This window comes from Silene latifolia, chromosome Y (assembly GCF_048544455.1).
Source record: "Silene latifolia isolate original U9 population chromosome Y, ASM4854445v1, whole genome shotgun sequence".
In the NCBI taxonomy this organism is placed as follows: domain Eukaryota; kingdom Viridiplantae; phylum Streptophyta; class Magnoliopsida; order Caryophyllales; family Caryophyllaceae; genus Silene; species Silene latifolia.
This window is the reverse complement of record NC_133538.1, coordinates 212,792,000-212,858,800: the sequence shown is the minus strand read 5'-3', so window position 1 is coordinate 212,858,800 and position 66,801 is coordinate 212,792,000. Positions and strand designations below refer to the sequence as shown.

The following is a 66,801-nucleotide window of genomic DNA, read 5'->3' as shown; positions in this document are numbered from 1 at the left end:
TGTAGCTGAAGTGGGTGGAGGTGTATGTGGTGTGGCTGGGCTAGATGGAGTGGTCTGTGGTGTGGCGGGTTCCGGGGAGGGAGGGGTCTGGTCATGTGGCGCGGGAGGGTCTGGCGGGTTAGTCAGAGTTGAGTGGACTAGGGGAGGCAGGGAGTCATCGGGTGGGTGTAAGAAAGTGTATGAGTGGGGGGGTTTTGTTGGTGTTTCTGCAAAGGGAAAAACTGATTCCGCAAATGTGACGTGACGAGATATGAGAACATGACCGGAGGATACATCTAGACATCGATAACCACGTTGGTTTGGAGGGTAACCAAGAAAGACACATTTGAGAGACCGGGGGGCTAGTTTATGAGGACGAGTGGATGAGATGTTTGGGTAACAAGCACACCCAAAGACACGTAACTGATCATAGGATGGGTGTTTAAGGTATAACATGGAGGTTGGGGTACGGAATTGTAGGGTAAATGTGGGAAGGATATTATGGAGATGTGTGGCGGTATGAAGTGCATCGACCCAAAAATGTGGTGGTAGAGAGGCATGTTGGAGAAGGATAAGTACGATATCATTTAATCTACGAATCATTCTTTCGGACTTGCCATTTTGAGGGGACGTTTGTGGACACGAAAATCTAAAGACTAGGTCATTTTTATGAGAAAAATTTGTAAAGGCATTATTATCAAACTGACGACCCATATCGCATTGAAATGACTTAATTTTCGTGTGAAACTGGGTTTGGACAAAATTAGCAAATTGAATAAATTTATCGAACACATGTGATTTGAACTTGAGAGGATATACCCAGACAAATTGAGTAAAGTTATCTATAAGTACCATATAATATTTGAAACCACTTTTACTCAATATGGGAGACGTCCATAAATCGCAGTGCATAATATCAAAAGGAGCAAGTGTTTTAGAATGTGACTCAGAAAAAGGAAGGCGTCTATGTTTGCCAACCTGACAGGACGGACACAAGCTCATAGCATGAGTTTTATTACAAGAAATACGACACTGGGACTTTAATAAGCTTAAAATTGATGACCCTGGGTGGCCGAGACGGGAATGCCACACGTCTTGACCGTAAACCAGGAGAGCTTGGGGCGACGCGGATTGACTCGGGTTTGGGCTTGTGGACACGGGGTAGAGTTCTCCGTCACTGTCACTCCGCAAAATCATTTTCCCAGTCGGAATATCCTTCACAGAAAAACCAAATGGGTCAAATTCAACACTAACATTATTATCTTTCGTAAATTGTCGGACGGAAATTAAGTTTTTAATAATGTTAGGGCTGTGAAGAATATGTCGTAAATGGAGGGTACGGGAATTTGTGGCAATTTGAGATGTACCGGAGCCCAAAACTGGTATGCTATTACCGTTACCCACGTATATGGAACGAATTTTACTCGTATTTAAAGGAGAAGCAATCATACCTGGGTTGGATGTAAGGTGAGATGATGCACCCGTATCCATGTACCATGGATCGACTTGATTCTGCACAGATAATTCCTGGAAAGCTTGGCTCAAATCGGTCGGTTGAGGAGCCTCTGTTTCAAGCACATAGTGGAGTAAAACTACTAAGACTCGATTTTGAACAGAATTAGACTCGAAAATGGGTTGTGTTTGTGACTGAAATGGACACGAAAACAATGCAAGTAACCAAGGATATGACTTGAGCTAGATCACTAAGCAGGCTCAAGACTCGGAATCTCGTTCAAGATCACTAAGCATGAACTAAATTCCTCCTCAAACACTAAGTAATGAGGGGTTTTCCGCACTAAGCAAGAAGAAAAGAAGTAGAAAACTCAGTTTTCAAACTCATAATTTTAACTCAACATAATCTGATTTTCTCATTAGGTTTGCTTGGTTTATATAGACCAAGCAATACAATCTTGTCCATCCATCATACATACATCTAAGGGCCACGAAAGGGCCTTACAAAAGCACAAAATAACAGCTATTTTATCTTACACAAACTGAATATAAAGACTAGAAAACAATAAAGCATAAAGCATAAAGTAATAAAGCTAAATTCAGTTTTGTTTGCTTGCATAAGGTCAATTTTGATGTGTAAGACCTTGGTGAAGGGACCTTGGCAGCTGCAAATATTCAAGCACAAGAGGTTAGGAGGAGTCTCAAGTCGTGCCCAGCCCTTGTTTAGCCAAAAGAAGGAAGTTGAAAGCGACATTTCTCCCATTCTCTAAAACAGCCCAATTTCTGATAGACAAAATGTGTCCTTAAGCTACTTCTTTAAACCTGCATTTTTAGGACCAATGACCCTAGATAAAGTTGCTCCAAACTCTCTAAATTATCCATTCTAGGATTTGGTTTCATGACTTTGGCATTTGCAAAGCTCCTGGACCTCAAAACAGAAGACGGACCAAAACCGGGTTGGAGAACAACTCAGGAATTCAGATTCATCTTTTAGAAGCCATATCTCATAGCGCCGGATGAATTTTAAGGCCTATGATAGCTCATTGGAAAGCTAATGAAGTTAACTTTCACCTAAAAAAAGAATCACCCTAAAATATGGAGTAAATCTTGAGTTATTCAACGTTTAGTTCACATAGGTCATGGGCTGTCCAATAATGCGTAGTCTGTTTGCATTGGCCATAACTCAAGCTATATACCTGACATGGAGATGATTCAAAATCCATGGTTTGCCTAAGATCCCAAGCTTTCCAATGACATAAGAATCATCGTATTTGCATGAGTAAAACTTGAGATATAGAGCTTGGAAGTTAGGCTTGCTGTAATGACACTTCAAAAAGCGATGAAATGCATTCAATTGTGAACTGTTACTTGGACTGTTTCTTTTGGCTTAAAAATGAATCACAATGCAACAAATTTTGTTGCAAACTCCCTTTATTCAAAAGAATTTGCCCTCAAATTCTGTTGGATCAAAATAAAGAGACTTGTTGGCAAGGTTCGTGTCCTCCTATTCATCAAAAGATCAAGCGCAACTTTAAGAGATGGATTCTCATGACTTCTTCCCGGATCATAGACCAGAATTGTGTATGGCAAGAGAGGGGTTATACCATTCCCAAAATATGATGGCTCACTATGCTTCAACTCCTCTTTGATTGGGGTGGATTGTTCAAGGCTTAGGATTGAAACCCTCACACTTGGTTCTGAAATTTGTGTGCTAATACAAGGCTCATTGATTTTACTTGTGTTCCTTTTTGTTTTACCTTCAATTGAGCTCATGTATCCTTCATCCCAAGGCCAAGGAGCCTTTACTCTAAGCTCAACAACAACCACATAATCTTGAATGACCAGCAACATATACTCATTTAAATCCAACCCCAAAATAGGAACAACATTATTATTGGTGCTTATCAATGCTTTTAAGGGGTCAAGCTCTGTTTTGGTGTTTTAATCTCAACACAATCCTCCCAAAATGAGCATGGACTCCATCAACAACATGTAAAGAACCTCTCCTTGATGTTCCAAACAATCCTAACAAGCTCTCACAATGAATTTGAACAACATTCAATCCAAAACACCAGAATTTCAGAATTGGGCGAGGGTGTTAAATGAACCAATTTCATTGTTGACAAATAACTTCCACCTTGAGAAAATAAGAATGACAATCTCAAAAACAGCAACCCTACTTAGAAACATCAACAACACCCAAGAAATATACTTCAAGCATCTAAAATTCTCAAAATGAATCAACTCATTACTCCAAAACAGTTTAGACATGTTAGCATTCACATGCTTGGATTCCTTGACTAACATGTATGAAATCGCACCCAATTGAACAAGACTAACTTGTAACCTTATCAACATATAAAAATGAAAGTGAGGAGCTGATTTGTGACAAGTTATACCTTCCAAGATGTTGGCTTTGAAGCAAAAGCCATGACTGATGTAGGGAGGTCGATTTGGTACACTTGAGTGTGGAACAACCCAAGACTCTCTTCTTGCTTTACCCTTGCTTGAATCCGAACAAGTTCCACCATTGAACATGACCATGGACTGTCCAAACTCCATGGTTTGAGGGTTAAGTAGTCTTTTGTCGACAATCACTTCTCTAGGCCCCAAATCAGTAGCTTGGTCATTGATGGCTCCATGGGTAAGGGTATGGCTACTCTCTTCCTCACTAGTAGGCTCATGTAATGAGTTGAAGGGGGTTTTTATTTCAAGACATGGGTTCTCAAAGATAGCAGTACATGAGCTATTCATTTTAGCATAAGTGCTCATGACCTTTGGCTCAAGGGACTTAGACTTAGGACAAGCAATGTTTAAGCATGGCATGACAATTCCTTGGTCTAAACTCTCCTCTATCCCAACTGTTTTGGTTAACCCTAAACATTCCCTTTTAGCTAAAACCTCATTGTTTTCAGGCCTTGCTAAGCTCTTCTCCACACACAAAGCCAACTCAAGCAATTCACCATATGAATGCATCATTTCTAATTTAATCCTCCTAGCAATTTCAGATTTCAAGCCATTGTAAAATCTGATTCCCTTTAGAAAAGAACTTACTTCATTGTCACACACAAAGTGTAATTCCTCAAATAATCTAGAATACTCATGAACACTCAAGGAATTTTGTTTAAGGGTCTTAAGTTCAGCCAATAAATTATCCATGGTAGAAGAAGGTAGAAACTTTAATCTCATGTTCCTTTCAAGTTTAAACCAAGAACATATTCTACCCTTCCCTTCCATCCTCCTTGAAAATGTAAGAGTATTATACCACAACAAAGCAACACCCTTTAAAGAAGACACAACCAGTTTACACTTCTCTTTATCAGAAAAACACTTGTTCTCGAAATAGCATTCAACATCAAACAACCAAGACACAAATGCTCTACTGCTTTCACCATTAAAGGAAGGAAGTAATGGTGTATTACCTTTGCTTCTAAGGGTAGGAGAGGAATTAGAACACTCATAGGGCAGGAGGTGTTCTCCTTGATACAAATCAGGAGGTTTTGGTTCCCTTGGAACCCCATGGGTGCTTGTTGCACTCCTTGTATGCACATCACCTTCATACCCTTTTGTTAGAGCTTGCAACTTCATCATAGCTGCTTCTAATGACTTGGAAATGGAACCAAGATCACAAGGTTTCATCTTTTAGCATGGAACATAGGGTACAACACCAATAGCTACTGATTTTCCCATGAAAAATCAGAATCACAACAACTTAAGTAAAACTGTTTTTTCTAGAAACAAACCAAAGCTTTGAAAACCACTCTTCACTCATTGGGTTGTTTTTGTAGTTTTAGATGTAGTTAGGAAAGATGAACACTTAACCAAAGCTCTGATAACCAATTTGGAGTAAAACTACTAAGACTCGATTTTGAACAGAATTAGACTCGAAAATGGGTTGTGTTTGTGACTGAAATGGACACGAAAACAATGCAAGTAACCAAGGATATGACTTGAGCTAGATCACTAAGCAGGCTCAAGACTCGGAATCTCGTTCAAGATCACTAAGCATGAACTAAATTCCTCCTCAAACACTAAGTAATGAGGGGTTTTCCGCACTAAGCAAGAAGAAAAGAAGTAGAAAACTCAGTTTTCAAACTCATAATTTTAACTCAACATAATCTGATTTTCTCATTAGGTTTGCTTGGTTTATATAGACCAAGCAATACAATCTTGTCCATCCATCATACATACATCTAAGGGCCACGAAAGGGCCTTACAAAAGCACAAAATAACAGCTATTTTATCTTACACAAACTGAATATAAAGACTAGAAAACAATAAAGCATAAAGCATAAAGTAATAAAGCTAAATTCAGTTTTGTTTGCTTGCATAAGGTCAATTTTGATGTGTAAGACCTTGGTGAAGGGACCTTGGCAGCTGCAAATATTCAAGCACAAGAGGTTAGGAGGAGTCTCAAGTCGTGCCCAGCCCTTGTTTAGCCAAAAGAAGGAAGTTGAAAGCGACATTTCTCCCATTCTCTAAAACAGCCCAATTTCTGATAGACAAAATGTGTCCTTAAGCTACTTCTTTAAACCTGCATTTTTAGGACCAATGACCCTAGATAAAGTTGCTCCAAACTCTCTAAATTATCCATTCTAGGATTTGGTTTCATGACTTTGGCATTTGCAAAGCTCCTGGACCTCAAAATAGAAGACGGACCAAAACCGGGTTGGAGAACAACTCAGGAATTCAGATTCATGTTTTAGAAGCCATATCTCATAGCTCCGGATGAATTTTAAGGCCTATGATAGCTCATTGGAAAGCTAATGAAGTTAACTTTCACCTAAAAAAGGAATCACCCTAAAATATGGAGTAAATCTTGAGTTATTCAACGTTTAGTTCACATAGGTCATGGGCTGTCCAATAATGCGTAGTCTGTTTGCATTGGCCATAACTCAAGCTATATACCTGACATGGAGATGATTCAAAATCCATGGTTTGCCTAAGATCCCAAGCTTTCCAATGACATAAGAATCATCGTATTTGCATGAGTAAAACTTGAGATATAGAGCTTGGAAGTTAGGCTTGCTGTAATGACACTTCAAAAAGCGATGAAATGCATTCAATTGTGAACTGTTACTTGGACTGTTTCTTTTGGCTTAAAAATGAATCACAATGCAACAAATTTTGTTGCACATAGGCCTGCCCCTATCGATGCTGCGGTCCTCTATATGTTGGAAAAGTAGATCTATATACTCAACATATTCATATATGATTTATATTAATTTAGTCATAAAATTAATTAGTGATCTTATGCATGCAAACTATAAACTATTTAAAGGAAGAAATCTTTATCTTACATTTGTATTTCGGTTTATATGGGCACAAAAGAAATCTCCTTCTCTTTTGTTCTTGTGCTTTCCTCAATGGATGAACAAGGACTCAAATGTAGAATCCCTCCCAAGGAATGATACCCAAGATATACCCTTAATAAAATTAATATTATTAATACTAGAATAACATTAATCTTTTTAAATAAAATTGACCCAAAATGTTTTGGTCCTCTCTATATTTCGGTCAAGAGGAGGAAGAAGAAGGAAGAGAATATTTTTATCTCTCTAAAAATATTATTATGATGTTAGAATGAATTGTTATTACACTAGATATTGCATGTAGTGTATATTGGAGAAATAAGAGAAAACCCTTGGCTCCTCTTTTGTCCAAAACCGGGTAGGGTGAGGAAGAGTGGCCAATGCATGCACAATGTGGTCTTTACAAGATTGTGTAGGTATGCATGGCTAGTATTAGGCTAACATCATTATGCTTTCCATTAACTTAATCAACATAATATATATGTTAATTCCTCCCAATATTTCGGTCCAAATTGAGATAAAATGGATTTCATTTTATCTTTGTCAATTTATCACATGTTACATGTTATGTAAAAATGTTATGTATTTTTAACATATTAAAAATCAACGTATTAATAAAAATACGTCATATAAAAAATTGACTTAGTAATTCACAATTACTTGTACCAAAATAATTTACCAATTTATAAATCACAACATCTTGTATTTATAATAATTCATTCAATTTCAATTGTTTCCTTAAACAATAATTTCATCCAAGTAATAAAATAATTCGATCACTTAGACCGTATCATATTTAATCAGATTATAATGAGATAAGTAAATTTTACTTCCAAAATCGTCCGTAAATTTTCAAGTAATTTAATTAATTCGTAACGTTATACGATCAATTAAATGATCAATTAAGAGTAATATCCTTTAGGTATGACCTCGGGGATCAACTGATCACCATCGTCGCACGACAGTAATGTCAAACTCTAGTCAGCCAATCATTACCGATATGTGTGGACCAGTTAACAGTAAAATATACTTCCCAATTGTATTATTTTAAAATGAGACTTAAACATGTGATCATCGTGATCAACAGTTGTGATCGCATTATTGTCGGAGGACACATATTCCAACAATCTCCCACTTGTCCTCGACAAGTGTGCGTCACCAATTCTCTTGTCCTATTACTATCTCCCACTCAATGCAAGGTGTCTTTCAGGTCGTACTTGCAAGTGATCATATCGAGAGTGGTTTCCTTGATCTGGAGAATAACTGATTGACCGGATTAATCTACCATGGATACATTCCGAGCGTGGCCACGCATTTCCAGTTCATTACTCTTCAAGTGGCCCTGAGATATTTTTATAACCCTGACTAGGGGTGGACAATTCCTATCGCACTCATTCCCTTCGACTAGCCACAGCCATCATAACCCAAAATATGCCCATTTGACCCCATTTACGAAGGTCGTAGTAACACAAATCAAAGTTAATCTGAAACTGTGCCATCTAAGGCGAATAGTCTTTAGTCAAAATAATCGACTCATTTGAATACTATAGCAGCTCTCCCCACGACCAGGCTATATAAATTTTCCAGAAATCTATAAGCGGTCATAAGGCCCGACAAAATGTTCCTAACAGTCTGCCTATGTGATCGACTAGTCATCTCACATGACTCTATGGCACTTGAACTTGCCATCAATCGCATCACACTCTAGTCACTTCGAGACGTCACCTCATACAAGTGACTATGGGCAAATAAAATGTTAATCTGTGTTCACTTTAACGGGGTTCAATTGTCTCCACAACCCGTTTGGATATAACAATGTATAATAAAAAGATAAAAGACAAATTCGATTATGAACATGAACAAAAACAACACTTTTATTTCATTTCAAAATCGAACATAAACTTGGTACACGTTTAAGTCCCATGGACGCCATATGTCCATCATGTTTAGCCTGCGATAAAGGGTTGGTAAGCGGATCGGCTATGTTGTCATCCGTCCGAACCTTACAAATCGCAATTTCCTTTCTTTCAATGAAATCTCTTATTACATGATATTTTCTAAGTACATGTCTAGATCTATTACTAGACTTTGGCTCCTTAGCTTGGAAGATCGTCCCACTATTATCACAATAGAGAGTGATGGGATCATTAGCGGTAGGTACTACTTTTAGACCTTCCGTGAATTGCCTGATCCACACACCTTCCTTGGCAGCTTCTGATGCTGCAATATACTCAGCCTCCGTTGTTGAATCCGTGGTTACAGCTTCCTTGAAGCTTCTCCAGCTTACGGCACCACCATTGAGCATGAAAACGAAACCAGCTTGTGATTTCATGTCATCTCTATCTGTTTGAAAACTTGAGTCCGTGTAACCATTAACACGAAGTTCGGTGTCTCCTCCAAACACTAAGATAGAATCCTTAGTTCTTCTCAAGTGCTTAAGGATGTTCTTGACGACAATCCAGTGACTCACATCTGGATTTCTTTGATATCTACTCGTCATGCTTAAAGCATACGAGACATCAGGACGTGTGCATATCATGGCGTACATGATTGATCCAACAGCGGAAGCATAAGGGATCGTCTTCATGCGTTCAACATCATGGGGTTCGGAGGGAGATTGAGTCTTGCTCAATATCGTCCCGGTTACCATAGGTACCAATCCCCTTTTGGATTTGTCCATGCTGAACCGTCGAAGAATCTTATCAACATAAGACTCTTGACTTAGTGCCAATATCCTCTTGGATCTATCTCTATGGATCCGGATACCTAATATGCGTTGTGCTTCTCCTAAATCCTTCATTTGGAAGTGGTTACCTAACCACTTCTTAACAGAAGACAACATCAGAATATCATTTCCAATGAGTAGTATGTCATCGACATACAAGATTAGGAACACAACATTGCTCCCACTAAATTTCATGTATAAACATGGTTCCTCAACACTTCAAGTGAAACCATTCTCTTTTATCACATGATTAAATCGATGATTCCAACTTCTAGATGCTTGCTTAAGACCATAAATGGATCTCTTAAGCTTGCACACTTTGTTAGTATTTTTAGAATCAACAAAACCTTCGGGTTGTATCATGTACACCTCCTCTTCTAAATGCCCATTTAGACAAGCGATTTTGACATCCATTTGCCATATTTCATAATCATGAAATGCGGCGATCGCTAACAAAATCCGTATGGATCTTAGCATGGCTACGGGTGCAAAGGTCTCATCATAATGGAGACCTTGGACTTGGGTAAATCCTTTTGCCACTAGCCTAGCTTTGTAGACATCATCATGTCCTTCTATGCCATTTTTGACTTTGAATATCCATTTGCATTGCAGAGGTCTTGCCCCTTTAGGCAAATCTACCAAGTCCCAAACTTGGTTTTCATGCATAGAATCCATTTCGGACTTCATGGCTTCAAGCCATAAGGAGGAATTTGGACTAGAGATTGCGGCCTTGTAGGTGGCGGGTTCGTCACTTTCTAAAAGCAACACATCGAGTGTTCCATCTTCTTCGATAAGTCCCACATATCGATCGGGATGGCGTATAACACGACTCGTTCTTCTAAGTGGAGGAGAGACAACCGTGTTAGACGACGAAGGGACATCTTCTTGCGTCTCTACCTCGGTTTGTGGCTCTTGAACTTCATCAAGTTCAAAATTTCTCCCACTCTGTCTCTTAGAAATAAAATCTCTTTCTAAGAAGACAGCCTCAGAAGACACAAACACTTTGTTTTCATGAGGTTTATAGAAATAATAACCTCAGGTGTTAGCTTATTGTCATTTCTGGTTTTGACATAAGCATTACAACCCCAAATTTTCATGTAGGATAGATTAGGAACTCTTCCTCTCCATATTTCAAATGGAGTTTTCTCGGTGACTTTAGTGGGAGAATTGTTCAAAGATCTTATTGCGGTTTGAATCGCAAATCCCCAAAACGAGTTTGGTAACTCGGTTTGACTCATCATGGACCGAACCATATCAAGTAGGGTTCGATTTCTCCTTTCGGCGACACCATTGAGTTGTGGTGTTCCGGGTGGAGAAAGTTGTGATATAATACCACGACTTTTCAAGTGTGAATCAAATTCAAGACTAAGATATTCTCCACCACGATCGGATCGTAGTGCCTTAATCCTTTTGTTCAATTCGTTCTCTACTTCGTTTTGAAACTCTTTGAATTTCTCAAACGCTTCACTTTTATGTTTCATCAAATAGATATACCCATATCTACTCAAGTCATCGGTGAAGGTTATAAAGTAGTCATAATTACCACGAGCGGTGATGCTCATTGGTCCACATACATCGGTGTGTATGAGTCCCAATAGTTCACTAGCTCGTGTCCCTTTACCACTAAAAGGATTGCGAGTCAATTTGCCAAGTAGGCAATATTCGCATGTACCATATGATTGATAATCAAATGGTGTAATCACATTAGTCGAAATTAATCTTTTGATGCGATTCTCGTTTATGTGACCTAATCGACAATGCCAAATGAACGCTTCACTTGGGTCACTTGTTTTGAGTTTCTTTGATTGAATGTTATAGATATCATTAGTCGGATTTTAGGTCTCTAAAATGTAAATGCCATTAATGGAAGAAGCTTGGCCTATAACCAAATCATTCCTGGAAATAGTACAACGATTGTTCTTAATGACAAAACAAAAACCGTCTATGTCTAGCATAGCGATTGAAATAATGTTTTTAGAGAGTGTAGGCACATAAAAACAATTATGTAAATACAACTCAAATCCGTTAGGCAAAGCTAAAACATAAGTTCCTTTGGATTCGGCCGCTACTCGAGCTCCATTTCCAAGGCGTAGATCCACATCTCCTTTGCTAAGCCTCTTCACATCTCTTAAACCCTGTAAATGATTACAAAGGTGAGAACCACAACCGGTATCCAGTACCCATGTCGTAGTGGAAGTAAAATTTATATCAATAACATAAATTTCCTTAGGAATTTTACCTTTAGGAGTGATGATTCCTTCCCTTATATTTCGCAAATATACGGGATAATTCCTAAGCCAATGTCCCATGCCATAGCAATAATGGCACTCTTCATTAACTTGCTTGAAGTTTTTGACTTTCTTTCCCTTCTTCTTGAACCTTTTGCCCTTGGAAGCAAGAACTTGATTGCTTGAGCTCCCACTAGTTTTGGCATCTTTATCTTCCAGAGACAAAGATCCTATAGATTGTTTGAGGTGGTCTTCCTGAGACGGATTCACACGGGATCTAGTGGTAGTGGGTGGTCTAGTAGAAGTGATGAAGTTAAGGTTTCCATCCGAACCTATCCCAAAATGAAGTTCTCTAGTAGTGTCGAAATCATTGTTGGAGCAAACGTCGTCAAAAACATTGTGGTATGACTCAATAGTTATTGGTGCGGTAGCGTTTGATGGATTCATTGTAATGAACTACAAATATGGAGGAAAATGAAATATTAACATTTGTCTTTTTAAATCATACTTGTAAATAAATTAACAAGATATGAACATTTATATAGTGACCTCTACCCAACTATTATAAATGATTCCAAGACCCAAATTCATATTAACTTAGGCATCGGTAAAGCCGAAAACAATCCTTCATCAATATAACTCGGTGGATTAACACTTTAATCGATTCTACTTTTAGAACTCTTGGTCGATAAATTTACATTAAAAATTATCTTTAGCCCGAAACACATCCGGCAACCGTCGAGAATACTTTCGTTGAGTTCAACCCAAATTTCGAATAAATGTGTCCATGATCCAAACTTACATCAACTTGGGCATCGGTAAAGCCGAAAACAATCCTCATCTTTATAAATTCGGAGGGTAGACATTTATCACCCCACTTCACCAACGTAACAAGGTTTGTCTTACGGTAAAGCCGGCTCAACTCCCTTGCGAAACTGGTACTTCATGGGTTTCTAATTTTTGGTAAGGCTATGTCTCAATTGTTTATTTTAGCGAGAGGTCATGCCAATTCATTTTCTATCACGATTTAAGTGAACTAAAGCGGTGAACTACGATAATGTAATTGACACGGTCGATAAACTCGATAAAACGATGATGCATGTTTTAGTTATGGCGATTTAGCGATGCATGTGACATATAAATAAAATGCAAAGCATAAAAATAAATCCTAGTATGGCCTTCCTAGAATAGAAAATCTAATTAACTATTACATATTCGGAAACCAACTCCATTGGTCCCTTGAACTTCGGTTATGGTACGCATCTCGAGGTAACACCGTCTTTATGTATCGCCATCTTGATGAAATCCGTCTTTGGGAACTCCGAAATAAATAAATTACATAATAAATTACATAATTTCCTATTATACATTTGTAACTAAAATAAAATAAATCTATTAAATTACAAAACGGTGATACGAGATCACAATAAATTACAACCGAATCGATATTCCCATACATTTCGAGTAATATCAATTAAAAAAACTAAGGCCATACGAAGTAAAATTACATAATTCAAAAATTACATAAAATAAAATTATGACAATCATAAAGAAAATGCAGCATTATAATATGTATGAACATGCCCAATTTTATGCTAAATCACCTTTAAGTAGCCAATATCGTATATTACACGGTTTTTACGGATTTGTGTGATTCAACGTTTTATAATCACAAAAATTACATAAATTCATATTTATGCATAAGTTAATTACCCTAACCTCTTAGGACTCAAAATTTAGTCTTCACTAATTATTTGACCATAATTAACTCATATTTCTAAAATTGTTCATTAATGGACCTAAAATTACAAAAATAAGCTATAAACTTCAAATAAATCACAAATTTCAAATAAATTCAAAATTTGAAATTTAAACTCATGAACATTCTGGAAAAATACCATGACACTCATAATGTTCAAAAACTTAGGTTAAAAATTTCGAAATTTATACGGAAAAACAATGTTGCGGTTTATCGGTTTTAACAAAATAATCATAAAAACATAAGAAAAATTATATTCATCAAATTTTTAATTTTAGATCTGAAAAATATATTAAAATGCAACATGTGATATTTTTCCTTAGTCATAGAGTATGTTTTATTAATATTTCACTAATTAAGTCACTATTTATGCTATTTTTCTTCAAAAATCATAAATCATGCATAAAGACTTAAATATAGCCTATTATTTTACACACATATTGTAAAATGGCATGTGACAACATACTAAATTTCTATGACCAGATTCGAAATTTATCTCATATTAACCTATTTTTTATCTAAATTCGATTTTAATAATGAAAAATCCATTTTTCGAGCATAAGAAGTCCAACAATTATGAAAATTTACAGGTCATCTCAAAATAATATATGTGACAATATATCCAAAAATCACTGGAAAATTCGAAGTTTAGCTAATTTTAGTCCGAAAATGACATTTTATTCATAAAATCATATTTTTAATGCCATTATTGTATAATATGAACAATAAAAATCCATAAATTAACCAAAATATCCTAATAACATTTTAGGACCAGAAACTTTAATATGCATAATGATTTTCGTGATATATCATAATAACACAAAATTAAACAAGTTTTATATGTTAATTGTATAACTCGGAAAAACTTTTAACCGATTTGCATGCAAACAACCAAGGCTCTGATACCGATTGTTGGAAAAGTAGATCTATATACTCAACATATTCATATATGATTTATATTAATTTAGTCATAAAATTAATTAGTGATCTTATGCATGCAAACTATAAACTATTTAAAGGAAGAAATCTTTATCTTACATTGGTATTTCGGTTTATATGGGCACAAAAGAGATCTTCTTCTCTTTTTTTCTTGTGCTTTCCTCAATGGATGAGCAAGGACTCAAATATAGAATCCCTCCCAAGGAATGATACCCACGATATACCCTTAATAAAATTAATATTATTAATACTAGAATAACATTAATCTTTTTAAATAAAATTGACCCAAAATATTTTGGTCCTCTCTATATTTCGGTCAAGAGGAGGAAGAAGAAGGAAGAGAATATTTTTATCTCTCTAAAAATATTATTGTGATGTTAGAATGAATTGTTATTACACTAGATATTGCATGTAGTGTATATTGGAGAAATAAGAGAAAACCCTTGGCTCCTCTTTTGTCCAAAACCGGGTAGGGTGAGGAAGAGTGGCCAATGCATGCACAATTTGGTCTTTACAAGATTGTGTAGGTATGCATGGCTAGTATTAGGCTAACATCATTATGCTTTCCATTAACTTAATCAACATAATATATATGTTAATTCCTCCCAATATTTCGGTCCAAATTGAGATAAAATGGATTCCATTTTATCTTTGTCAATTTGTCACATGTTACATGTTATGTAAAAATGTTATGTATTTTTAACATATTAAAAATCAACGTATTAATAAAAATACGTCATATACAAAATTGACTTAGTAATTCACAATTACTTGTACCAAAATAATTTACCAATTTATAAATCACAACATCTTGTATTTATAATAATTCATTCAATTTCAATTGTTTCCTTAAACAATAATTTCATTCAAGTAATAAAACAATTTGATCACTTAGACCGTATCTTATTTAATCAGATTATAATGAGATACGTAAATTTTACTTCCAAAATCGTCCGTCAATTTTCAAGTAATTTATTTAATTCGTAACGTTATACGATTAATTAAATGATCAATTAAGAGTAATATCCTTTAGGTATGACCTAGGGGATCAACTGATCACCACCGTCGCACGACAGTAATGTCAAAATCTAGTCAGCCAATCATTACCGATATGTGTGGACCAGTTGACAGTAAAATATACTTCCCAATTGTATTCTTTTAAAATGAGACTTAAACATGTGATCATCATGATCAACAGTTGTGATCGCATTATTGTCGGAGGACACATATTCCAACACTATTGTACTGTGATCGAGGGGGTTGAGTAGGACAGGGAACCCAGCCGGGGTAAGATGGGTACGGGTAGGGTGGGGGAGCCCATGGCGAGGGCCAGTTGGGTGGCGGGCCCCATTAGGTGGGCATTTGGGCTTGGTTTTGGGTGGAGGCAGGGGTTTGTTGTTGCCTACTGCCTTGATAATTATTATGTCTATTATTACTCTTGTTGTTTGATCGGCGATAATAACGATTATTATTGTTGTTGTTATTTCGATTATTATTATTGGATTATCGTGGAGGACCCGATGTGGCCTGAGGAGGGGGTTCGGTCCACTGGTCAGAGGTAGGGGCAGCCGGTGCGGGTAGGGCGGTGGCAGGTTCTTCACGGCCAGATTTTCTATGCAATTCTAATTCTAGCATACTACGAGCAGTCTCAAAACTAGGTGAGGTCTGATTAATATACGATGCGACAGTATCATATTAACCAGGTAGGCCACGTACCAGTTGAATGACAAGGCGTCAGTCAGTGACGGCGGCGTCGACATCTTTGAGCATCCCGGCCAATTCACGGAGGCGCTGACAATATGCCTCTAGTGACGGCAGGTGTTCGAGACGGAGTGCATTGAACTCGGCCTCAAGAGCAGCAGCACGAGCCCCTTTATTGTTGTTGAAGATGTTCTCCACCCGTAGCCAGGCTTCACGAGCAGTAGATTCGTCTTCTAACACACGCGGAAGGAGTTCGTCGCTGAGGTTACCATATATCCATTGGATCACATGTGCATCTATCTTCACCCATGAGGCATAAGCCTCATCGGTTTTGGCTGGGGCATCGGTTCCATCAATATGTGACAAAACATCGTGATCCAGAGCATGAAGCTTGAAGAGGCGAACCCATGATGCGTATGTGACCTTCGTGCCATCGAGAACACGAACTTTATTTTGGATGTTGGTAACTGTATATACGGGATGGAGGGGAGGTTTTGAGGAAGATGATGAGTCCTCTTTAGTCATGATGTGACAATATTTTCGAAAAAATACAATGGAGGACGAGGCACAGGAGTCGAAGAAGAAGATCGAAATTTTCTTCTTTTAGCTCGATACCATGTTAGTCGATGTAAATCCCTTGCTAGGGTTTGCATTCCATTAGAAATATATAGTTAGTATCCAACCTAACTTAGCTAATTACATTCCTAAGAAGTAGGATATGTCTACCTAATTATGGTTACAAGATTACAAAGGAATATAGAGATATTATCTACTATAATATTTACAATATACAATACTGACTAACAAATTCATTTGTGAAATGATCGACAATAATAAAAATTAATTTCATCATGGTCTGCTTTCTAAGGCCTTAATTTTTTGGACTGAAATTGTCTGAACTGAACTGAACTTAATAGAGCTGAACTAAACTGAACTAAATGGATCTGAACTGAACTGAAGTAAAGAGTTAATTTGTAAAGAGAGAAGATGAACTGAATTGAGCTGAATGAAGCTAAGCTGAACTGAACTGAACTGATATGAACTGAAATTAAGTAAAAAAAACAGGGCTTTACATCCTCTTTGTAGTAGCAGCATAAATTACTCCTATAATCTCATATATCATGGCCCAAAACTGTTATTCACATATCTCTTAAGGAGAAAATGTCATTCACATTAAACTCATATAACGCTAATTGATTTGAATGTGATAGTTCATTAATTCATATCTAAATGACGTTTTATTATCAATCTAATATGGCAACTCTGAAATGATGATGTTAAGCAATGATTAGCAAGGATTAAGTGATTCACTTTTGCAATTAGAGGTAGACATGACACAATTATTTCTTTCATTTTCAAGGAATTGCGGATGTCGTGAGTATAACTTCACGATGAAGGGAATTGTGTTGGAAGAAGCCATATATTTTTAAATTAAATTTTGTTTAAGACGGGTGAATTTATCACGGGTCAAATAATATGAATAATAAGATAAAAGTAGAATATATAGGAAAAAATAAAATAAATTATTTAAAATGCTTAAGTGGAATGATATTGACCAGTTTTAATGTTAGAAGGACACCTACGTCTATAACTCTTAAGGGAGACTAACTAATTAATTTTTATGCTTTTTATGATTTATGAGTTAAAAAAATTGCGACGGAAGATATGATTAGAAGTTTTATTAATTGCTTGAGAATTGAGATATTAGAAAAATGAGAAAGATACATAAAAAGGACGCAAGCAGGGTTGGTTTTCATGGACTTTAGCAGCATAATGGGATCTATATCCAATCTTTTAGGCTCTGTTTGGTAAAACTACCTGAAAAGGTAGCTGGAATCTGAAAAGGTAGCTAAAAACTGAAAAGCTAACTGAAACCTGAAAAGGTAACTGATAAGGTAGCTGAAAATTACGAACTGATAAGGTAGTTGATGATATAAACAAAATGTTTGGCAAACTAACTGAAAAGCTAACTGATTTTAATGAAATGACGTAAAAGGATATGATAATTATTTAATAGTAAAGATTTAAGGGGTAAAAACGGAAAATCAAATCAAATCAGGTACCTGAAATCTCAAATGCTACCCTAGATAGCATTTCATTTCAGGTAGCTTATTTGGTTAAATAAGTTGTTTGCCAAACGCTTGCAAAAAAATAAAGTACCTGAAATTTTGGTCAAATAAGCTACTTTGACCAAATCAGATGCCTGAAATGTCTTGTCAAACGGAGCCTTAGTCAATGTAAAGTTAGGAGGGAAATGAAATGTTTAGAGATTTTTGTTTTATTATTATATAAAACAATTGAGATATTAGATAAGATTAGAAATTTTATTAATTGCTTGAGAATTGAGATATTGGAAAAATGAGAAAGATACATAAAAAGGACGCAAGCAGGGTTGGTTTTCATGGGCTTTAGCATAATTGGATCTATATCCAATCTTTTAGTTAATGTAAAGTTAGGCGGGAAATGAAATGTTTAGAGGTTTTTGTTTTATTATTATATATATATATATATAGATAAATAGATATAGATTAGCAGGCACGTTATATGGCAAGTTCAGCCAGTTCTAGGAACATGGGCCCATAAATATAAGGGGCCCAAATTTATTGCAGCCTGTTAACTAAATAAAAAAAATTAAAAAACTACTTTACAATTAGACAAACACACACCACACAATCAAAAGGAGAAAAATTAGGAAAATCAAGGGTCAACGGTTCCTTCTTCCCCATGATTCCCAAATCCCAATTAATAAAATAGGTAAGTTCCCCCAATAAATTGCTTGTAATCGTTATTATATTTGATTTTCAAGTTATTTTTTGCTTATTATCTCTATTCATCTCCATCAATTATAGTTTATAAATTCCAATTATCAAAATATGTGAGTATTTTTTAATTAATAAAATTATGTTCTTTTAATATACAATCATACATTCATACTGCTAGTTTAGAAATTTTATTTCGACTATTTGTTTTCTAATTTTTTACCTAATACCTTCCGATTGTCTTGTTTCAAGGTTGATGCTTCTGGCTTCCCTGAATTCAAATTAGTGGATCAGTGAATCATATTTTCTGATTGTCTAATTGTCCGAGAATCTCAGGTTATTTCGTTCTTTGCTACTTTGTACCCGTTTTAATTATTGTCTATTATGTCTACAAGAATTAGAAAATGTGAATCTGGTTGTGAAAAACGGAAGAAAAAAAAAGAATAGAAGAGTTAATTCAATCTCAAAGAGAAGCTCTCAATAAATTTGTAATTAAAAACTCGAACAATCCTGCTGAAAATGAGAATATAGAGTCAAATGCAAATTCAGCAAGTGTGTGCCTAACGAAAATGAAAATATAAAGTCAAATGCAAATTTAGTAAGTGAGGTGCCTATTGAAAATGATCATGCCGATGACTTTGTTGAAGAAACTATTGTTAGCGAAGAAGATGAGAATAATACTCGTCAATTTGGAAATGATAATGAAGCTGATGAATCTCCTAATTCTAAAGAAAATTTTCCATTTGATATATTTGATCCTAGAAATTGGGATGCTCTTACTTCTAAGATGATTGATGCTTTAGTTGAACAAGGTCTTAAAAGAGACTTCAATATAGAAAGAGATCCAAGAGATGATAATAATAAATTCTTTTCTAATAGATATTATACTAGAGTTTTATCGAATGGAGAGAAATATGATATGGGGTGGCTTGTATATTCAAAAGAACTTAATAGAGTTTTTTGCTTTTGTTGTAAAGTGTTTAGTAAAGCAAGAAGAGGCCAGTTAGCTACCGAAGGGTTTGATGATTGGATACATCTTAGTCAAAGGCTTAAAGAACATGAAACAGGTTCAGAACATATTAAAAATATGGCCAATTGGCATGAGTTGCAATGTAGACTCCGAAATAATAAGACCATTGATAAGGCTAATCAAAAACAAATTAGAAAAGAGAGGGATTATTGGAACAAAGTCTTGACGAGGATTATTTCATTAGTGAAGTTTCTTGCAAAAAATAATCTAACTTTCCGAGGAACTAATGGGCGATTGTATCAAAGTAGCAGTGGAAACTTTTTGCAGTTAATTGAAATGTTAGGTGAATTTGATCCAATTATCCAATAGCATAATCGAAGGATCACTACTGATAAAATTCATTTTCATTATCTTGGGCCTAGTATTCAAAATGAATTAATACTCTTACTTGAATCTCGAGTTAAAACTCAAATCATAAGAAAGATAAAAGATTCTAAATATTTTTCAGTCATATTATATTGTACTCCTGATCAGTGGTGGAGCTAGGGGGGACTAGCAGGGGCGGTCGCCCCCCCTGGCGGATGAAATTTTCGAAGATTTTAGTTAAATTTTTCGAAATTTTTTTGGGGTGCCTTATGAAATTAGTCGTTCGCCCCCCCTAAAATTTTTCGCCCCCCCTAAGTTCAAATCCTGGCTCCGCCACTGCTCCTGATATTTCCCACCAAGAACAAATGTCAATGAAATTAAGGTATGTGGATGTCTCTTCAAGTTCTATTTGTATTGAAGAATCATTTTTAGGTTTTTTGAATGTGGATGATACAACTGGTCAGACACTCTTTGTTGTTTTGCAAAATGAGTTAAAAAAAATGGGTCTTGATATAGATGATGTCAGGGGACAAGGTTATGATAATGGATCAAACATGAAAGGAAAACACCAAGGAGTTCAGAAAAAGATGTTAGATATAAATCCTAGAGCTTTTTATATGCCTTGTAGTTGTCGTAGTCTTAACTTGGCGTTATGTGACATGGCTAACACTTGTAGTAGAGCTAGAGATTTCTTCGGAATTATTCAACGTATTTACACAATATTTTCAAATTCAAATAACAGATGGAAAACTTTAACAGATAATGTAGAATGGTTAACGTTGAAACCTTTATCATCTACTCGTTGGGAGAGTCGCGTTGAGAGCGTTAAAGCTATAAGATTCCAAGTTGGTGATATACGTGAGGCTTTACTTGAGGTGGCTGAGAAAGATAATGATTCTAAAATTGTAATACTCCGTATTTTGGTAGATTATAATATTGTATAGCAGCGTATTATATTAACACAACGAGTAAGTTAGCGGGGTTTATGAAACAGTAATTATATTAATTGGGATTATGATAATGTGGGTTCGTAGTATAAGTCCTTATGCATACGGGATGAGCTTGGGTCGTGTAAGAAAGGAGATGCGAAATGGGTCGGGTTTGGACCGGATTGACTAGCTTCGAGTGTAAACCCCACTCTAATCCTATATAAGGCTAACTAACCTAACCTTACTCATTCTTTTCACCCTCAAGACTGAAATAGAGAGAGAGGCGTAAGAGTTGAGAGCTGGAGGCTGCATAGGAGTTGGTCATGGAGATTGGTGATCGATCAAGGTAACGATTTCTATTCGTTTTATTTTCTTAATGCGCTAACGTGCGACGGTCTTAAGAGAATTAGAAACTGACTCAACTTTGATGGAATTGGACCAAAATTTAAGGGGTGACTCTCGGGGTTGAAAATATTAGATTCGTGGTGTCTGAAGGTGGTCTTTGACCGCCGTTGGCCGGCAGATTGATCGGGAACGGTGGGGTGTCAGGATATGAGGGTTCGGTTTTACCAAATTGTTTTACATTTTCTGACCTAGCTAGCGTGACTAGACGGACCTAAGGTTGTGTTTGGTGGTTTCTAGGTGGTAGTCGGTCGGATTTGTGGTGGTAAGGTGGCTCGTGGTGGTCAAGGGTGACAGTTTGACTTGTATTTAATAGAAGTGGCAAAACAGGAGTTTTTCTGGGATTCGACTCAAATTCGAACCATATTTGGGTCAAGTCGTGACCTGGGAATGGTATGGTTGGAACAAGGGAGGGGAGTCGACCGTCTTGGGGTGGTTTTGGGTGTCACAGATGGTGGTTCGTGGTGGTGGCGGGGTATTTCGCGAAAACAGGGGGTGTTGTTGGGACGGGTGGTGTAATCGGGTAGTTAGGGCGGAGGTTGGTGGTGTTATGGTGGGGTCGAATGGTGGTGGTTGGATCTGGTGGGGGGGGCCACCGTGTGTCAAGGGAACCTACCACGGTGGGGCAAATGGTTTGGGGTGGCTAATGGTGTTAGAAGGGGAGGTGTAGATGGGTGGTAGATGTGGGTTATGACCTTGGTTGACTCGAGTTTTATTTTGTGACGGTTTCGCTAAATAACATATTCGTAATTTAGATAAATTAGTAATATGGGTTTGGTTAATGGATTGTAAATTATAAGATATGAATTAGCAGTTATTACTAATTTAATAGTTCGTTGAAGCGGTTTCATGTAAATAATCGTAATGATAATAATTCGTTATTTGGTAAAGACGCAGCTTGAATAAAGCAAGATAATTATTAATAATAATAATGTAATAATTAACTATGTTAGGTGTTGGAATTATTGAGAAGTTATTTGGATTTTGCGTATCTGGATTGCATTTGTTGGAGCTGCATTGCTGTACAGGTAGGGGAATACACTGATTGAGTTCTTACGATTATAAAGAGTTGACATGTTCGGTGATTATATGACATATCTGATTATCTTATTTATCTTGTTCAGCATTATTGTTTCATACGTTTCATACATTGCATTTGCATCGGAGTTGGAGTTGGAGGAGGTGAGATTATTGCGATTAAGGCCCAGGCGGGTTCTGCAGACTTGCCCTGGTGTCCTCGCCTGGCTGGTATATCGACGACGGTCGATTGATATAGTCTCATGGATCGGTATGATCGGCGTTCGGGATGTGTGTGATGGAGTTGAGAATGGAGGATTATAGCATTGCATTCTTTATTTATATCGTATTACCTACTCAACCTCGCGGTTGACCCCGTGTATTCATGTACGCCCGTGATGATCCATTTATCGGGGAGCAGATTGACAAAGTTGTTGAGACATTTGAGTCGGGGGGAGAGAGCATGGATCACCCGACTTAGAGCTAGCCCACTTTATTTCCGTTTAGCTATCGACTTTATTCCCAGTTTTGAGACATGTTCCATTTCGATTGTAAACATTTATAAACTTTTAATTTAAAGTACTGTTTATCTTTCCCTTTGTTATCTACTGGCTCGGGTTCCGAGATGGTAACACCCTTCTTTATCTGAGGAGTCCTAGTCCAGGCCCTTAAATAAATGGGGGTGTTACAAAGTGGTATCAGAGCGAATGATCCTCAGGCCTAAAACCAATGAACAATAAATGAACTTAGGATGTGTCTAATAAAATGAACCCCTGGTAGGAATTGTTAGGATCTCACAAAGATCGTTAAGAAGGCGCCCTTAACTTGTGCTCTTTTGCCCTCTCGCTTTGAACCGGAGACCTTGAGAGAAAGTTGAGAGAATGGGGTAGTTAGTAGATAAGTTATCTTTAAGGGACAATTAGCTTAGTGGTTACGAATCTTGTGTAGGATGATGAAGAAGAGGTAAGAACCTTATGTGAAATGTTGGCCTTGGGCCATGTGTGTGTTGAATTGACATTGAATGGATGTATTGTAATAACATTGCGGATTTAGTTCTATATTGGAAGCCTTGGAATCGTTGAATGATGGTTGGTTGGTTGAATGTATGTATAAATGTGGAATAGATGAATGTATGACCTATCTGCGAAGTAGGAATTCATGTCTAGAGATATGCGGAACGTGTTGCCCCGAAACCATGCTAGTGTAGTTATCTATCTATGCATACGATGGAGTTAATGTGAGTATGCGGCATAGTTAGTTGTCTAGGGCGTGTTTGGGATTGAGTCATGTAGGTCATGAAATGTTGTTGACATGATGAGCTAGACATAAGTTAGTTTAGTCAGTCACATAATTTCTTGTTGCAGGGCAAAGAATCACATACTTGTGATGTAAGAGAGGAGTGTGAGATAAGAGATGATATAGGATACATGCTTAGGTGTGTATGGAGTGTGAGACCCAAGTTGGGATAAGTTAGTGTGGGTGGTGTGCTTATAAGAGCTTGAAATATGGTAAAGGGGATGTAGTGCTGAAACTTGTTTTTGTCTGATTTTACTCCTACTTGAGCTGAATGCCATTTGATCTCTGTTTCTTGTCTATGACCTAAATTTTTAAGCATGATAGCCTTTTGAGTTAGCTTTGACATGTCGTTGGTTTTATGTTTAAATGATTTATTACTTGAGAATGATAAATGTTTTGGTGAACAGTGGTCAGAATTTTCCTGCACCGTTATGCTTTCGACTCATGGTTTTGTAAAATTCTCATTTAAAACGTGCTTTTTGCCTATGCGTAATTCCAACTTCACTGTTTAAAACATTCGATTAAGTTTTCAAAATGTTAAGCCACGAAAAATATTGATGTTCCATTATTTAATTGTGATTTTTGCAAGTTGAGCAAAGTTTCTGATTAATTGTCATTAAATTCTGTTTAGACCAATCAAGTTGTAAAATTCGTTATAAATTGACCTTTTGATATTTGGACTTGATTCTTCTTCTTATGATTATTTAATTATCTATATTTTCTAAAAAGTATGAAAAATCTCAAGTTAGTGAAGCGATTATTTATTGATGATTTTTGGAATTTGCAGCATGATCTATAACTTTTAAAAATATAAGTTTACGTTAAGTTTTAATACGATAGTTTCACCGTCTCATGAGCCTTATTGTTATGACCTTGTAATGTTCTTATGTGAATTTAGTCGCATGATCCTTGTTATGTGCCTTCGTATGTGATGAAAATGGGAACTTTTAGTTGATAAACTTGTTGTCATAATTGCATGAGTAAAGTTGTATGGCCTAAAATGACATTTCATTAGAAGGGGTTTAAACAATTTGTACGAGTTTATCGTTTCTATTTCAAAGGCAACACGATTCTACCGGCTCTAACATTATTATTGTTCGGAGTTGTATGTGTATGTGCTATTTTCTTTATCTTATGTGACAAGCGTAATTGTGAATGGTGTTTCCGTTAATTGTTATGTTCTATAATAGTAGTTAATTATTTGTATATAATTTTCAATTGATAAGTATGATTTGTTAATGGGCAGGGCATGGAGAGTAAGTATATAGCATAGTGGTCATGTAAATTGTTGGAATTAAGGCATAAATTTTAGGATAAGATATACATTACGGGTTGATTAGTTACCATGTGATTGAAAAGGTAGTATTGTGCATTACGTATGCCTGGGTTGATGTTGTTTGAGGCAAAGTGGCCTTAATTTGTGTGGACTTGACAAATAGTGGAAATTCTTATATTTATTAAGATGGATAATTGGTTATGCTATGGTTGTCGAGGAAGAGATGTATGGATTTAATATTGTATTCGAATTGTCCTTTCCTTTGGCCTTGACTCGTGCGTAAGTAGCTTAGACTATTAGTCTAAGTGTTGAGCACGGTTCTTTGAACCTTTGACAGTATGACATTGAAATTGAGATTTGGTTACTGGTATGAGTTTGAGTTATGGGGCCTGAGTGCCAATTTATTGTTACGGTCCTGAGTGACCCTGGTTATTGAGTTTATTATTATTGAGTTCGATCGATATTGAGATTGAAATTTGTTTTGCGGTTTTACTCCGCCAGTTCACTTAACCTTTGTCATTGGCCTAGGACCGACGATGAGAATACGATATTTGGTTATTTTAGAATATTATATTATGAGATTGAAATATTATTTTATGAGACGGAATAATGAATGAAATATTTTATTATGAGCTTGGAGCATTATATTATGAGATGGAGTAATGAATGAGACGGGGTAATGAGCTGGGACATATTAATTATTGGGACAAGTGAGTTAAATATATTATGGAATTAGAGTTGAGTTTAATTGAATACATAAGTGATACAATTAACATGTTGTAATATCTCCGGTGTGATTATTATATTTATAGTGGCTGGATATGTGTATAAATGTGTTTATGTGGTCGCATCTTACAATAGTTGGTAACATTAACTTTGTTTATTCTTTTTAACAAAAAAAAAATAAAATAAAATAAAAATTGTGTTTCTATCGTTATTTCTCTTGCGGGAATATTGTATGTTAAGCATGTTGGGGGGAATGTTCGGGACTGCACGTTGATATACGGGTGTCAATTTATTGGTTTCCGCATAAATGTTTATATGGTAATATTAATTATGTTCAAATGTTCACACATGTAGTATGTCATTCATGTCTAATTTCTTTTGTGAGAATATATGTGTCCGTAGTTATAATTGTGGCTTTAGTTGCGTTGCTTGTTTCAGTTAGACCCTATTTTATGATATGATAGTAAAGGGCAATGTTACTGGTGATCGGGTATATATACAGTTATACTGTCATGTAATGTTATAGCGACCGCGACAGTTAAACTAGGGTAAGATTGTTTAATCGAAAATTGTTTAATATAGTTATGAGATTTGAAATATATTCTGGTCTTGTTACCTAATAATTATGTTTTGTGGGAATGGTATGTGTCGAGTTGTTGGCTAAATATGATGCTCACATGTTACACGTATGTTTATATGATAGTAGTTAGGACCAATTGAGCATGCAGGTATGATTGCTGAAAGGTTTAATGGAAGTAATATTGTTGTTAATGTTGGTCATGTGATCGATTGTTGTTAAGAGACATATTTTGAATGTAATAGCTTGAGGTATACATTGTTGAGTGTTGTCTAGAATTGGTAGAAGAGTAACTAGTGGGTGGTGATATTGATAAGATATTTTGTGATTGGAAAGGATTTGGATGATGATTTTGATGAGATGTGTTTACAAGTGGAGTTCCTTTTATATGTATTGCAGTTGTTACTCTCTCTTGTTCATGGCATAAGATTGACCTTATGAATACAGTGATGTTGTTTGGTGATGATAGTTGTCATGTTAGTTGTAGTAAGTTGGAGTTACGGGACGTAACTCTTTTCTTTTCGGGGGTAGAAAAGTGCGCGTGTCAATAGTAACTCGGGTGGTTAAATGGTTAGACATATGGAGGATATCGATATATGTGGATTAACTGTTAAGTGGTTAGTTGGATGTAGTTTATGGTTACTGTTTAAGATGACTAAGATAAAGATGGGTTAAACTTCGGGACGAAGTTTATTTTAAGGGAGGTAGAATGTAATACCGCTATTTTGTGTAGCGTTTTATTGAAATGAGAAACCTTATGTTGGCTTTTGTTATGGGTAGTATAGTGAACTTCGGGGACGAAGTTCCTTTAAGGAGGGAAGACTGTAATACTCCGTATTTTGGTAGATTATAATATTGTATAGCAGCGTATTATATTAACACAACGAGTAAGTTAGCGGGGTTTATGAAACAGTAATTATATTAATTGGGATTATGATAATGTGGGTTCGTAGTATAAGTCCTTATGCATACGGGATGAGCTTGGGTCGTGTAAGAAAGGAGATGCGAAATGGGTCGGGTTTGGACCGGATTGACTAGCTTCGAGTGTAAACCCCACTCTAATCCTATATAAGGCTAACTAACCTAACCTTACTCATTCTTTTCACCCTCAAGACTGAAATAGAGAGAGGCGTGAGAGTTGAGAGCTGGAGGCTGCATAGGAGTTGGTCGTGGAGATTGGTGATCGATCAAGGTAACGATTTCTATTCGTTTTATTTTCTTAATGCGCTGACTTGCGACGGTCTTAAGAGAATTAGAAACTGACTCAACTTTGACGGAATTGGACCAAAATTTAAGGGGTGACTCTCGGGGTTGAAAAGATTAGATTCGTGGTGTCTGAAGGTGGTCTTTGACCGCCGTTGGCTGGCAGATTGATCGGGAACGGTGGGGTGTCAGGATATGAGGGTTCGGTTTTACCAAATTGTTTTACATTTTCTGACCTAGCTAGCGTGACTAGACGGACCTAGGGTTGTGTTTGGTGGTTTCTGGGTGGTAGTCGGTCGTATTTGTGGTGGTAAGGTGGCTCGTGGTGGTCAAGGGTGACAGTTTGACTTGTTTTTAATAGAAGTGGCAAAACATGAGTTTTTCTGGGATTCGACTCAAATTCGAACCATATTTGGGTCAAGTCGTGACTTGGGAATGGTATGGTTGGAACAAGGGAGGGGAGTCTGTAGGGTAATATCCGTATAATGCCCTTTAATTATAGGATTATAACGCAAAATTTACATGTGAATATTGTCATAAAACGATAAACATAAAGAAACGACAAAGATGTAGGAATAACCTTCGGTCCTAGTGCAATAAGGCAATGAGAGATTAAAGCAAATCTCCTCCTAAACGATGCACCCAAGATGTCCGAGTAATGCCCTTGTGCTAGAGACAATCCCCTAATTGACTTGCAATATCGAGGGGATTAGTTTTTTGTGAATTTGTGTTGGATGAGAGATCCGGAATTTAGGAGGCACAATTCCCAAAAACCCTAATTATTTTTGCAAAATGAATTAGGTTGGAAGGGAGGAGAGAGCTCTCCTTTTGTTCCTCTAATTCGGTTTGGCCGAATGGACTTAGGGGGAAATGGGCTTCCATTTTCTCCTTAAGTTAAACTCATGGTCCGGTCCAAAACTCGCAAAGTGTATACGACGCGTTTCATTATAAACTCATTATCGGTTATCGGATTTTAAGGCATCAACTAATAATACGGGTTAGTTGAATTCTTAATACGTGTCCGACACAACAGTATTGTATAATTAATTTGTCCAATATACATTAATCAAATATAAATCGCTTATATTTAATTTTACGAATTAACTGGTTAATCCGCATTAGCCCATGATATTTAATCCGTATTAAATATTATATCTCAACATCACATTTTAACTAATTATTAGTTAAAAAACTCGACTAACCGGTTAGTCGATTTGGCATCTACATGACTGTATTTTCATACCGTCACATCACTCAAGACGTATCCTATAGGTGTGACTTTTAGGGACCATTGATCACCGCTTATCGCATGACAATAACGTCAAACTTATCTAGCAAGCCAACCGTTATTGATAAACGTGGATCAATCGGTTATGATACAAAGTATGCCCTTTGATCCTTTTAGAGGTTTATAAGTCCTTGCACTAACCGTTAAGGACACTAACCCCAACAAGCTCCCACTTGTCCGTACAAGTGTATGTGCAATGACGTTATCCGCACTAACTGGAGGACACTACCTCCAACAAACTCCCACTTGTCCGAACAAGTGTATGTGCGATAACCGATTCTCATATTCATTTAAAATTTCTCCCACTCAATGTAAAACAATTTGCGCTTCTGATCCGCAAAGGTCGTATTTTACAATCGATCTGTATCTAGAGTGGTTTCCCCGACTAGAGAGTAACTCAACCGATAAAACGAATCCGTATCCGAGCATGGCCATGCATTTCGATTCTGACTCCTCGAGTGGCCCTGAGAAATATCGAGTACCTGATAAAGGCTGAATATTTCCTTCAACTCGAACTCCTTCCGATCTAAGCACAAAGATGAAATGACCCGAAAAAAATCTACTTGCCCCCTGTTACGGATGACCGTGAGAAAGAAACCAAAGTCACCCAAAATCCGCCTTAGTCTCAAGAGACAGTCGATAGTCAAAAGAATCGACTCTTAGGATCATCATGGAGGTCCTATCCACGACCTGGCACCGAATGTTGTAAAACATTTAGGACTCCATGTCGATGTCACAATTGTGTCCTACGAAATATCCGTATAAAACGCCTCTGTGATTGGTCACCAACCTGTTGACTTATGGCTAGTTGAACCCACCATCAACCAACGTCACAAAATAATTGCCGAGTTATCACCATGTGGGCAATTAAGGACTAAAAAAATATAATGTTTTTGCAGTTCACTTTGTGGTGTTCAAAATTTGTCGTACAAATCCACATGAAAAACAAAATATATATATAAAATATCAAAACGATGATGTTGTATAGAGTACAAAAACGAATGAATCTAATCCATAAAAGAGTACTACAACTTAGGAACACGTTTAATTCCCATGGAATTAACGTGCCCTTCATGCTTATCTTGTCGTAATGCTTTAGTGAGAGGATCTCGCTATGTTGTCATCTCGTAGCAATCTTTTCTATCACTACTGTCTTTTGCTCCACGTAATCCCGGATTAGATGAGCTTTCCGTTGTACATGTCTAGACTTGTTGCTAGACTTTGGCTCCTTAGCTTGGAAGATGGCACCACTATTGTCGCAATAGATGGTGATCGGGTCATTCGAACTAGGCACTACGGATAGCCCATGTAAGAATTGACGCATCCATATCGCTTCCTTTGTAGCTTCGACGCGCATAGTACTCGGACTCGGTCGTAGAATCTGCTGTAACAGTTTGTTTCGAACTCTTCCACGGATCGCAGCGCCATTAAGAGTAAAAACGAATCCAGATTGAGATTTCGAGTCATCACGATCCGTTTGGAAGCTAGCATCTCACAGAATCGGTTGCGCATAGCTTTTGTTCGCCTCCATAAGTCAATGCCCAATCTTTAGTCCTCCGTAGGTACTTAAGAATGTTCTTGACAGCCAACCAATGTGATTCACCTGGATGCTGTTGGAATCGACTTGTCATACTCAATGCATATGCCACGTCGGGACGTGTGCATATCATGGCATACATGATAGATCCTATTGCCGAGGCATAAGGTATCCGTGCCATGCGCTCTTTCTCTTCCGGTGTCTCTGGTGCCTGAGACTTGCTCAAATGCACCCCTGGAGACATAGGAAGGAACCCCTTCTTGGAGTTAGTCATGCTGAATCTCTCTAGGACTTTGTCTATGTAAGACTCCTGACTGAGAGATAGCATCCGTCGTGATCTATCTCGATAGATACGGATGCCTAGAATTCTTTGTGCCTCTCCCAGATCTTTCATCTGGAAATGGTTTTTCAACCATACTTTCACCGAAGTTAAGAGAGGTATGTCATTCCCAATCAGGAGTATGTCGTCAACATACAATATTAGGAAGACAATCTTGCTCCCACTCGACTTGATATATAGACATGGTTCCTCGACCGATCGAGTAAATCCATTTTCTTTTATCACTTGGTCGAAGCGATGATTCCAACTCCTTGATGCTTGCTTAAGTCCATAAATGGAACGCTTAAGCTTGCACACTTTCTTAGGATGTGCTGGATCGATAAAACCTTCGGGTTGTACCATGTACAACTCTTCCTCCAAAAAGCCGTTTAAGAAGGCGGTTTTCACGTCCATTTGCCAAATTTCATAGTCATGAAAAGCGGCAATCGCTAAGATAATCCGAATGGAACGCAGCATGACTACTGGTGCAAAAATCTCATCGTAGTGCAAACCTGGCACTTGGGTGAAACCTTTAGCAACTAGTCGTGCTTTGTAGATATCTTGTTGACCTTCCACGGAATGCTTTATCTTGTAAAGCCATTTGCATTGAAGGGGACGAACCTTAGCAGGTAAGTCAACAAGATCCCATACGTTGTTCTCATACATAGAGTCCATCTCGGATTTCATGGCCTCAAGCCATAGTTTCGAGTCGAATCGGTCACGGCACCTTTATAGGTTGCGGGTTCACTACTCGTTAAGAGTAGAACGTCATCTATGTCATGTTCCTCGACCATACCAATGTATCTGTCCGGAGGAATAGAGACTCTTCCCGACCTCCTAGGTTCCTCAGGAATATTTACCGCAGCCGGGATTGAAGGAATAGGTTCCTCCAATGGTTGCTCGGTGTTTGGTTCTGGAATCTCCGACAGGTCGAAGGTTCTATCACTCTTTGCATTCTCGAGGAATTCCTTCTCTAAGAATGTCGCACTCGCCGCAACAAAAACACGTTGTTCGGTTGGCGAATAGAAGTAATGACCACGTGATCCTTTAGGATAACCTATAAAGTATGTCTTGACCGATCGCGGGCCGAGCTTATCTTCAGGTCTCCACTTGACATAAGCCTCGCAGCCCCAAACCCGTATAAAGGACAAGTTGGGGACCGTTCCCTTCCATAGTTCATATGGAGTTTTGTCAACAGCTTTAGACGGACTTCGGTTAAGTATTAGAGCGGTGACAAAGAGCATAACCCCATAATGAATCAGGTAAAACCGTGTGACTCATCATGGATCGAACCATATCAAGTAGTGTTCGATTTCTCCGTTCGGACACACCATTCAGCTGAGGTGTTCCAGGTGGAGTTAACTGTAGGGCGATCCCACAGTCTTTAAGGTGTTGATCAAACTCGTGAGAAAGATACTCGCCACCACGATCTGAACGTAGTGTTTTTATCTTTCTACCAAGTAGGTTCTCAGACCTATTTTGGTATTCTTTGAATTTCTCAAAGGATTCACTTTTGTGCTTCATTAAGTAGACATAGCCATATCTACTTAAATCATCCGTGAAAGTGATGAAATACCTGTAGCCTTCTCGTGCGGTGATTGACATAGGACCACATACATCCGTGTGTATGAGCCCTAATAGGTCAGCAGCGCGCATTCCAACACCTTTGAAGGAAATACGAGTCATCTTACCGATGAGACATGATTCACACGTGCCAAATGATTGAAAATCAAAGGCCGAGATAGCTCCATTTTTAATGAGCTGTTTTACGCGTTTCTCATTAATGTGTCCCATGCGGCAGTGCCATAGATATGTTTGATCTTTATCACCTACCTTTAACTTTTTATTCATTACGTGTAATATTTCGGTCGTCTGATCTAAAACATAAATTCCGTTCAAGGAGACTGCCTTGCCATAAATCATATTGTGTAAAGAGAAAATGCAAGCATTATTTTCTATTACAAATGAAAAACCAAGTTTGTCAAGTGCAGAAACTGAAATAATGTTTTTCGAAAGACTAGGAACATAATAGCAATCATATAATGATAACTCAAATCCGCTAGGAAGCTGGATCACATATGTCCCCTTTGAGATGGCAGCCACTCTTGCTCCATTCCCAACACGCAGTCAACCTCACCCTTTACGAGAGGCTCGAGATTTCGGAGGCCCTGCACATGATTACACAGATGAGAACCACAACCAGTATCTAGTACCCAAGTTCCGTAACTTGCATGGTTAATCTCAATCATATGAATAAAAGTAGAAGAAGAAGACATACCAACAGGTTTAACGCGACCCGCTTTTATGTCCTCATGATAAACAGACATGTCCGCCTCCAATGCTCGATCTTGTGGCAGTGATGGCATTCCATGTTTTCGGTTTTGCTCTTTGTCGCGCCTGATGAGTTGCTCGACTCACCAGGCCCACTCTTACCTGGACCCGACTTCTTAAACTTCGGTTTACCTACTGCTAGGTTTGCCTGAGCTTTGCCCTTACCTTTCCCTTTGTTTGACACAACGAGAACATCCTGTTTCATGCTCCCACTGAGCTTCATGTCCTTCTCGGTCTGTACGAGAAGGGAGTGCAGTTCATGGGGAGTTTTCTTCAAATCATTCATATAGTAATTCGCTCTAAATTGCGAATAACCATCGTGGAGTGAATGAAGAATACGGTCGATAACAATATTCTCGCTGATGTTACAGTTAAAGGTCTCCAGTTTCTCGACATTCTCAATCATGCTGAGAATGTGTGGGCTAACCGGTTGGCCCTTCTGGAGTCTCGCATCAAAGAAGCGAGTGGTATGCTCATAGGTCACGATTCTCGGTGCTTTCGAGAATTCCTTAGTGAGCGTGGTGAAAATCTTGTTTGCACCATGGGCTATGAAGCGTTTCTGCAAATTGGATTCCATTGCAAAAATGAGTACGTTTTTAATCGCACCCGCTTCCATACGAAATCATTAAACTTGGTGATTTCAAAGACTCTAGCCGTGGGACCCGGGTTTGCCGGAGTGGCTCTAATAGATATTTGAGCTTCCGTCGCGGCGGCAGATTCCGTAATGCCGCCTCCCGGTCCATGGTTGGATCCATCATTCTTCAGTCGAGTAGACTGATTCATCTGATTCATGAAGATCCGAAGCCAGGACTCACGGTCCAATGTGGCACTTGGCATTGGGTTATCACTTGAACCAGCCATTTGTTTTTAGCAGTTTAAAATCGTGATCTACACTGAAAAAGAAAGAAAAACAAAACGAAATAAGCAACTCATCGAGGTGATTTAAGTCTATTTTAAAATTCATTTTAAAACATGTAGACTCTCGCACTTGCATAATTGATCTCCCTCAAGAAAAATACAAGTGATCCCAAGACTCAATTTCTGTAAATTGATAAGCCAACTGTTTAGCTAATTCTTCCGGAAGAACTCTTGGTCGATAGATTTCTGTAAATCCTATCTATTAGTCCACCATAGTCACAGGATCGTACGAGTGACCATAGTGTTGAGATAAAATAAGTCAATCGGTTCCAATTTACCCGACGTAGAAGGGGTCATAGTATGCCTACCGACGAAGAAGGGAGTCCTTGGAGTTTGACCTATAAAGACCGTTCTCAATTTTGGTTTATACGAGGAAGATCCCATCAACTTAATTATAATTCATTTTAAGTGAACGAAAAACTAGCGTCTGCGTGAATGAATCAATTTAGGTGATGGCTTAGCATGATCGTGTGACATACGAATGTCAATGAAAACTAACTCGTGACCTCTATATGTGTCAGTTTTCATGCAATAATTAGGTGGTTTGGTTTTAGGCGGAATATGATGCAAGCTATCGTTACAATAAAATAAATAAATGAATGCGATACGTAAATAAAAATTCCTAGTGTGGCCTATCCTAGTAAAAAAAAACAAAGTACAACTTTGGAATCCACCGTTGGACCCGAAAAGCTTGTCTTGATGTTCCATCTTCATCCAAGTAGCGGGAGTGAGCATCCGGTCTCCATCTTTAGTCTTCTCAAGAATTACAATTTAAAATTTACAAATATAAACCTATTTACATTCTAAATAAAAACTGTAATTAAAAGAAATAAAATGGAGATACAAGATCTCAAAATACAACCAAGACCGTGTTCCATCATTACGGCAACACGTTCTACTAAGGCCACACTAAGTTACAACCGTTTGCAAAATAATTAAATACGTAATTAAAAGGCATTCAAAACATTCAAAATATATATAAGAACGATAAAACAAAATGCATCAACTAAAAATTTAATTTATTCGTGACATAATTCCGTAATTATGTTAAATTTTTTATCCAAACCACCAAAGATAATTAAAATTATGTGACAAAACCGCTTCATCAACTTAATTTTAATTCGATATAATCCGCTACAATAAATCATGTTAGTGTAACTTTATTTTACGTGGGTGAACCGTTTCACTAACAAGCGAGAGCATAAAAACGTTTTATGCATAAAAAGGGGCCGAAAAAGAAAAAAAACAGAAATTTTTTTTTTTTTTTCTTCTGTACTGTTGACGTGAACAGTACCAGGGGCCAAAAAAATTTTTTTTTTTTTTTTTAAATGGCAGAATTGCCGAGAGCTTCTAAAAGCAAAAAAAAAATTTTTACGCGGCTCAAAACGTGAGCAAAAAGGATCAAAACAAAACGGTTTGATTAAAACACAATTGCAATTTACTCTAATCCGGATTAAAATAAAAATACAATTGACATGTTCTTCACATTTTGTTGTAATTATCGATTAAAACAACAAATCGCTAAGAACAACACGAAAACAAGATATCGAACGATCTAACAAAATTGTGTGGCACGCAAATCAATGCAAAAACTAAAAAAAACAGGCCGTGATTCATGAAGCACGGTTTTCCAGAATTTTCGAACCAGAAAATGTACCACACGAAATTTTAAGCAATGATTTTAACCGATCTTTAACATATAGCGATGAATATCGATTACATAGACAATATGCAAAGATCAAAATTAAAACAAGACAATCAACACCGTGTAAACTAGACACGGTTTCCAACAATCACAAAAAAAACGCAGCAATTTTTTTTTTTTTTTTTTTATAAATTGCCGAGACCAAAAAGGAGGCAGCCGTGGCCAATTTTGAACAAAATTCATCGTTTTCAAAATCGTTTAATGAAAAACACATATAAAAATTTACGTGGCCTCGCTCTGATACCACTTGTAGGGTAATATCCGTATAATGCCCTTTAATTATAGGATTATAACGCAAAATTTACATGTGAATATTGTCATAAAACGATAAACATAAAGAAACGACAAAGATGTAGGAATAACCTTCGGTCCTAGTGCAATAAGGCAATGAGAGATTAAAGCAAATCTCCTCCTAAACGATGCACCCAAGATGTCCGAGTAATGCCCTTGTGCTAGAGACAATCCCCTAATTGACTTGCAATATCGAGGGGATTAGTTTTTTGTGAATTTGTGTTGGATGAGAGATCCGGAATTTAGGAGGCACAATTCCCAAAAACCCTAATTATTTTTGCAAAATGAATTAGGTTGGAAGGGAGGAGAGAGCTCTCCTTTTGTTCCTCTAATTCGGTTTGGCCGAATGGACTTAGGGGGAAATGGGCTTCCATTTTCTCCTTAAGTTAAACTCATGGTCCGGTCCAAAACTCGCAAAGTGTATACGACGCGGTTTCATTATAAACTGTTATCGGTTATCGGATTTTAAGGCATCAACTAATAATACGGGTTAGTTGAATTCTTAATACGTGTCCGACACAACAGTATTGTATAATTAATTTGTCCAATATACATTAATCAAATATAAATCGCTTATATTTAATTTTACGAATTAATCGGTTAATCCGCATTAGCCCATGATATTTAATCCGTATTAAATATTATATCTCAACATCACATTTTAACTAATTATTAGTCAAAAAACTCGGACTAACTGGTTAGTCAAATTTGGCATCTACATGACAGTATTTTCATACCGTCACATCTCTCAAACGTATCCTATAGGTGTGACTTTTAGGGACCAGTTGATCACCGCCATCAGTATGACAATAACGTCAAACTTATCTAGCAAGCCAACCGTTATTGATAAACGTGGATCAACTGGTTATGATACAAAGTATACCCTTTGATCCTTTTAGAGGTTTATAAGTCCTTGCACTAACTGTTAAGGACACTAACCCCAACAGAGTCGACCGTTTTGGGGTGGTTTTGGGTGTCACAGATGGTGGTTCGTGGTGGTGGCAGGGGTATTTCGCGAAAACAGGGGTGTTGTTGGGACGGGTGGTGTAGCTGGGTAGTTAGGGCGGAGGTTGGTGGCTGTTATGGTGGGGTCGAATGGTGGTGGTTGGACTGGTGGGGCCACCGTGTGTCAAGGGAACCTGCCACGGTGGGGCAGCCTGGTTTGGGGTGGCTAATGGTGTTAGAAGGGGAGGTGTAGATGGGTGGTAGATGTGGGTTATGACCTTGGTTGACTCGAGTTTTATTTTGTGACGGTTTCGCTAAATAACATATTCGTAATTTAGATAAATTAGTAATATGGGTTTGGTTAATGGATTGTAAATTATAAGATATGAATTAGCAGTTATTACTGATTTAATAGTTCGTTGAAGCGGTTTCATGTAAATAATCGTAATGATAATAATTCGTTATTTGGTAAAGACGCAGCTTGAATAAAGCACGATAATTATTAATAATAATAATGTAATAATTAACTATGTTAGGTGTTGGAATTATTGAGAAGTTATTTGGATTCTGCGTATCTGGATTGCATTTGTTGGAGCTGCGTTGCTGTACAGGTAGGAGAATACACTGATTGAGTTCTTACGATTATAAAGAGTTGACATGTTCGGTGATTATTTGACATATCTGATTATCTTATTTATCTTGTTGAGCATTATTGTTTCATACGTTTCATACCTTGCATTTGCATCAGAGTTGGAGTTGGAGGAGGTGAGATTATTGCGATTAAGGCCCAGGCGGGTTCTGCAGGACTTGCCCTGGTGTCCTCAGCTACGAGCTGGTATATCGACGACGGTCGATTGATATAGTCTGCCGGGGATCGGTATGGCTGGGCGTTCCGGGGATGTGTGTGATGGAGTTGAGAATGGAGGATTATAGCATTGCATTCTTTATTTATATCGTATTACCTACTCAACCTCGCGGTTGACCCTGTGTATTCATGTACGCCTGTGATGATCCATTTACTGGGGAGCAGATTGACAGGTTGTTGAGACATTTGGAGCTGGCAGGGGAGAGAGCATGGATCACCTGACTTAGAGCTAGCCCACTTTATTTCCGTTTAGCTATCAGACTTTATTCCCAGTTTTGAGACATGTTCCATTTCAGTTGTAAACATTTATAAACTTTTAATTTAAAGTACTGTTTATCTTTCCCTTTGTTATCTACTGCCTCGGGTTCCGAGATGGTAACACCCTTCTTTATCTGAGGAGTCCTAGTCCAGGCCCTTAAATAAATGGGGGTGTTACAAAAATAAGGAGTGAGGCCAAATCTCTAGCATTGAATGAGTTAGGTGACTTTGATTTTTTGGTTGCAATAGTTATTTAGTATGAAATTCTATATCATGTTAATTTGGTGAGCAAAGATTTACAATCAAAAGACATGCTGATAGATGTTGCTATTGTAAAGATTAAAGGTTTACTAACATTTTTTGAAGATTTTCGTGAAAATGGTTTTGTTAATGCTATAGAAGAAGCTAAGAAGATTGCTTTTGAAATAGATATTGATCCAATATTTCCTCAAAGGCGAGAAATTCGAAGAAAGAAACAGTTTGATGAGAGTCGAGACGATTCATCCGTAGTTACTAATCAAACTTCAGAAGAATCCTTTAGAATTAATTTTTTTTTTTTACATTGTTGATCAAGCAATTGCTTCACTAAAATCAAGGTTTAAGCAGTATAATGATTTTGAGAATATTTTTGGCTCTTTATTTTCTTCTAACAGGTTGAATTCATTTGAAGATACCGACTTAAAATTGCATTGTATTCATCTTGAAGGCACATTAAAGAAAGCACAATCTGATGTCGATGGAAATGAATTATATATGGAACTTAATTTTTTGAGAGAAGTCTTGCCTATGGAGAATATGGGACCTGTTGATCTTTTGAAGTTTTTGAAGCGATTTGGTTGTTTTCCTAATGCAATGACCGCATATAGAATAATGTTAACTACTCCCGTGACTGTTGCAAGTGCGGAAAGAAGCTTCTCTAAACTCAAATTGTTGAAATCATATTTGCGTTCAACTATGACACAAGAAAGACTCAATGGTTTGGCATTGATAACAATTGAGAAGGATTTCTTGGAGCAAATGGATTGTAAAGATTTGATGGATGAATTTTCTTCTAGATGTGCAAGGAGGACATCCTTATTTTTGTAAAGATTAATTAACAAAAACAGTTGTACTACACATTATGAATTTGAAATTTGAAATTTATATTATAATTTAATTTTCTTTATATTAGGGGTCTCGTCTTAAAATTTAGAACCGGGCCTTTAAAAGTCATTGGACGGCCCTGTAGATTAGTCCTAATATCTTTAATTATTATTTATTAATTATTTAAGGCAGATAGTTTAATTAGCGGAATGAGGTCAGTGCTGACGGCATTCCATTAATTTTATAGTATCATTATACTCTGTCTATGATGGACACACTAAACTAGTTGATTATATTTAATTAATTAATTATAATCAAAGGTACGACTTTTGTTTTGGGCTACGTTGGAAGAATATGAGTAAATAATTAACATGAATAAGAGGGGAAAATGTTACGGTTACACTTGGTTTATAGAATCTTTTATACATCACCAATTAAAATGTAACATGTAGAGGAATCTATTTGTAATTAGGGAGGGAATTGTGTAGATGTTTGGATGGAAAAATTTCATCATGGAGGGAAGATGAAAAAGATGGAGGGAAATTATGAGGGAAAATAATTAAGAATTTTATTAATTTTGGTAATGTGAATAATAATTATACCAGTTTTAAACCCGTGCAAAAAATACACGGGTCATAATAACAGGCGTTATCAATAGATATAGGAGTATATAAACAACAATAGTTGTATAAAACTGTTTTACATAAGCATTATTATAAAACTAAGCGATTATCTACCTAAAAACTACACTAAAATAACTTACACAAATCATCACTTTCCATAATAAGGCTTTCGTTATATGGTTTTAGAATGTGATATTGTATAACCGTTTTACGGGAGACTTGCTCGCCTATAAATGAGGTTTATTCGTTCATTGCGGTATATAACAACATATTATCTCGATTATATGGTGACCAAAATTCCTAAATGACATTGGGCCAACATTCTTACCGTTATAAAAAGCTCATACAACTATAGTATGAGTATGAAACTACTACTTCCCGATATCGATCATTTATTACCTATTTCTATATATAATTTATTTGATCTATTTCCATATTAGGTATGTTGTTTTTACAAAATGGCAAACATGCTCCTTACACAAATTTTAGAATAAGATCATCTCATACTGTGAGACGGTCCATTTTTATAAGAAAACTTTTCATTTAATGCTAATAAATAATTTGAAGTTTTAGACAATAAAACCGTCTCGTAATAACTATTGTTTTATACAAAGTTTCCATTGACCCGTCTTAAGATTAAGACGTATATACTTTTCTTAAATGAAAATTTGTGTACTATTATTACTTACACCTTCAAATTTTGGCTTTTTGACAATTGAACATTTGAGCCACACCCAAAACTCAAAACTCAACTACACAAAAACCTTAAGAGCCCAACTAATTTTATACGTATACTATAATAGCAAAAATTAGGGTGTACGTGATAGCCTGCAAACCACGTATACCAGGTAAACCACCCAAGGGTAACAGGCTCGAAGTCTATTAGGCATGGACTCAGGCCAAGAATGTTCCACAAGATTTTGCTCTTGGGGAGGCTTGAACCTGAGTCTCCTGGGAATTTCACCCATGTTTTAACCACTAGACTCCACCCTTGCGGGCTAATCCTTCATTTTTGAACCATAATTTTGTCAGTTTAGTTTCGCATTACGAATTAATCATTTCCGTTTACTGTAATCCATCAAATTAATGCTTTATTTCAATTTCTTTAGATTTTAATTAGGGGTCGGGTTTTTCGCGGTTGTTTCGTGGTGGCAAAACCGTTGATTTGGGTCATCCACGGTCGATTCTGACCGAAGGGCAACGTGATAGTCGCAACCAGGCTAGAGCCTTCGGCATGATAGGTCGTCGGCGCCGGAGATGTTAACGGTAGAGAGGTGTTCACGGAATCACGGCAGGTAGTTGAAGCTAGGCATGGATGAATGATGTTAGAGATAATGGAAAAAAAAGAAAATAATTAGACAATAAAAATAATAATATATACCAAATTTGTTAAAATATTTCATAATAAATTTTAAAAGCTCAAATTTCAAATTTAAATTGATTCCCAAAATGTACAAAATAAAAGTTGAAAAAGATTCTATCTCAATCCTCACAGTTGCCCCATGTTACGATTCTATACACTGAGTGTAACCGTAGCCTTTTCGTGAATGAGAGCAAGTGAGCAACTATGCTTAAAAGGAGAAAGGTTACTGTCAAACTTTTCTCTTATGATTATTTTCTACTCCCTCCATTCAACTCCACACTACACTTATGCTTTTTGCACGGGTATTAAGGAACGGATTAAAAAAACGTTTAAAAGTACATAGGGAAAAGAATGGTGGGGTTAAAAATGTTAAAAAAATATAAATGTGGGGTTTTATGGTGGAATAGAGTGGACCAACAATGACATTTAATGTAAATAAGTTGTTGAAATTAGGATAAAATTGTCTTTTTCATTTCCTTTTTAGGAAAGGTGTAGTGTGGAGTTGAATGGATGAAAAGGGTATATGTGTAGTGTGGAGTTGAATGAAGGGAGTATGTTGCAAGTTGTTGATTTTTTTTATTACAAATTACAATTAAGTGAATCTAGACACAATCACGGGTCATGAAATCCGGATTAAGGTATTGTTCCGATAACCAAAAGTTTAGGTTAAAAGGTATGTCTTTATTCAGTTCAAGGTCAGGGCGGACCATCGACCTTTTTAAGGGCCGGCTTACATTGATGTTTACAGATTGCCTACTAACAGAACTATATTTTAACATAATGAGAGTGGCATAATTCCAAAAAACTGTCAAGGACGAAAGAAAAAATGTTCAGCGCGGAACTCGTTTCAACCAATAAAGTTGTAAGAATGGCCGATAAATACTTTTTATATACTCCCTCCCATTCACAATAAACCTCTCATTTCATTTTGGCACAAATATTAAGGAAACACACTGCCCCACCATATAATTAAATTTCAACCACACAAATACACTACCCCACCATACAATTAAATTTGGACCACACAAACACTTACCAAAAAAGGAAACAGGGAGGTTATTGTGAATAGACAGAAAAGGAAATAGGGAAGTTTATTTTGACTGGGAGGGAGTATTTCTTAAACCTTGATCTCAAAGTCAAAAGTTGAGCTCTTTACCATTGGGGTCACCTTATTGATCGGAATAAGGTATTGTTGTACGTGAAGTAATAATCATTTTTAACTTGGTTTATCTTTTAAAGAAAATTATTAAATTTAATTTTAAAAGTTACTTCCTCCTATCCATACTAAAAGGTAACATACTCTTGCTTTATCACAATTGGCGAGGCACAGTTGCAACGTAAATATTTTTAGTTACAAATTATTAAAAATTATAAAAATTTGATATTTTTATAACATTCATGATGATAAATCAAACAAGATCTCACATGACTATATTTTCTCTTATAGATTAAAAATAAAATCAAAGATTCCCTACAATCATAAATAGTGCCAAAATGCAAGCATTATCTTTGATGTGGATTAGAGAGAGTATGTTAGTTTTCAATTCATGGACTATACAACTAGTTGTATATGTTGTACGGTGTATAATCTGAGCTTTTTAATAAAGTATCCGAACTTTATGTTAAAGAATATGAGCTTTATTATAAAGTATTGAGTTCATCCATTTACACATTAAAAATATGAACTTTGAATTAGCTTAGAAAGAATACATATAAGCTCGAATTCTTATACCTTAGTTATACAATGCTTATGGTACAACTGGATGTATAATTCTATTTATGGTTAGTTTTTGTACTTAGAAAGAGTAGGTATTTCTTGTTAATTGACACCTATTAAGCTATTACAATTTACAAATCAGTTTAGCAAGCCAAGTGGACGAAAAATATGTCCATGTGATATTAACATTACTACAAATTAAACTATAAAATAACACCGTGATCCCTAAAAAAAACACCATTTTACAGTATGAGAGAATCATTAATCTTTTATTTGATTGGCTATGCATAATCACATCTATGAATAAGGGGTCGTTTGATTCGCTGGAGGAATTAAAGTTCCAAGGGAGTTACAATTCACATGATTTTGCAATTCATGTGAAATGGAAAAAAAGTATTTGGTTGGAATGTGGGAAGTGAATTCCATAGGAATTCCCACTTACCTAGGGGGACCTAGGTAAACAACTTCCCCCATCATGGAGGAATTAGAGTTCCTATGAAACTTCAATTCATGTGATTTTGGGCAAACAAACAACCCACCAATTTTACAAATCACATGAATTGCAATTCATGTGTTTTATGTTGGGTAACCAAACAATCCCTTAATGTTTCTCTATACTGTAAAAAATTATCTTTGAATGGCACTATAAGAGGGTCTACTATGTCATATCTCCAGGCCATTAGGTAATACTCCCTCCATTCAACTCCACTTTACATGTATTCCTTTTTCGTCCATTCAACTCCACTTTACATATTTCCTTTTTAGGCCAAGAAAATGACCATTCTAACCTTATTCACACTCCATATTTACAAAAAATGACATCCATACCCCACACTAATCCACCATAAAACTCCACCTTTATATTTTTTTAACATTTTTAACCCACCATTCTCTTTCCCTAGGTACTTTTAATAGTTTTTTTAATCCGCTCTTTAATACCCGTGCAAAAAGCAAACATGCGAAGTGGAGTTGAACGGAGGGAGTACTTTAATTTTAAGTAGTAAAACAAATCTCTTTTAAAATGGTCATATTTATACCCTCTATCTATAAAAGCCAAAGCATTTAGAGGTTTTCTATTGGCTGCTTGATTTTTGGGCAAATGGTCCCCATGATTATTTCTCCCAATTATTTACTCTCTCTCATCCCACTTCATTTGCTTTTCTTTTCTCAAAATTAAGCTTGTGATAAAAAATTTATTTACATAAAATTTTATGCTAATACAAAAAATAAAAAATGAAAATCCGTACAAAACTTCATATGTTCAACGAGCACAAATTAATAAATTTCAAACTAATAAATTAAAAAATAACAAACCGAATGAATAATAACAAATAAAATATAATTTGGGTAAATTACGATGTTTAAGAATTTAAGATTTAAACCGTAAGTATAATTTTCAGATCTATATATATTTTTATCGGCTATTATCCGTTTTAAGTTATCAACCCCATGAGTATATAGGACAAATATTTTACTTTTCCCATGTATAATGCTTTTTTTTTGTCTTATTCATCATACACATATATATTTGACCCGTTTTAAACTTAAATTTAAAGCGTCGTCTTAAATAAAAATTTATGTATTTTTATAAAGTCGAGCAAATGCGTTGTTTTTACTTAGCGTATAAATTCTCTTTACTTTTTACATCAATATAACAATAATACTAAAATCATATTTTTATAAAGATTTTTACCTTCTTATTGATTTTTTCAATTTAATAAAATTAAACACGTGCATTTTTTGCACGGGCGTAAAACTAGTGTCTAGTTAATTCTTAATACGGCGTATTAATCAATCGTATAAAATATTCTTTTGATATACAGAGTAATTATTTTAAGTATAACTTTTTCAGTAAGTAGACTATACAACCAGTTGTATTGGTTGTATAGAAAAGAAACTGAGCTTTATAATGTGTTTACTTGAGCTTAGACCTATATGTTATGAGCTTTGTTTAAAAGAATCTGAGCTTCATTATAAAAATATTGAACTTAAAAAATTATAATGAAACTCAAAAGTAATATATATGAGCTCAATTAGATTTTAATTTTTGACATTAAAAAATTAAAATATAAATTAAAAATGATAAGAACTCGAAAAACATACATATAAGCTCACTTAAGATTGGTTATGGTTGTACAATACTCTTGTTAGTCTTGTACAACCAGTTGTATATAATAGTATTTGTGTAACTTTTTGTTTAACTTGTCTTGGCGGAATTTCTCCTTCAGCCCAACACTTGCAAGTAAAAGCAAACCTAGTCTTGAAAAGCGGAGTACAAATTATTAATTTAGCATGGTAAAATGTATATATTGTGACACGAGGAACAAGAACAAACAAAGCAAGAAGAAATTGGTATTTCGTACGTTTGCACATGATTAAAGAATAATTCTCCGATAGAGTACAGAACTACATACCCTTTGGTAGGTTTTAAAGGCACACCACCATAAATTTGTTTCCCTTTTCATTCTTGCTCCCTGCAAAAGGATATCGAGGAGGCATTGTTTTGGTGAATGTTATTTTGCATTTCTTATTAGTAAATCGCATATAAATACAATACGACAATGGGTTAAAGCACACAAACCGATATTTGCCTAAACCGGCCCTAATACACCCCCCCTCTCTCTCAAACTGGAGCATGGAGATCAAGAATGCCCAGTTTACGGAGAAGAAAAATAAATTGTTGCGAGGCTAAAGCTTTAGTAAAAATATCAGCAAGCTGAGAATGCGTGTTGACATGAGAAGGCTGAATCAAACCATCAATGATGGCATCGCGAATGAAATGACAATCAATCTCGATATGCTTGGTTCGCTTGTGAAAAACTGGATTTTGAGCAATATGTAGCGTAGACTGACTGTCGCAATAAAGGCGCATAGGACAAGGGACAGAAACACCCAGACTCGAGAGCAAGCCCTTCACCCATTTTAGCTCACAAAGTACAGCAACCATAGCCTTGTATTCGGCTTCAGCAGACGAAAGAGAAACAGTCTGCTGTTTTTTTAGTCTTCCAGGAAATAGGTGATGAATCGTGAAAGACAATCCAGCCAGAAACGGAACACCGAGTCAAAGGACAACCACCCCAATCAGTGTCACCACCATCCAGATACCGCAAAGTCACTATCTGAGCGTAACAAAACTCCTTAACCACGGCTACCCTTAAGATATCTAACTACACGAAGAGCCATATGATCCTTGCGTGGTTTATGCAAATAACGAGTTAAAATGTGGACAGCATAGGAAAGGTTAGGACGGGTCACAACAAGATAAACCAAGCGACCCATAAGCCGCCTGTATGACTCGACATCATCTAGAAATGCGCCCGTAGCCAGCCCAAGTTTGTGACGTTGTTCGATGGGAGTGGCGGCGGGTTTAGCATCCAAAGGACCAGTCTCAGAAATAACATCAAGAGCGTATTTTCGCTGATTTAAGAAAATACCCTCGAAGCTACGAGCAACCTCTTTGCAAAAAAAATACTTCAAGGTACCCAAATCTTTCATATGAAAACAATTACGAGGCAGGCCTTAAAAATCGAGATGGAATCTGAATTATTCCCAGCAATGACAAGATCGTCCACCTAAACTAAGACATGAAGACATACTTCGTCTTTGGAGTAGCTGAATAAAGAATAATCGGAATAAGACTGAGCAAAGCCATACTCACGCAGCGCAGCAGCCAGCTTGGCAAACCAACAACGGGGTGCCTGACGTAATCCATAGAGCGATTTACGCAAATGGCATACCTTACCTTCCTTACCCTTCCTAAAATCTGGTGGAAGCTTCATATACACCTCTTCATCCAGATCACCGTGCAGGAAAGAATTATGCACGTCCATCTGATAAAGTTCCCACTTCTTAATAGCAGCAACAGCAAGAAAGGAACGAATAGTAACTATTTTAACAACGGGTGTGCAAAGATCTCTCCATAGTCAATACCTTTCACCTGATGATTACCAAAAATAACCAACCTAGCTTTATACCGCTCAATGCTACCGTCGGATTTGTATTTAATTTTTTAAACCCAACGGCAGCCAGCCTTTTTACCAGAAAGAAGGTCAGTGAGTTCCCATGTAGCATTATTCTCAAGTACAGTAATTTCATCCTCCATTGCCTTGCACCAAGTAGGATCGGTAATGGCAACCCGAAAAGTAGGAGGTTCGACATTAGCTGTAATGGCTGCAAGAAACTCTCTATGGCGGGGGGGGGGGGGGGGGGAATTATTAAAAGTAATATAATTAGCAAAGGCATACGAAGTACCTAAGGAGCGCAGTGAGTCGGGAGGTGAGCTAGGAGCACAGGACGCGCGTGCGGTGGTAGCAGCCATTCCAACCACATAACCACGAAGCCGAGAAGACGATATTTTAGGTCGTTTACCATGACCCATTTCACCATCATTAATAGTGCCACTGTCCACGTTAGTGGTGCTAACAACCGTGCCATCACCCTGTCACCAGAATTATTAGTGTCATTGTCCACGACTGAGATGTCAACACTCGGACTAACTGTAATACCCGCCCTTTTGGAGACCCGTTGACCAGCGTTGACCGACCTAGGGAGCAGTAATAGTCCTTAGAAGTGCGTATCAAATTTATCGGTTGTTTTGAGTTAGGGGTGGTACTCGATAGAGTAGAGGCTACTCGATCGAGTAGGGGCCACTCGATCGAGTAGCGTCTTTTCAGCGAGGGTTTATAATCGTGTTTTGTTAAATCCGCAAATCATTTTCGCCTCTTTCTCCTAAACCTATATGTCGCCCTTTCCTCTTCCCTTCATCATATGGCCTCCATGGAAGCCCTTGAAGGTTCTTATGCCTTAGGAGTGCGTAGCTTGAGTCGGGTAGCGATCTTTTGCCAAGTTTTCCCCTTGTAGGTATGTCGTTATCATCATCTGTGTCTTTTGTTTTCAGTTAGGATTAGAATGGTAGTAATAGATGTTTGTATTGTGTGTATAGGTGTTGCTTGATTGCTGGATATTGCGTGTGTGGGCATGTAACGGTTGCAATTGCTTAAAGGTAGGTTCGCCTACTCAGTTCCTGTGGATGGTCTAGTGTGTCGGTTGTTGAGTCGTGATTGTTGTGTTGTTGTAGTGTTTATGTGGCAGCGTATATGCGGTAATTGGTTGGTGTATACAGTTTGTTGGTTGTTGTTGTATTGCAGCTGTCTGTGATTGGTTGTCTCTGGTTCTCGAGGTGCGTCCTCGGCTGAGTGGAGTCACTTGCGAGAGTGGCTTCACGCCCTAGTTTCACCCTCCGTGGAACCCGCCACGGGAGGGGATGTGCACATTAATGGGATAGGGTTATCGCTCGGTATGATGAGGGGGGATTTGGTGGGTACGGCTGCGGTCCCCCACTGGCAGGGCTGGTCCAGTGGACAGTCGGTGACGGAGATTGATTGTAGTGGGTGTGATTGTGTGTGACTAGTTGTGCTGTGTTGTGTTGATAATTGATGTTGGTTCATGTTGAGTCTTGCCTCGGTTACTGACCTTGTGTGGTTGTCTTGTTTGTTTATGTGTCTGCCGTGATCCCTTATGGTGAGCAGTCACTCTTAGCAGGTGTTGATGTGGTTAATAGCTGGAGTCCTGGCGGGAATGAGTCGTCACGAGTTCTGGTAGAGATAGTGTGTAGTTGATGAGTTGTATCTTTATTTTGTTAGTTGGTTGTAACGTTTATAAATGTAACCATAATTGTTCTTTTATCGACTTTTGATGACTACTTACCTCAGGCAACTGAGATGGTAACGCCCTTATATGCTAAGGAAGGCCTAGTTAAAGCTCCTCAGAACATGAGGGTGTTACAAAGTGGTATCAGAGCGACGATTTTGGAACCTGTAACAAATGAACCTAATGAACATAGTGAGTCTAATCAAATGAACCTGGTGTATGTATAATGGGAGCCCCAGCTGATGCTAGATTTTGGTTGAGTAGGCGCCCTCATTTCAAAAATCTTGGCCCCATTATACTTAAGCCAGTCACTGGGTATGGGAATGTGGAGTCCGTGAGTACGTGCTTAACGTGTATGTTGATTACGTTGGAACTATCTGTGGTCGAGACTCTGTTGAAGTTGATATAGGCATCATAGTTGCATCTGGTTCGTGGGTGGTGAAGTTTGGTAGAATTAGTGAGTATATGGGATGATAATGAGAAACGTAAAAGGGTTTTATTTAATAGAAATGTGTGAAAGGTGTAGAGGCGTATGCTGTAATATGAAAAGTGGTCGTATTGGTGTTTGCTTCAAGTTATTAGCGATGGTGATCCTATATGAGTTTATAAGCCCTACCGTAGCTATAATGATGATAGTTAAAGAAGTGTTGAGTTATAGTATGAGAAATAACCAATAGCGATGCGTTATACAATGTTTAATGGCTGAAAATTTCCGCTTGCGTGGTGATTAATTTGTGTAGAATAATTTGTTTATGTTGAAGCTTGAGCATGATAGTAATATACTTGGATGACATGTGGGAATTTATCGTTAATTATATGTTGTAATTGATGTGAGCATAAGCTTGCTAGCAATGTGGGAAGACGAGTTTAGACATGATATGGTGACATAATTGTGTATATGAATGACTCAGTAGCAAGTAAACCGTGTTGTGTGCAGTTGTTGTAGCGTAATATGATATGAATCTTATCTGATAAGACGGTATGATATGTTTGAGTAGTAATGGTAATATAGGAGTGAGCACGATAACCAGTGACGAATTCCGAACTTGGTTTGGAATCGACACGTGATATTGTTTTGCAGGAATCTTCAATTAATTTTTGTACTTTCGACCGAGTACTCAACCTTACTTGACCGAGTGCGAGTGCTTACTAGACCGAGTAGACCTCACTCGATCTAGTTAGAAAGCTATGACGTCGGGATGTAGGAATTTTCTGCAGATACTCGACGAAATAGCACCTACTCGATCGAGTAGAGGGCACTCGATCGAGTACCCTAGGAACTCGATCGAGTAGGCTACAGTATAGTGGCCTTTACGGGTTTCATAAAACCCTTGTTTTTCCTCATTCTTCTTATTCTTTCTTCCTTATTCGAAACCCTAAGCCCTAAATCTCTCAAAAGCTCTCATATTCTTGTGGTTGTGGTGATTAATTTGGGTTGTTTTCTTTGTTTAATTCCGTTCTTTTACTTCCCATCTAATCAAGGTATGAATTTCTTCTCTATTTACATGTTTTTATCACTTTGAATCTATTAGAATGATAGAATAAACTGAAATTTCGATTCACATGGACAAAAATGGCTTGTAATTGTTGTAACGTGATTCACATGCTTCCCTTTTATGATTGTTGATGTTAATTGCTCCAAAAATAGAATAGAAATTGCAAAATTGGGGACGAATTTTCTAGGGTTTGCAAAAATCAAAATTGATTTTGGTTGTTTTCTACATGTTGGATGATGAAATTGAGTACCATATGTTACATATATCATGTTGGAAGTTGGATTTTGTGATTTTCACCTTAAAACTTACCTTAAAAACTCCGTCTTAAAAGTGCCCAAATTGAAATTCGTTTCTATGACTGAGGTTTTGTGTGGAATATGAATGCATATGCAAGAGTTAAACTTTTATTATAGTAAAGGTGATGTTAATTGTTGATGAATGTGTCAAAACCATTACAGCTGTAGGGACCGTCTGACTAGTTTAATTGAGAGGTTTGCTCATAATGTTGAAGGTTGCTGATGGCATGTATTAAGTTGCTTTTCTATGAACATATATGAATGTTTCACATGTTATCAAGTATATATATATATATATATATATATATATATATATATATATATATATATATATATATATATATATATATATGGAGTAGCATTTGAGCCATGCCATGATAGCTGAATTGGTCGCGTAAATCATGTTTACCATGTTAAATTTTTCACAGCTATAGAGATCGTCTGAAATGCTATAAACTGAATTTATATATATATCGAATTGGGAATTTGTTGGTGAAAGTGTGTACCTAGATGATTATTCTATGTTCAATTGTGTAAATTATGTGTTTTAAGTGCCTATGCAAGTTTGTTTAAACCGTATGCTGAAACAGATGTCGAGACTAAACATAGGGACCCGTCAGAGTAAGAGGGGGAGGGCTACACAGCCCGAAGTTGGGGAAGGTAGTGGACCCGTGGTACCCGCTGTACCGGAATACCCTTCGGTGGTGTTTGTAGACTTTAAACAGAGGGAGAGATTTGTGGCGTTGCAGAAACGCAAGATGAGACTCACCCGTTGTGTGGAAGCATTCCTACCCTTTTCTAACTTTGGAGTTTATGAGCTCTTTTAATTACGAGCCAGTTGCACAAACTGTTGAGTTCCGTCTTATGAACACGAGTTTCGTGTTGACCATGGACCTTTTTTCTTCTCACCTTGGGTTGGCCAAGCCTCCCAAGGATTCCATCAGTGAGATTCCATCTGAGTGCGGTGTTTGCCGCCTTATGCCTTGTCTTTCCGGAAAGTCAGCTCCCACCTCCAGCAACATGTTGATTAATGACGTTCAACATGTTACTTTGAGGATCTTCCTTCGTTCTATTTCGAACCTTCTTTATGAGAGATCGGATATGAGTAAGCTGAAAAATCATGAACTGTTGCTTTTGATGTCTTATCTTAACCCGGAGCGGATCGAGAGGGTGGTCTTCAATGCTCCTGCCATGGTCTGTGCTAGCCTTGCCTTGATGGCTACTTCTACCACTCGGTACTTGAGCTGTGGTGCTATCGCCACTCGGCTAGCTGAAAAGCTAGCCTCCTTTGAGGCTTCTTCTAAGTATGTTCCCTTATCCACATCGGTGCCTACCATGGACAGAGACTACTACCTCGACCTGAAATGGTTGAGAACTTTAGCTGATGGTAGCCTAGCCTGAAGGGTGTGGGGTATGAGCTGGATGAGGATCCCGGCTCCTGAGCATCTCCCACCGACAGAGTCGTTAGACCCGGTGGTGATAGCTGTTGACTTCGATGAGGAGGAGGAGGATGATGATGTACCTCGGCAGTTGCAGACATACCTCATTGATGACACGATTCTTTAGGTGATGCCCAAGCCGAAGAAGGGGGAGAACGTGGCAGCAGTGGAGGAGAGACCCAGGTTGGGGAGAGGACCTCGTCGTGTGAGGGAAAGGACAACTGAGACCAGACCACGGCCAGCAGCACCACAACAGCACCCTTTTCCTTGTTACCCCTACCTCGATACCCCGGAGACGCGTTCGAGCTACTTGGCAGAGATAGTGTCATCCACTTTGACACTCCGAAACATGAATGAGATGGCGAATGCTAAGGGGATTGGGACCGAGGGACCACATCCAGTGTGGTGGAGCGGAGTTGGGGACTATAGTGGGGTTTTCCACTCTTACGGGGTGGACCAGACGGCATGGGGGACACCACAGTCCTTTGCTTTTGGTGGCTTGACCCCATGGTATGTGAGTCCTAGAGCTGGGGCAGGGGTTAATGCGGGTATTGGGTTATCGGGAGCAGGCACCTCGGGAGGAGATGGTGGTGGAGATGAGATGATGGATGAGCAGCAGGAGCAGCAGGAGTGATACTCCTTTTTCTTTCTTTTGTTTATGGTTGATGATGTTGGATGATGGTAGTCGTTCTTAGTTGGAACTTTTATTTTGGTTTTTATGGATGGCCATAAGGCCGGATTTGCTTAGTTTGAACTTGTTTACAGGATTTTGGGGGTCGGGTTGTCATCCCGACTCGCGCGTATGTGACGTTTTATATATATATCTGGTGTTATGACAGGAATTTCTAAGGTTTTGACCTGTGGTTACTCGACAGAGTACCCCACACTCGGTCGAGTAGCTGCAGGAGTGACAGGAATGGTGTATTATGATCTCAGGGCTACTCGATCGAGTAGCCAAGACACTCGATCGAGTAGCGGCCACTCGATCGAGTAGCACTGTTACAGGAACTTTTCGTAAAATAAAATTGTTTAATGGTTATATAATTACATGTTTTGGTGTTTAACATGGTTATTGATGATTAGTAACATGTTTGAACCGTTAATTTTATATGTTGGAAGTCGTGTTTGGATTTTAGATGCGTATTCGTAACGGATAGTGAAGTAGTAATTGTTTCTTATTGCATTCATTTTACATTCGTAATGTCTACTAATTATATTTCACCGGAGTTGTGTCCTTCCATATACAAATATATATGGTATATACATGCATTCTTGACGGTGGCTAGTTATTCGAATATGGTTGCATATGTTTTATGGTTAATGGTTGTATGATTAATGAGTAATGTCAATAGTGAATGATATGGGTTAGATATATGTGTCAAGACGTAAGTAGTACGTAACATGTGTAGTACTTGGGTGGTGAACTTCGGGGACGAAGTTCCTTTTTAGAGGGGAAGAGTAATGTCGCAAAATAAAAAGGCTGATATTGCAATCATTTTGTTGTTTGTTTATAATGTTTTCTATTACTTTGGTTACATTTCTTGTATGAAATTATAATTGTTTGCACTTGTGCGTTGAGTAATTTGCGTGTTGAAGTAAAGTTGAATAGTATGCTTAAAAGACGGTCATAGAAAGTTAGTTATGATGTCATGTGTTGGGAATAGAACCGTATCGTTGGTTAACATAGTTGTGTTAACGAGATTTATTTCGTGTTGATGGTTGTTGCTAGTGAAAGTGTAATCTCGTAATATGTTGGGTAATCATTGGTTGTGCCGGTTCGTATTGTGAGGTTGGTATTTCAAGTGGTAGTTTGTAGAGGTCGATCTATATGGAGCGTTAGACAGTTGATGATGATGACACGGGGGGGGGGGGGGGGATGGTGTTTTCGAGAATGTGACCTATGTCGGAGGAGTTGTGAGGCCGCTTTGTTTCCGTAGCGTGTGCTTTGGTTGGGTGAGTTGAACTTCGGGGACGAAGTTCGTTTTTAGGGGGGAAGACTGTAATACCCGCCCTTTTGGAGACCCGTTGACCGACCTAGGGAGTAGTAATAGTCCTTAGAAGTGCGTATCAAAGTTATCGGTTGTTTTGAGTTAGGGGTGGTACTCGATAGAGTAGAGGCTACTCGATCGAGTAGCTTGGATACTCGATCGAGTAGGGGCAACTCGATCGAGTAGGTGGGCCACTCGATCGAGTAGCGTCTTTTCAGTGAGGGTTTATAATCGTGTTTTGTTAAATCCGCAAATCATTTCCGCCTCTTTCTCCTAAACCTATATGTCGCCCTTTCCTCTTCCCTTCACCATATGGCCTCCATGGAAGCCCTTGAAGGTTCATATGCCTTAGGAGTGCGTAGCTTGAGTCGGGTAGCGATCTTTTGCCAAGTTTTCCCCTTGTAGGTATGTCGTCATCATCATCTGTGTCTTGTGTTTTCAGTTAGGATTAGAATGGTAGTAATAGATGTTCGTATTGTGTGTATAGGTGTTGCTTGATTGCTGGATATTGCATGTGTGGGCATGGATCGGTTGTAGTTGTTTAAAGGTAGGTTCTCCTACTCAGTTCCTGTGGATGGTCTAGTGTGTCGGTTGTAGAGTCGTGATTGTTGTGTTGTTATAGTGTTTGTGTGGCAGCGTATATGCGTTAATTGGTTGGTGTATACAGTTTGTTGGTTGTCGTTGTATTGCGGCTGTCTATGATTGGTTGTCTCTGGTTCTCGAGGTGCGTCCTCGGCTGAGTGGAGTCACTTGCGGGAGTGGCTTCACGCCCTAGTTTCACCCTCCGTGGAACCCGCCACGGGAGGGGATGTGCACATTAATGGGACAAGGTTATCGCTCGGTATGATGAGCGGGGATTTGGTGGGTACGACTGCGGTCCCCCACTGGCAGGGCTGGTCCAGTGGACAGTCGGCGACGGAGATTGATTGGAGTGGGTGTGATTGTGTGTGACTGGTTGTGCTATGTTGTGTTGATAATTGATGTTGGTTCATGTTTAGTCTTGCCTCGGTTACTGACCTTGTGTGGTTGTCTTGTTTGTTTATGTGTCTGCCGTGATCCCTTATGGTGAGCAGTCAGTCTTAGCAGGTGTTGATGTGGTTGATAGCTGGAGTCCTGGCGGGAATGAGTCGTCACGAGTTCCGGTAGAGATAGTGTGTAGTTGATGAGTTGTATCTTTATTTTGTTAGTTGGTTGTAACGTTTGTAAATGTAACCATAATTGTTCTTTTATCGACTTTTGATGATTACTTACCTCGGGCAACCGAGATGGTAACGCCCTTATATGCTAAGGAAGGCCTACTAAGGCTCCTCAGAATATGGGGGTGTTACACTACCAATAGTGTCAGCGGCCTCACCCGCATTAGCCGAGCTCACCGTTGTATCCGTATCAGACCCATGTGGAGCTGGAGTAACCTCATTCGGATGATCAAACACAGTATGATTGACCAACCTATTATAATTTGTAGAAGGCATGGAAGACGATGAAGACACATCTTCCGGAGCATAAGGAAAGTTGTGTTTGTAAAAATAAACATCCCTACTAAAAAAGATATCTCCTGTAGCAATATCAAAAACTTTCCAACCATTTTTTTATTGTGGGGATAACCAATGAACATGCACTTTCGACTTCTTTTAGCAAATTTATCCCCTTTTGTATTTTAATTGTGAGCAAAGCTAAGACAACCAAAAGTACGAATATGGGTATATGAAGGTACCGCCCCCAAATAGAAATTCATAGGGTGCCTTACTTTGCAACAGCGGAGACGAAGTGCGATTAATTAAATACGCAGCAATTAAAATACACACCCCAAAAAGAAATCGGAAGATGAGCTTAAAACACTAGAGCTCGTGCAACATTTAGGATATGGCGATGCTTGCGTTCGACACGACCATTTTGTTGGGGTGTACCGACACAAGATGTTTGAAAGAAAATCCCATTTTTTTTAGAAAATAACCCGCCATAGCATGAAATTTCGTCCCATTGTCCGAACGGACATATTTAACATGAGTAGAAAATTGATTTTTAACCATAGCCAAGAAACTCATAAACATATCGGTCACCTCTGTTTTGTCAAGAAGCAGATATACCCATACAGCACGAGAATAGTCATCGACAATAGTTAAAAAATACTTCGCACCACAAGAAGAAGGACTATGATAAGGGCCCCATAAGTCACAGTGGATTAACTCAAAAATTGCAGAAGCTTTATTATCATTCATATCAAAACTACTGCGATTATGTTTCGCTTCATGACAAATATCACAAATATGGTCCAAATTTTGACGAGAATTACTAATACACGGAAGAAATTTAACTACTTTATTTGAAGGATGCCCAAGTCGCCGATGCCACAAATCAAAAGTGTCAGCGCTCACCCGATGAATAGCCGACTTCACCACCGCACGCAGAAAATATTGTCCGTCCCTTAGCTCACCGACTCCAATCCTCGTCCTTAAAGAACGGTCCTGAATATGACACGAAGAGTTAGTAAAACTCACAACACAATCAATTGCCGCTACTAGCTGAGAAACGGAAAGAAGATTACAATTAAGACTAGGGACATATAGCACATTGCTCAAAATAAGAAATTCAGTTAACCGAACTGTCCCAGCGATTTTAGCTAAGACACTATGGCCATTAGGAAGGCTAACGGGACACGGCGGGATCGAGTGCGGGTCAGCTAACCATGTATCATCACCTGTAACATGATGAGAAGCTCATGTATCAATAATCCAATTACGAGACATACCACTGAGACGAGGAAGGAACATGGTCGGATGTAAGAATGTTAGCACGGGCTGGTGTATACGAAGCAGAAGAAGACGAGACGCTTTTTTTATCCCACATTTCTTCAAGAGTCTGAAGACGATCACCCCACCATTCCAGGAATTTTTGAGACTTGATGAAACACGATTGTACCTCGTGACCAGAGGGGCTACAATGAGTGCAGAAAAGCTTCCTCCTTTCCTGACACTTAAGGTCACGCAAGGCACGCCAGTCCGGTGTTGAGGAAGATGTAGACTCACGGCGAACAGCAAAAGCCATGACATTAGATGGTTCCTCAACCGCGGCAGCCTCAGGTTAATGGAGACGTTCCTCTTGAAGGACGAGATGGTACACACGATTTAAGGAAGGCATAGAATCAAGAACAAGTTGTTGGGAACAAATAGTGCTATACAGAGTGAAGTCTAAACCCATCAAAAACATGTGCAAACGCTCCGAATCCTGACGAGAGAGAGAGAGAGTCCTTAGCAATACCACACGAGCATCGACCACACTTGCAGGTGAAGGGCGACTCATAATTAGCGAGAGCGTCCCATAACACCTTCAGTTCACCGAAATAGATGGTGACTGACATCCCTTTGGACTGCTTACAATCGTGAAGCTGGGCTTTTAGGGCATGAATGTTTGATCCATCAACAATAGTAAACCTCTCTTCCAAATCCGACCAAAGGGCATGAGCATTCTCGGTGTATGAGATTGAATTCGTGACGGATGAATCAATCGAGTTCATGATCAATTGAACAAGCATGCAATGAACAACCTCCCATTGGTTTAGGATAAATTTTTCGGTAGGCTTATCAATCGACCCATTGCAAAAACCAAACATATGTCGCGATTTAAGTGACGTACGCATAGATCGACTCCATTCTTCATAATTGTCGCCGCGGAGTTTGACATGGGTGATAGACTGACTAGGACCCTCTTGATTAACAAGAGAGTAAGAGGAAAGGGGATCGATCTTGGGAGGATCTGTAATCCCCTATAAAATCTAATGCAAAATAATGGTGGAATCATTGTTGACTTGGGATTAATAACACAGAGATAAAAGTTCTAAATGTTTTAAAATGAGAATGTATAAAATTCTCAAGGATAAAAAAAAAACAAATGGTCAAGTTTAAACAATTGCCACTATTATAAAAAGGGCGAAAATAAAATTCCTTAAAGTGTTCAAACTAAAGACCATAAAAGAAAGCAGAAAAACAGAGTAGGATCTGCAAACTACTTGCTAGCTTACACAGAAATCCCTAGCAAAGCTAACACCTGTCATGTTATAAACATAACAGCCACAATCAGTGAGGAGTAACTCTACATTCTTCCAGCCATATCACATGATATAAATGTTACAGAAGCAATAAAATATCAAAAATAGATTGAAATATCAAAACATATGTAACGAAAATAAATTACCAAACTCACGCTTAGGATAAACGTGTTGCATGTTTAAAAGCAAAATTCCTTAAATGAGGGAATGGAAATAATATAGTTCAGGCTAGATTTTCACTTTAGCTATACTCCTTGATCCCGCAGCATCTTACACTAGTGTCGGGAACCCAGTGTCATGAAAAGGTGACCAACTCCAAGTCCACTCACTAGACAACAAGCTATAATAGGACACGTCTTACCACGCAGTGCGAAGTCCTAGTCTAAGTACATGTACATGACTCTACGACAATCTGTACCGCCGGCAGGGTACCCAACCATATATATGTATAAGAACCCGTATGCCTTTGTTCTTTATTCTTTACCCTTTCTTTAATTATTCCAAACTTAAAAATATCCCAAGGATAATATTTTATTCAAAGTATATCATTTCAAAGGTTCGTAAGTGAACTACACTTTTATTTTTTCAAAACAGGAAGCTTAGACTTCACTTTCAAAAGAATAAAATAAATTCAAGGTTACAAATTAGTAAAGTTACTGTACTAAAGCTTAGAATAAGCCAAAGATTTAATGTACTTTAGTAAGATATATATTATTGGGTCTTAACGAGACAAACTTTTAAAATCAGATTTTAAAAATAGGACAGTAGTACTGTAAAATTCATAATTAAATACAGAAAAATTGAATTGATATAAGGCTAATTTTATTGGTTTCCAGTATCTCTTAGCTACAATTTTCATTTATAAACAACTTTAGAAAACGAAAGCAACATGGGTCTAAAAATTCATTTCTAAAAGGTGTCAGAAATCGATACCAATAATGTTTCAGTTCATAAAACGACTTTGAGAAAATATTTTAAGGAAAAGTAAAATTATAAACATAACTAGACATTCCAATGTTTATGTAGGAAAAATATTAGCCACTGGATCATAAGGGAAAATCAGTTTACGATTTATCCTTTTGACTGATGATAGATTCGCGGTTTACTGGCGAACTGTTCATAAATAATTTATTCTGAACAAACCGTAAATTGGAAAATTATGACATTTTATAGATATATTATTGACTTAAAATAAATGGGAGTCTCGTTTTTAAATTTTCGGGTTTGAGCATTTTAAACACACGAAATGAATTTTACGAACCACTGACAGATTTGACAGATTTTACAACGGTTTTCACCAAAACATATAAAATGATTATAAAATCGAAATTAAGGTTTCAACACCTAAAATTATGCACACACCTCAATATACAGCCTCTCGGCCACATATTAAAATTTCGAGAATTAATATTATGATTTAGTATTTTAAATCTAATTAAAACAATTCAGCATCGCTGTAATCGTAAAAACCGTATCAACACCATAATATCCGAAATAAATGCTATAACTCCAAAATAATTACCAAAAAACTTCATGGTATCTTAACATAAATTATTCATTCCAGAAAAATAATTTTCACAAGTTTAAAATATAAAAACGAATTATTAAAACCCTAACATCAAAACAATCGATTAAAACATAAAAAACAATATATCAACTAAATAAATTCCCAATTAACAAAATAAAATTATGTATAGCCAAAAAAATATATGAAAATCATAAAACCATATTTCAATAATTTCGAAAATCATATAGGAGTATAAATCATCGTAAAATATTAAAAACTCAATAATACATGCAACTACAACAAGTAAATCGTGTAATACCGAGTAACGTCGAAGTTATCTCTATTCGCTATCCGAGTCGACAAGAGATTCGTCATAAGGGTCCTTTTGAATCTCGATAGTCTTGACAACGAACACAAAAATCAACCGAATCCATGCCTCTAACCAATTTTGTGCACCAATCAATTGTCCACTCCGATCAAAAACAAATTTGAATTAAATTAGGAAAACAAGAATATTAACTGAAGTTGTAGATGAGTCGAAATAAAGAAGCAAGAAGGTAAGTACGTATGTAGAATCGTTTACGAATGGAAATGAAGAAGCAAGAAGGCAAGCACGTACGTAAAATTTCCTCAAAGAACACGCAGCCGTAGTTGTTTTTTTTTTTTTTTTTTTTTTTTTTTTTTTTTTACACTAAGATGAATGTAGACAAATATAAGAGCTTGATAGAAAATGAATAAGAAAAAAATTTTATTGTTTAAGATGATATAACTGGCCAAATAGAACTAACAAACCAAGGAAATATCTTCTCATTTTCTTGTTAAATGATCAAGTGGAGATATTGCCAAAAATCATAAAGATTTTAAATAAAAGAATTAAATAATAAATCATGTTAAAATAATTAACTTGTTTAAAAGCAACTAACACACAACCAAAATGAAAATGGGCCACCAAAAAAAAATGGATTTCCCAATTGCTTTTAAAATGTGTCATTTAAATAAAAAGTCGGCCCGAGAAACAATCGGATTGAAATAAGACGTAAAATAGAAATAATTCAACAATTTAACGGAAACTGATAAATTGAAATTAAAACTTTGAATCTCATAACTAAAAATAAAATAAATGAGACTAAAAATTTATGGGTGTTACAGGATTGACTTTAGAATCAGTGCCAGAATCCTTCGACATTGGAGATGACAGAGAGGCGTGGTGAGGGTTAGGGTTTTGGAAAGAACACTGATACCATGTTAAAAAATTGTTTTGGTGAATGTTATTCTGCCTTTCTCATTAGTAAATCGCATATAAACACAATACCACAATGGGTCAAAGCTCAACAAAGCACACAAACCGATATTTGCCTAAACTGGCCCTAATAGGCATATTGCCACCATCATATTTACTACTCCATGGGAGTCATTAGATATGAATCCGCGACTGAAAGTTAAAAGGATAGTGGCATTAGAATTAGACAACACTAATTGGGGTGAGCGTGGAGGAAGGGTATCCCGCATCTGCATCAGCAAACTAAAATACCTACTCACACCCGCTCCAAGACCGACGCTTGTGGAACTTTTCAAACACAAGTACACAACCGCCATGCGGGGCCATTGACTCCCCAAATTAATTTCTTCTCGAAAGACCCAATTTTTGAATATAAAACATGCAAGTCTCGTACAACTAATACAAATACATTTTCGTTACAATTAATTCATCTCACCTTTAGAGTTTTGATGATATTACTTCGCAAGGTTACTAGTTCTCAGATCAATTTTTTATTCTGACTTTTGAGTTTAGACTATATTCTTTAATTGTTATTTTTTTTGGATATGTTGGTATAATTATATACGGTAACACCCCAAGAAATTGAGAGGAAAGTTGTCCCACATCGGGAAAATAAGGAGCTTGTGATATGTTTATAAAGAATTTCACCCCCCACTTAGTAACAAGACCTTGTGCTTTAGGGCTTAAGTGAAAACAAATAATGGGCCCAAAGGTATACATCCCATTTTATTGGGGTTGTGTTACGACCGTGGTGGGTTGGGTTGTTATAAGTGGTATCAGAGCCAACCCATTAACACTAATCCTAACCCAAACACTAACCCAGACCAATTAAGACTTAACCCTAATCTCTTCCGCCATATATTAGTCGCCCTAATCAGAAAACCTTAGATTTTCACTCTCTCTTCCACCATTCTCATATCACTTTTTCTCTGTAAATCTCTCTCATTTTCTCTCGAAATCTTCCTTTGTTTCACATCTAATCTTTTTCCTCATCACTGATCTTAATTTTCCCACTCGCCTATCTCTCAATTACTCACCATATCGAGGGATTTTTACCTAAATCGCCATAAAAATGAAAAATTTGACTCAGATCTTGAAGACGGTCCTTGTTTGTTCAACAAATCTGCTGATTTTGTTGGGGTTGATGAAGATTGCGAGGGTGAGAAGAGAAATGATGTTGGTGAGAATCTTGTGCCTGATTGTGGTGATGCTGGGCTTAAATATGAGATAGATGATGATTATGAGAAAGCAAGGGAAGAGATGGTGGAGTTTATGAGGGTTGATGTTGAGCGAAGGATGAAGAAGATGATTGAGAGGCGTGAAACCCAGAGTATCGTCGCTGGTTTTTGACTGAACTGTCAAAATATTGGCCTATATTTGTCCTTGAACTTGAAGATGGCGACGGTGTGAAGGGAGATGAAGTTACTCAGGATGTGAAGCCTGAAACATTTATTGATGTTGTTGGTTACAGTCAAGCCATACCTGATTCTTGTGATGTTGTTGCTGATAGCTATGGGGAAATGGATACTTTTGTCCCTGATTCGTGCATGCATGTGAATGTTAAGCAAGAAGATAAAGTTGATGATGCGAAGGGAAGTCTAATTCTTGGACCCTATCTTTTTTTTTCTGTTTCTTTCTTTTAAGTTGGGTTTATGATGACAAATGATGAAAGTTGAAATTGTGGGTTTAATTTTACTCCTTTTATGAATGTTAATGCTCAGTGGTCCTTTTTGAGAGCATTATTGAGCCATGGATGGCACAATCCATGCATGACGCCACCATAACAGAATGTGATGAGACTATGCAAGGATTGTTTTGTCTGGTTTTGTTCATTTGCCATACTAAATGTTGAAGTCTTACAATAACAGCAATGATCCCTTTAACATTTCATTCAATTAAATATGCCCAAAAGACTAAATAAACACGTGCAAAGTCATAAATTCTGCAAAAACTTGTCTGAACTGGTTCTGTTTGATTATTGCATGCTTCATCTTTGACTGTTGAATCCAAAAACTTGCCTTTTCTGCTTCTGTTTGATACTATTTTCTGCAAAAAATTGTCTGAACTGGTTCTGTTTGATTTCTACATGCTTCATCTTTCACTGGTTCATCCAAAAACTTACCTTTTCTGCTTCTGTTGGTTCATTATTGCAGCCAGCTTCTTCTTCTGAACCCTGAACAAATGTCAATGTAGAGTTCTTGTTGCCTATCTTCGTTCTATACTGCATTAGGAAGAGCATCCTCTGTAATAATGTTACCAACAGGTCAATTTTCACCTGTTGGTTCATTATTGCAACCTGCTTCCTCTTCTAAACCAACCTACATTTGCAGTTCTGAACTGTTATCTATAATATTAAGTGATTCTACTAATTCACTATTAGAACTTGCATCACCAACATTTTGTACATATCTTATGCACTCTTTCACCAGTTCAGTCTCAGCAGTTAAATATTCAGGTAGTAAACCTTATGCTGCTAGTTTAGACTTGTGCATATGAGGTACATGATATTCAATTCCATCTTTCAGTGGCACAATTTCCAACATACATGCCTCCAATGTGATGAAAACATAGTTTAGCTTAAGCACATCTAACTCTCTAAATGCTTTCATGCTATTATCAACAAGTTCTGACAGTACATTGAACTTCTTTTTTTGTTGAAGAGATTGAATGTCTCTAAAAAAGCCCAAATCCAGTACATTTAAATCAGGAGAATTTGGTAGTTGATGACTAAATTTAATATTCCACCCATCTGCTGTGGCAACTTGTCTGAAATCTTCATCCATATTTGTTATATGAGGTCTTGCATTATCCTGCTTTATGAGAATATTTTTGCTGTAATTAGCAGGCCATTTTGCTTTAATAGTAGGCAGCTCATTGTAAGTCAACATATCTTTGGTGATTTGTTTAGTGATTGACTCTATACACTTGGTTTCTAATGTCCCTGCACTTCTGTTTTTGGATTATCTCTTAGCTGGTACCTCCATTATAAATGGCCATATACCAAGTTTCCCATCACAAAGTACTTCCTTATTTGGACCATATTTAGGTCTTGCTACTGCACACATGGACATAAGTACATAACCTTACTTATGAATCTTTTTGATTGCACACATCTATGAGATCTTCTTTCTTTTTTACCAACATAAAACCTTTGAGTAGGTTTTGTGATAAAAAACCATTTTTTCATCCATATGAACTACATTACTTTAATTGACACGGCTGTCGTAACCCTATAAAAAATAAACCTAACCGGCTCTAACTAATGTAGCAGAGGTAAGTCGGGTATCGTATTCCACAGGGAGGCGGTCACTATCTACTTGTTATCTAGTCTGTCTTTGGTCACAAATTGGGGGTGTTTGATTGAGTTATTTTAACTAAACTAATGAACTGAATTAAAAGCAAAAAGAGAAATAACAATTAAAATTAGCAAGGATGAAATAAAGACTGATCAAATAAAGAGAGAGATGCTAGGATGTCGGTTTGCCATGATATTACGCAAATCAGATAAAGGTAAGGTCAGTCGGTCTGATGTGAGAAGGGTAGTAGAAAGGTCCTTCCGGTCCGTTATCCACCCTAGATTCTTCCTAAATAGCTTCCGCTCTGATTAGGGTAGTCTATTATTCATAACAGATCTGTTCATTCCAATCTTCCGATCTAGGTCTGAATTTAACCGGGTTAATTAGATTAGTTGCGTGCACTCAACCAAGTAATTACTGTTATATTGCTATAAAACAATTCTCACTTTAAAAAACCTCCTAAACTAATTATCGCTTCATTGTTTTACTATCATGGCTCCCCTAATCCTAGCAATAAGGAATTTAGCTACTCATAACGATAATAACACTAACAACGGTAAGTAAAGCAATAATAAACATGGTATAAAGATGAATAAATAGAAATTGCATAAACCAAATATAAATTCTAATAAATAACAGCAATTAAAGGATAAGAAATTAAGTGTTGCAAATGGAATTAAATTGAATAGGAAGAAAGTAAAGAATTACACAAGTTGAGATCCGGAAATTGAAAGGCAACGTCGAACAAGAGTAACCACTAATGAATTCTTAAATCTGGAGTTAATGAGTAAAAACTGAATGATTAAATCTAATTAAGTCTCTCTATTTATAGGAAAGATAATTATTAACCTAATACAATAACTTAAGATATGAAGTAAATAAGTTCACACAATAAAAACTCGCGTCAGATAATAAAGTGGTCGATCGAGCACTTTCAAACTCCTCGATCGATCATCTTCCAACCAAACTCTCGATCGAGTATAAAAACTACTCGATCGAGGAACACCAAAAAGCCACTTCTCGATCGAACATAGCAAGAGTTCGATCGAGGACTTCTCACCAACACAAAGGTCTCGATCGAGCAACTAAGCCAGCAAAAGCTCTCAATCGAAGACTCCACCACTGAACCAGCCATAGGACATTTGATTTAGCTTCCAAGACAACTTCACGCATCCCAAGGCAGAGGCATTTCCGCTCCGATTCATTCCATCTCCTAAATGCAAGCTAAAGGGACAGTAAAAGACTCAATTCTGCTCTTTCTGGGTCCATTCGTGTAATTAAAGCCAAACAAACCAAAGTAGACTATTCGGGGCATTTCGTAGCCTAAAACTACGGGAATCGCATAGAAATGCGTGCAAATAAGGCTTAAAAAGACTATATAAAATGCACGCATCATTGATCCTTGAAAATAAATAATTTAGTATGTTTATCATATTGAAGTTGTGAAAGACAATAAATTAACCTATCAAGTGTGTTCTTATTTGTCAAAAGTGGCTTGATTGCATTTGTATGTGAGTCAATGAGCTTTGCTGCTACCCATCTGCTTACTGTTGATTGACTAACACCTAACCCTTCACTTACTTCATGCTGAGGTGTCCTCTTGCCCAACTCCAGATTCTCTAGCTGAGTAGTGTCAAACTTGAGTCTCCTTTGCATTCTTCTACATTTGAGCTTGCTGTTGACATTAATACCATGCCCTGTAGCATGCTGTTTCTTGGCTTGATTCTAAATGTCTGTTATTGTCTTTCTACAAACCCCAAATTGCACTGCTACCTCTGACATTGAACCGTATTTCGGTTTTCCAGTACAACTTTTTTCTAGTGAAAGCTCATAGATTCTTGATCTTTCTAAGTTATCCAGATTTTTTGTCTTCATTTAATGAGAATGTTTTTTTGGTGTTTATGAAATGGTAAGAAAGTTGTTTTTTGGCTCTATGTAAGTAAATGAGTTCTCTGAAGTCAGCATTTCTATTTATATCCTTCATGAACTTTGCACATTGTTTGAATTAAATTGGGCGCACAAAATGAAATGTTTATGAAATTTTGCTCCTCATTTAAAATTTGGTGCCAATTTTTCAATTACGGCTACTTGTATTAAGGTACTTGACTTTGACACTTTAATTTTGGTTCAAGGACAACAAATTGGCTGAAAAGAAAGGAGTATCTATAATACCCGTCCTTTTAGAGACTCGTTGCCCGTCGTTGGCTAACCTTAGACACCTATCTAAACCTTCGGAAACCTTTCGAGCTAACCTTGTGACGTTATAACCCATTGAAGTTTTGGTTACTCGATCTAGCAGGCTACTCGATCGAGTAGCTTAGTCACTCTATCGAGTAGCTTAGTCACTCGATCGAGTAGAGGCCACTCGTTTGAGTAAGTTGCTTACTCGATCGAGTAACGGGAGTTCAGCGGGGAATTATAAATCGTGATATCGTGAAACCCAAATTATTTCTTCTCCTTCTATCCTAAACCTAGATGTCATATCACTTCTTCTTCATAATGGTTCATCTCCTTAAGGCCTTTGAGAGTGGTTACACCATAAGGATGGGATGCTTGTATCGGGTAGCGGTCTTGACGCCGGATTGCTTTGTATAGGTATGTTGTCATCATCATCATCGTCTCCCTTGGATTCAGTTATGTTTATGGTAGTAGTAATAGATGTTTATGCTGGTTGTTATAGGTGGTTATGGTGGTTGCTTGTTGTCTTGTGGTCGTGCGCGGAATCGCTGCGGTTTGCTAAATGTAGGTTTTCCTACTCAGTACAGTTGGTTGTCTAGTGTGTCGATTATATTGTGCAATTGGTTTTAGTATCGTTGATGCAGCTGTGGATTGGTTGTGATTGGCCATTGTGATTGTTTGTCTGTGGTTCTCGAGGTGCGTCCTCGGCTGAGTGGAGTCACTTGCGAGAGTGGCTTCACGCCCTTGATTCGCCCTCTGTGGAACCTGC

General features: G+C 37.4%; 2 protein-coding genes and 1 long non-coding RNA gene across 3 annotated transcripts; 1 reads left to right on the top strand and 2 right to left on the bottom strand.

Moving 5' to 3' along the window:
* Positions 1 to 16,128: 16,128 nt before the first annotated feature.
* On the bottom strand, positions 16,129 to 16,620 carry LOC141630028 (uncharacterized). Its single transcript, XM_074442920.1, has one exon. The coding sequence runs from the start codon at positions 16,618 to 16,620 to the stop codon at positions 16,129 to 16,131; it is 492 nt and encodes a 163-aa protein (XP_074299021.1).
* A 2,253-nt stretch (positions 16,621 to 18,873) lies between these two features.
* On the top strand, positions 18,874 to 39,235 carry LOC141626865 (uncharacterized). The gene is made up of 5 exons (XR_012536444.1): positions 18,874 to 18,970; positions 19,107 to 19,190; positions 22,475 to 22,549; positions 37,487 to 37,561; positions 38,727 to 39,235. It is a non-coding gene; the product is annotated as an uncharacterized LOC141626865 (long non-coding RNA).
* Positions 39,236 to 45,482: 6,247 nt separating this feature from the next.
* Positions 45,483 to 56,772, bottom strand: LOC141630027 (uncharacterized). Its single transcript, XM_074442919.1, has 6 exons — positions 56,477 to 56,772; positions 55,788 to 56,280; positions 46,898 to 47,297; positions 46,597 to 46,745; positions 46,127 to 46,276; positions 45,483 to 45,848 (listed from the first exon to the last, which is right to left on the bottom strand). The coding sequence occupies exons 1-6, from the start codon at positions 56,770 to 56,772 to the stop codon at positions 45,483 to 45,485; spliced, it is 1,854 nt and encodes a 617-aa protein (XP_074299020.1).
* Between the last annotated feature and the right edge of the window lie 10,029 nt (positions 56,773 to 66,801).

Excerpts from the sequence above, each read along its gene's own strand:
- LOC141630027 (XM_074442919.1), bottom strand. The coding sequence starts at position 56,772 with ATGGCTTTTGCTGTTCGCCGTGAGTCTACATCTTCCTCAACACCGGAC. Across the intron at positions 46,277-46,596 it reads GGAAGGGTAAGGAAGGTAAG|CGAAAATACGCTCTTGATGT; the intron begins GTATGCCATTTG and ends TTCTTAAATCAG. Across the intron at positions 45,849-46,126 it reads GGCGGCTTATGGGTCGCTTG|CAGACTGTTTCTCTTTCGTC; the intron begins GTTTATCTTGTT and ends CTAAAAAAACAG.
- LOC141630028 (XM_074442920.1), bottom strand. The coding sequence starts at position 16,620 with ATGACTAAAGAGGACTCATCATCTTCCTCAAAACCTCCCCTCCATCCC.